Source organism: Muntiacus reevesi, chromosome X (genome assembly GCF_963930625.1).
Source record: "Muntiacus reevesi chromosome X, mMunRee1.1, whole genome shotgun sequence".
Taxonomy (NCBI): domain Eukaryota; kingdom Metazoa; phylum Chordata; class Mammalia; order Artiodactyla; family Cervidae; genus Muntiacus; species Muntiacus reevesi.
The window spans coordinates 96067713-96139115 of NC_089271.1; the positions used below are offsets into that span (position 1 = coordinate 96067713).

The following is a 71403-nucleotide window of genomic DNA, read 5'->3' on the forward strand; positions in this document are numbered from 1 at the left end:
AGACAGGTGATGCTCACTGGGTTTTCATCCAGTCCCACTCTCATCCATTTTCAAATACAGGTAGATGGGGGCTTCCTTTGGTCACATCTAGGTCAACAAGTCAGACATGCCCCTGGGAGTGAGTGTGTGTAAACGAGGCCCCTTGCAAAGCACCCAATCCATGAGCCAACTAAATCATTCAATGTACCTGCCATCTGGGTAAGGGAGAACAGGTCCACAGTGGAAACAGAGGCAAAGGCAGAGAAGATCAGACATGGCCTCGGAGAGGACCAGTGAAGTGCTTGTTTTCAACAAAACAGGCTGTACCTTGAGCCCCCAGTGAACTCCTTCAAAGGGCAGGTACCCACAGACACGCAAGTTGGACATGGGAGGCAGGACCCGGGAGAGCAGAAGCCCAAGCAACCCACTGATGAAAGGAAATAGTAATTTTGAGGCAGCCTCCAGGGAATTGGATGAGAAAAACGCACACATAGGTATTCCCAAAGTGAGCACTCTAGGGCCATGGGAGCAGTCTTTATGGGAAGGAATGGAAATTAAAGACAGCAACCTATGATCTGCAGTGGGATGATGTCTGGGGGTGGGCAGAGCTCAGAAGGCTGCAAGCTCAGCAAAGCGCCTGGCTGTGCCCTACCACATGGTGTCCTGGGGAGTATGTGCCTCAGGTGCTTGGGGAACATTCAAGTGGAACGTGAAGTTGCTCCCCCTGTGCTCAAGCACATCCCTACTCTGGGGAGAGCTTGTCCTGGGGGGCAGCTAGGGCAGGACAACAGGACTCTGACTTTGGGGCCATCTGAATGGGAGCTACCAACCGACAACACCAGCCAGAAGAGACCAAAGCTGGAAGAGAGGCAAGGCCATGGCCAGGGGTCTGGGGGGTGGGAACCACCAAATTAAGCTAGGCCATACAGCCCCCTATGGACCCAATCTTCTTGGCGGGACAGTTGCCAGGGGCCCATCTAATCCCTGGGGTCTCTCTCGGTGGTAGCCAAGTTAGGACTCACCAGGGCCTGGACCTTTAGCAGAAGCCAGCCACAGGCCTGCCCATTGGTAGGGACGGGGGGTGGAGTCAGGGGCAGGTTTGTCAACCCATCCAGGGCCTGGCCCCCTGAAACAAGGGGCCTGGCAGCAGATAGGAGCCATTGCAGCCAACCTGAAACATACTTGCCTGTACTTTCAGACAAGAGACAAGCTGGGGATCTCATTCCGTCCCAGACTCCCTCCCCCACACTGGGCCAGGGCTGCCTCTCCGCATCACCTCTGTGACATCATGAACTAGTTAAGGAAGTTGACCACTTAATTGACTTCCTGGCCCATGATCCAGATTCTAGAATCTCCAGAAAGTATTTATTGGGCATCCTGACCCTGGTCTGAGACCCTTCTTCCTTGAACGTTCACTGCATGGGTAGAGAATGCTTCTGAGCTAGACTGGCTCCATGGCTTGTCAGAGTTCCCACGAGGCACGCACAGCCCCGTTGTCCCCATCAACTGATGGGGCGCCTGCAGCAGGGCACCACCCTGATATATCCCCAGATCCAAATGTCAATTCAGGGGAGGCTTTAGAGAAGCAGTGGTACCAAACAGAGAGCCCAGTTCCAGGCTCCCAAGACAGCCCGCCCCCACAGGGCCCGAACCAAGAAACAGCCAACGAGGAAGAGAACAATGCCGTCCTCATGCTGTCCTTTCCCAGGAAGCTTTGGAGGATCGTGGAGGATAACCTCTTCACCTCTGTGCACTGGAACGACGAGGGAGACATGGTGGCCATCGAGGCAGATCTCTTCCACACAGAGGTCCTCCAGCGCAGAGGTGCAGACCTCTTTGAGAGGTGCAGATCTTTGAGACAGACAGCATCAAGAGCTTCATCTGTGAACTTAACCTGTAGGGTTTCAGTAAAATCCGCCCTTTGGGTCACTCTGCAGAGAAGATGATGGTAATGTAGAAAGCCCTTCTGGGGAGACTAGACTTGATGAGCCAAGTGCTGTACAGGTTTAATTTCTTAGGATAATTTATTCTTGTGAGAGGGTGGTTAAGGAAAGAGGAGAAAGCAGGGCCTATCGTGTTCCACAAATCCCCTTAGGGATCCACAGGGGTGACTCTAGACCCTGAAAGGCCACTTGATGTCAGGAACGGCCAGTAACACCTCAAGAGAGGCCGGCCCCAGGGGAGCTCTAGGGAGTGCACTTGCTAGGGCCTCATAACCTACCAGGAATGAAGAGACCTCGTCTTCATAGTTAGGCAAGGCTGGGAAGGTAGTGGGGAGGAGGGTGGCAAGGAACAGCTATTCTCCCCAAAGATGGCTAAAGTGATTAATTTCTTTCAGATCTATCACAACTCCAACTTTCAGAGAGATAAACCTCTTCTCCTACAGAACATCCGGAGGAAAGGCAACCCCAGAACAACTGCTCAGCCCATCACCAGCGCAACAATGACCCCAAAAAGAAAGAAGCATGCAGTGGTGACCAGACGCTTTCAGCGATTCCATCGCAATGGGTCCACCCAAGAGGCTGACAAGAAGGCCCAGAACAATACACCAACTGCTGACGCAATCCTGAGCCAGTGCTCATTTCTGTTCTGTGGCCTTTGGTATATGGGCAGGGTAGCCGTGTGGGCCAGGGCAAACCATCTCCCCAGAAGCAGGGCAGCCCCAGTTGCGAGGGCACATCCAGTAATGCCACATATGTACCTACAGCTACTGCATGGTTGAGCAATGACTATGTACACCACCTATTTTTCCATCATGATGACAGCCGTTTCAGTCGTGGCCCAAAACAAGGCCCCTGAGGCAGAGGAGGAACAGGAGGAATCCTCAGATTACAAGTGTGCCCTCTGAGCAGTTTAAGAACAACCCCAATCCCTGAGCAGCCAGGTGCCCAGGGACACTCAAAACCACTCTCTTGTAATCAAAAATATATTTCTGGCTCTAATAAAGTATAGCAAAACTCCACAGGAGTAAATAAATAATCAATTGAGAACTGCGAGTCTGTGTTCTTTCTATCTGTCCATGCTATTCACATGGGGCCCTGGGTGAGCCAGATGAGGCTGGAAGCCCATACCCCAGGCAGGCCTCAATCCAGTCCCCATGGTCCCTTTTCATCTGAAGCAGCAACATTTCAAACCCTCAGCCAAGAGTGTGGCTCCCGAGCCAAGTGCTGAGGCCAGCCCAGGACGGGCTGGTCCCTGGTCCTTGCCTGCCTCATAGTAGAAGACCCAGTCTGGCTCCTGACTATGGGGGGTGTCACCTTCCATGAGTCATGCACCCTGAAGCAGAAGGGGCTCCTGCTGTGTCCCCCCGACGATGACACAAGTTTCTGATTAGCAGCTGAGCGTCTCCAGCTCCTGATCCAGGGGCCTCCCCAAGAGGCCCACCAGAAAGCAGGGTCACCCCACCCACCAAGGGCCTTGCAAACACATGACCCCAAACCCAAAAACAAGTACAAGGTTTTACCAGGTGGACACTAGCCCTTGTCGTTCTGCCCTCACAGCTGTGTTTAGGAGCCTGTGTTTGGACCGGGAGTGGCCAGACACTGTGACCAACACACACACTTTGTGAGCCAAGGGACACTTTAGAGCAGGGCAAGGGTCACCTGCAAGGACACACCGCGGCCTGTTTCAGGGCCCGGGGGCCTCTCTGCCTGCCAGAGGCCTCGCCGGCTGCTCAGGCTCAGGCCCGCCCCCAGCCTTCTCCATCACCCCCTGGATACCGTTCCAACATCAGGGAGTTTGGACCAGAACACAGAGGGAAAATCACTAACCAGTTTCCTAACAACACATTTCTCTCAAGCACCCAGACACAGCAGGGCCAAAATGAGTGTCAAGGCCATGTTATTGTAAAGGTCAAATTCCTGCAGACTCTCCCTGAGTCCAGAGCAGCACCACATGAGGTGAGTCCTGGCCCCCAGCCCCGCACCAAGTGGGCAGTGAACCCAAGGGTGGGGCTGATTCAGACCAAACCAGATGGGCACATCCAGGGCAGGACGGCAACTGGATGGTGTCACCATGAGCTAGTCTCTCGGTCACCTTCCACTTGAGAGCCCAGTCTGGACAGGCCTCCTGCCCAAAGGGGATCAGGTGCTCAGGGATGTCCACCTGGAAGATGTCCTTCCCAGCCTTCCCTGGGACGGGCTGCAGCAGCCACCAGGGGTTGGCGAGCACAGTCAGGTACTTCTGTCAAAGGTCGGGTAGCAGGGCTTGATTCTCCCACTTCTACATCTCGTTGGGACCTAGGTTTTCTGGGCACAGCAAAGTGATCCAATGTCCACGAGACCTGTGTGCAAAGACAGGACACAGAAGGAGAACAAGGTGATTAACAGTTGCACCTCCTAGAGACTAAGGAGGAGAACTGGGGTGAACTTGATCCTCTGGCTGAGCCTTTCAGAAGGGTTCACCTCAGCAAAGGGAATTCGGGGTGAGGCCCAGCAGGGGAGGGAGCGAAATGAAAGGTAGAGGCCTGGTACTCCACGAACCCACCAGGACAGGGGCAGCTCTCAGTCTGACGACTGCAGGTCGCAGAGACAGAGCAGGAAGGCCCCGGCAGGGAGCCTGTGGGCATCAGGTCCTCAAGCGATTCACCAACAGGCAGGTGTTGCTGTGGGGCCTCACCCCTGGCAGTCAGGTGAGTTGCTCAGGCCTGGCTTCCGGCGGTGGGGGTGAGGAACCCAGGTTGGTTGCTGCACTGCCTATCATGATTTCTGTCGGGCACGCACACACACACGGGGACATACATAGATAGACAAATGCCACGTGCAGACCTGGACACGTCTCTGTATCTCAAAACACAAACAAGGACTGAGGCCCACAGTTTTGGTCAGGGACCTCAGGCCACCATTTTCCAGCCCAGGGACCCTCACTGCCCCTCTGAGGAAACCTCAGACCCACCCCGCCCCTCATCAACCAGTTCAACAGAAAATAAATGAGCATAACCTTGGCTGAGATCCAGGGCAGCGCTAGGGGCTAAGCAGGCACCACGTCACTTGCCACCAGTCACCCCATGGCTAAACTTGTCCCTGACCCACATCAAGGCCTGGATGTAGGCGGGGCTCATCCCCAGCCTCTGCTCCAGCAGCTCCTGCCAGGCTGGATCCTCCCAGTCCTGGTGCTCAATGTGGACAGCCAGGGTTCAGTGCTGGGTCCACATAGCATGGACCACCACCTTGTCTACAGGGTCTTGACACCATTTAAGATGAGACCTACATAAGGCTGTCGGAAGGACAGACAGCTGAACTTCACTTCCCAGGGTCTCATGTGGCTGTGGAAACAAACCACAAAGGTCAGGAGCCTGACACAGCAGTCTCCAAGCTCAAATCCCTGGGCCGGACATCAGCCCCACATGTCTGAGCATCCTCCAAGCCTGCTGACACAGAGGGGAGGGTCACAGAGGGCTGGCTCCTTCCATCCGTCTCCACGTGGTCTGATGATAGGGGGGTGGTGTCCATCACATGCAGTCTGTGGGGAGGTCGGGAAGGAGGGCAGGACAGCAGGAGAAAGGCACGAGGTGAGATCCAAGACAGAGGGACTCGAAACCCTGGGGGCACTGAGGAGGGAGGATGGGTCCCCTGGCTTCAAAGCCCAGTGGCCAGGCTTTGGTCCTCTCCCAGCAAAGACAGGCACAGTCCTGGGCTTGGCTTGTCCCATCCCTGGTACAAAACCCCATGCCTCAGCTCCCCAGCCACATCCTTACCCAGGCTCTGCAGATCCCCCATCTTAGCCCAGGACTACTGAGTGCAGATCCGTGCTAACCAATCTGGCCTCGGCCCTGAGGCCACCCTGGACCTCACTTGGCCCTGCCACGTGTCTTCCCCACGCCTTTCAGAGTCACCTTCATTCCAGCCCTTCCCGTACCACTTCCTCCACTCTCGGCCGATGCCCTGGACCCTGCCCAGAGCCTAGAGAAAGAAAGAAGGAGAGCAGGATCTACTGGAATGGGCACGATCTGTGTCCTTGCCAGGGCCTGGGATGGCAGGGAACACAGAATTCAAACTTCAAATAATCCACTAGGTTACTGTCACCTCGTTCGATGGCTGAGGAGGCACCAAGAGATAAAGAGATAGCCCATGACTGCAGGGGACCTGACCACAGGCAATCCATACTCACATTTATTCTTGTATCTGGAGCGGGGTCTCTGCTTATTGTATGGTGGAGAGTCAGATAAGCACAGCCATGGGCCTGGACCCCAGCAGGGTCTCAGCACCTAGCAGGGAGCCTACATTTCCACGAGACAGTGAGGACAAGGACAAAGCCCAGAGGAACCCAGCCTAGAGCCTCCTGGGCCTTTCCTTCCCTGATCACGGAAGACAGACAGTCCTTACAGGCCCACAAGGCTCCACGTGATCTGGCTCCTACCCTGGCGACCTGCTCTCCTCGCCCCTGGATTCACCCCCAGTAGCTACAAAGGCCGTCCTTCCATCCTTAGAACATTCCAGTGTGTTCCTACCTCAGAGCCTTTGTAGGTTGTGAGGAGTCACATCATGTTCCTTCAGATTCAGGTGCTGGTGTCTCAATCCCAAGTACCTCAGCGTGACCTTACAGGCAAAGGAAAGGTCTTCACAGAGCTGATAGGGTCAAGTGAGCTCATTAGGTTGGACCCTGCTCTAACAGGACAGTTGTCCCCATACAAAGGACACAGTTAGAGACAGACGGGCACACAGGAGAAACGGGGTGAAGAGGAAGTGGAGCTCTCCAAGCCCAGACACACCCACCAAGGCCAGCAATGCCCTGGATGTGAGTGGGGAGAGATGGGACAGACTCTTCACAGCTCTCATGATAGCCAACATCAGCCGACACCTCGACCTCAGCTGCTGGCCTCCTGAATGAACACGGTTCACAGATTGAGCCACCCAGCCTGTAGGACCCTGACATGACTGCCAGAAAATGAAGCCAGAGGGTCAGCCCTGTCCGGACATCTCTCCACAGGAGCAAGGAGGGATTAAAGGGATGGCTTATCCAGTCCCAGCACCTCAGGCACACTCCTCCACGTCTGCATATCTGCACGTGTCTGTTTTCACCCTTACATGGTGTCTATTTACACCTCCCAGTGTCTGGGGTCCCACAAGTTACCGATGCTTCCCTCCTGATGGAAGGGAAGGGAAAACTCATTTGCCAATACAGCCACTTGACATGACAACACACTCACTGAAGAGCTATGCAGGAGGAGGCCTGGGGCACAGGGCGCACATCCGAGATGCTGATACACACCAGCAAATGGCCTTCCACAAAGGCTTTCCCCGTTTCCACTCCCCCAACCACAGGCAAGAGTGTTATGTCCTCACGCCCTGGCTGGCACTGAGCATCATCATTCAGTTGAAAGTTTCCCCATGTGCTGGGTGACAAAGGGTCACACTGTTCACTGGGTCTGGCTTGGTACAAGGGACCTGGCTGGCCCCTGGGGTTTGATCATTGCTATGTCTTCTACTGAAGTATGTGATTCGATCCCAGGCTTGCCCAGTTTCTGCCATTCAGTTTCTCAGCCAACCTTGCCCCTTCCTCCTGAGTGACTCCAAATCTCACCTGTATGGGTGGAATCCCTGAATAAGAAGTGGCTGCAAGCACTCCTATGGCTGAAGCAGAGGGTGCCTACTTGGTGGCCAGAGTAGAAAACACTCTTCTGCCTGCTTGACTGGGCATCTTCACCTGCACGAGGACCAGAGCAACAGGGAGAAAGTCACCAGTGACAATACAGCAATCTTGGACAACAAGCCACCACAGTCTTCTCCTCGGCGGGGGCCTCAGACCATGGGGTCCCAGGAGGGCCCAACTGATGAGAAACACACATGCAGGTTCCCTCAAGGTGTGTTCTGCTCATCACAGCAGCTGGCTTGTCCCCAGGATGCCTCAGCCTGCAGCACAGAAACCCATTCTCCAGGAGTGATGGTGATTTACAGCCCAGGAAACCCTGCAAAGAACAAGAGAAAACGACTCCTCTGCTCACACTGCCACTCTGGAAGAATCTGGGGGCCGCCACAGTCAGTGGGCCACCCTCCATGGACTTGTGGTTGGTCCCCACCAGGAGGGGAACTGCAGACAAGCAACTGAGCCCTGCTTGTCAGGGTCAGGCTCCGGTGGAGATGACTCACAGTGGGCGGGTGGGACTAGTGTTTGGTCACAGTCCAGGGTCAGGGTAGGAGGCTGGAGGGCAGGTCTTTTGGCATCTTCCCATGTGTGCCCCAGAGCATCACCGGGATACACACATGAAAGGAAAGCAGGCGGGGGCTGTGGCCCGTGGAGGGGGCCAGGATGTCCGGCCCGGCCCCCTGGAGAGGTTCCTGGAAACCCCCGCCTGGAGGTACCTTCTGAGCATGAGGCAGGTCCCACCTTCCTGCAAGCAGAGTGAGTCGCGGGTGCTTTGGTATGGCTGGGTTGTGGTACCAGGCAGGACAGTGGTGCGCCATTGGGACCGAGACCACTGACAGTACTGGCTGGCCTCAGTCGTGTCACACCCACAAATACTGATTGTGTATGGCTTCCCTTACTCACATAGGCAGGCAGGTATGCAGGCACAAAGTTACGTAGACATGCACATACGAACAAAGGCACATTCCCTCGCCAGCCCTGTCCACTAGGCGACAAAGTAAGATCCGTCAGGCTCTGAGGCATCTAGAAGGTCAGGCCGGGAGGAGCCTTGAGACCAGCGGCCTGGAGCACGACTGGGAGGAGGACCAGGAAGTGAGGAGAGGAAGTTGGAGGAGAAGGGCTAGGAGTCTGGGGCTGAAGTGTGGGAAAGACCTGGGTGAGGAGGAGCCTCTGGAGAAGGAGGTGGGGTGGGGTTGGGCTGGGGCTGGAGTGGAACCACCTGAGGTGTGGTGGGGCTGACAGGGATGAAGCTGTGGGTCCAGGGAACCCACAGAGAGTTCAGTTTCATGGTCGAGGCCAGACTGTGCCCTTTTCAGCCCTTGCCATAGGCGTCCAGTCATGATGGAGGCCAGACTGTGCCCTTTTAAGCCCTTGCCATTTGCGTCCAGTCCATGAGACTCGGCGAGAGTCAAAGTGACCATGACCCAGTGTCCTCAGTGACTGCATCTGAGCTTCACAGTGGACCCCAGGGGCCAGGGAAGCAGGGAGAGGGGCGGCTTCTGGGCAGAGTTCCCCATTTCTAGACTGAAAGCCCAGGTTGGCTCCCCTCCAAGCCACTCTGGGACTGCTGGCCCAGTGCTGAGCAACAGTTTATCTGTTCTTTCGCAGATGTGAAGGAAAATCCTCACTATGTTTCCTGCTGCCCCTGGGACCTGAGATGTCTCAGAGAAAGGCAGCTTCACCTTCAAAACTGTTTCTTGTCCTCTTCCTCTCGTCTGGGGGCTCAGCCCACCCAAGGCAGCCACCTGACTCGACTCTTGACCGCCGCCCTGCCTGCTATGTCCCTGTTTCCCAAGTGCCTGATCACAGTAAATGCTCCTCTTCCTGTCCCCATTGCTACTAGCTCAGCTCAGGCCTCGTGGCCTGGGGTCCCCCAACAGCCTGGACCCCTTATCTCTCCCCTCCTCCAGCTGGTGCTACACACACCATTGATTCTTTGTCACACCACATGTACATCTGTCCTCAACCCCGGATGGAAAGAACAGTGGAGCAATCTCTTGATTAAGTCCTAACCCGTCCGTGGTGCCCTGGAGGACTTCCAGTGGTCCCAGGTCTCCTTCCTCATTGCCCAGCACTCTGGGTGACTGTGCTGGCCCTGCACTCTGTGCAGAGCTCATTTGGGACTCCACGGTTTGTCATGCATTTCTCTCCCTGGACCTCTGGCTCCTCTTGTCTTGACAACCTACTGTCCTCCTTCCAGGCATGACTGTAGCATACCTTTTCCGTCTGCCCGAGTGTTAGGTGCTGTCATCTGGGATTTCTGGGGCACCCTGCATCTTTCTGCTGCTGCCTTTGCCCTCCTCTTCCTCCGAGGCTGTGGCTGCTGTGCATGAGTCTGAAATCCCGAGGGTCACCAAGTCCCAGGAAGGCAGGGTGGGTGTCTCACTGGTTCCTGTTAGCCAGGCACCCACGCAACTGCTGCCACAGGAATGTTGAGTCTGAGCAGTGCTTTTCTTTCCAGCAGGCAGTCTGCTCTCTCCTTGAATAAGCCTCCCAGCCATGAGTTGAGGGGCAGAAACTGCCTCCTGGATTTGAGGCCTCAGCTCTGCAGGGACCCGAGCGATGACCACACCCAACTCCCTCATGCTAGTGCCCTGCTCCTTGCCCCAAGAGTGGTTACCAGGTACCTCCAGACACCCGAGAACCTCCTGGTAGTGGTTTCAGATCATGAAGGAGGGTCTTTTGAATGGTGGGTGGGCTGCTGCTGTTCCTCCAAATCCTGGCTTTGAACTAGATCTTGCCCAGTGAACTGGAGACCTATGACGTGTAGCTGCTGATAGGGGCAGCTGTGAGGACCTGCTCTGTGGCATTTCTCTGCACCCGTCCCTTCCCTGCTGCTGGCCCCAGCTTTCTTCACATGCACAGATATGTGGACTTAGCCATGGGGAGTGCTGTCTCCCACCCCATCTGTGTCTCTGAGGCTTGGTGAGGGTTCCACTTTGCTCCTGCTCTGCATTTGCAGCAGCACTGTCCTGGGAATGCTCGATCCAGATTCTCGGTTTCCCTTGTGTCCTCCTTGGCCGATGTGGTTTCCTCTCTGAAATGCCTGTTGCCCATTTCTCTGCTGAGCTGTGTGTCCTTTCTGTGCTGAGTTGTGGGCACTTCTTTCAGGGTCTGGGTGTTTATCCCGCCCTGGTGTTTGTATTGCAGATACATCCTCTTCTGTTTGCAGGCTAGCAATGAACTCAGTATTCACCTGGTCTCTCGGAGCTGTAAGTGCCCTACAGGTCAGCACATGTCCGTCAGGCCCTTCCACTGGGGGCCACTGTCTACCCCCAAGCTTGGCACCTGGGGCAAGCAGTTCCCAAGGAGATACTACCCTGGCATCCAGCACTCTGCCCATGAGAGTGGGCTCCTTCAAGTCCGTGTCAGTCTCTTAGACCCAGCCTAGCTTTAGCTCTGGGCCTTGGACTCCTGCATGCAGGACAAACCCAGGGGCAGCTGTGTAGCTTTGGGAGGTTAGCAGACCTACTTCCCCTCTATCCCCAGGGCAGCACCTGTTGAACACATCCCTCTCCATGGGGCCCAGATGAAGGGGCCATCCTGAGAACTGGACACATTTCTGATTTCATCTCAGTTCTACTGCATATCTTTGAGAGGACGCAGCACACATGGGAGCTGCAGACACGGATTGCCACTCTGCTGACGCTGCTCGGGGTGCTGACTGCCCAGGAGATGGGGCACCACCCAGGGGAGTGGGGGAGCTTCTCTGAACCTCTGGCACTGTCCTGCTAGCACTCACATCACAGGCCTTTATATCACGTCTGACCTGGGAGTGAGAGATGCTGGTTTCCACGTGTCCATCACTCCCATGCTCTGGGGTCTATGTGCTCTTCACTGTCTTCCATCTGGGCAGGTTGGCCACGACCCACATGCTATGCCCCCCAGCACTGGAGGGGGCTTCTGGACACCAGGCTGCAGACCACTGAATGGATCCAGCAGGTTAGTTTGTGAGATCGAGGACCACGGAGGGCAGATATGAGTGTGCATTGCCATCCCATACCCATGGTGAGAGGACTTCGGTGAGTGGACTCTCTTGCTCTGGGTGAGAGCCCCGTCTGGCTACCCTTTGAGTACTTGTGTGCCCACCATGGTAACTTGGTCAAACCCAGAGAGGGTGAGAGAAGTCAGGGCCCATGAGGCCCCACCAGAGGTGTGAAGGTTCTCCAGTTCATGAGTGGGGCGTGTATCACCCCCCCCTTTTCCGTGTGTTTCTCTTTTACTCGATGGAGTTCACTCAGGGTTTCCATTTGGCCTTACCATCTTTCCCTCACATCCCCAGGTTCTGAAGGACTTCTCGACTGATGTCTCACTAAGCCCTGCACCTGGCTGTGGGGGATACTGCATTCCAGGCTCTCCCAGCTCAAGAACGACTGACAAATCTTCCAGATTGGCCCTGTGTCCCTTGCCCCTTGATGCCCCTGTGCCTAGAAGCCCCAGCCCAGGGGGGGTCATCTCAAAGTGGCCACAGAGTCAGTGTTAACTGTGTCTCTCATGTTGGTGTCAAGTTGACACTGTGTCTGGCAACCTCCACTCCTCTGGTGGTCCTACCTCCCTGCGTGGGTTCACCATCTCAGAGCCCGAGGTCCCTTTGGGAGAGGTTGGAATCATTCCTGTGTCTGTTTGCTGTGGAGCAAACAGCATCCTTCTCCTGGGACCCACCTCATCCCTGTTCCTCAGTTCCAGACCTGAGAACTGGCTTGGGGGCCAAACCTGGGCAAGGGATCTTGACCTGTTTACTGGGGTGGCTTCGCTTGGCCTCAGTGTCATTTTGAACTGTACCTTGGTTGGTTGCCTACCGATCGAGCCTCCAGGAGGCTGCGTTGCTTTGATCACATGTCCAACTTTGTGGGGCATGGCCAGGCTCCTGGGAAGTGGCTGCCATCGTCATGGTCGCTGACTCCTGGCTGCTCAGTGAGACCTTGTGCCCCCTGCTGCAGTCCCTGGGCAGCAGGCATGGGGGGAGGGGTGTGTCGTCCATCTCCTCCATCACCAGGCCTGATGAGCCTGGCCTGGGTTGCACAGTGACTTCGCTCTACTTGGCGGCCTGGCAGTAGGTGACCAGCTCTTCCTGTGGTTCTTTGGGTCTCGTGCTAGTAGTGCTATAGGTCCTGCCGCAGACTGGAGTGGCCAGTTCCCCTGCTTCCTGGGAAGGAGGGCACCTGTGACAGAAGACTCTGGTCAAATTTGCTCCCTTGGGGGTGGGGGGGCACTAGCTCTTTATGGGGTGGTGTAAGTGGGCTGCTGCCACAGGCTCAGAAGTTCAGAGATGTCTGGGATGTCATGGTCTTCTGGTGCCTGCCTCCCAGTCTCCCTGGCCCTTGTGTCAGGGATGCATATTTTCCTGAGAGGACGTCTGATGCCAGCAGGTCAAGGTTGCCTTGGTAGAATGTTCAGTCTCTTTGAGGTTCAGTCACTCCTGTTGAATCCTGGGCCAATGTTTGTCCACTGCCTGAAGCTTTGGCAGCTACCAGGGAGACCCTGCCCCCCCCCACCTTGGTTCTCACTGTACTTCATCCTAGGCTGGTCATCCCCCTGCAGACAGCAAAGCAAAGAATCCACTCTCCTCTATTCCTCCCACGTTCCACACACTTGGATCTTTTCACTTACCTGGAAACTCCTCTCCCCCACCAGTCCAGCGAAAGTTCTAGCAGCTGGGATGTGGCCTTGAGCCCAGGGCTGAGTGCACCACAGACTACCCCCAGGATGGGTCCATATAACCACTGGGGCAGGGGATGTCAACCTTGTACCAAGGCCCCATCTCACCACCTCTCCTCAGACCACTCCAGGGCCAGCCTTCTCAGGATGGGTCCTTCATGAGGCCGTTCTCATGGGTTGTGGGGGGGAGTTGATACTGGAGGCTGACTGGGGATGCACCATCAAGGGGAGAGGGAGCAGGCAGGGTTGAGCAGGGCATCCCTTCACATGCGATATTGACCTGACAGTTCCTGCCAGCTTGTCAGGAGGTGCAGAGCACAGACAGGTATTGGAGGTGTCCACAGTGGGCCCTGGTGGTCAGGCCATCACCGTGCCTGAGGCCTCTTGATCACTACTGACAGAGCAGGAGAACTGACACCAGGAATTGGTGCCTGAGCGGTGGCTGTGTGTACACACGGGACGCCAAGTGCCTTTGCTTGGGTGGCACCATGCTCCACCATGCATGCAGCTTAATGGGAGGGGCTCTTGGTGTCTTTTGCATCAGACAACTTCTGGGTTGGGGATGAGAACTGCTTCCAGTGTGCTGGCTACACAGCCATCTGCTAGCACTGGTGTAAGTACAGCCTGATGGGAGAGGGCAGGTCTGGGTGCCAGACCTCACAAGGCAAAGCACATTCAAATCCAAGGACACCTGTCGCACAAGAGGCTCCTCCACTTTGCAGGGCGTCAAGTGTCTACTCACCCCTGTATCACTCAAGGCTGGGGGTGGGGAGGCTGGAGTGCATCTTCCAGGTAGACCTGTAAAGAGTAGAGCCTGAAATGAGGCAGAGGTTGGGGATCATGAAGAGTGGGGAAATGGATGCTGACTCATATCAAGGGAACATGGAGGGCTTTTTAGATGGGTTGCCATCTGGATTGGGTCTTGTAGTGAAGAGGGTCCCTTTGGCTGGGAAATGGGGGAAGGACCACCAGAAGGGAAAGGCTACCCACTCCAGTATTCTGACCTGGAGAATTCTGTGAACTGTCTACTTCATAGTTCATGAGGTAGCAAAGAGTTGGACATGACTGAGTGGTTTTCACTTACTTTCACATAGTTGATTAACAATGCTGTGTCCATTTCTGGTGTATAGCAAGGTGATTCACTTTATATATATATACAAAGTGTTTTATATATATAAAAGTATCTATATATAAAAGAAGTATATATATATATAAAATGTGTATGTGTATATATATATATATATATATATATATATATATATATATATAAAGTGTTTTATATATATAAAACACTTCCTGATTCTTTTCCATTATAGGTTATTGCAGATATTGAGTATAGTTCCCTGTTAGATACAGTAGGACCATATTTATGCATTTTATACATTGGTATTCAGTCGTTCAGCTGTGTTTCAAATTTGTGACTCAATGGACTGCAGCACAGAAGGCTTCCCTATCTTTCACTCTCTCCCAGAGTTTGCTCAAACTCATGTCCATTGAGTTCATGATGCCATCCGATCATCTCATCTTCTGCACCCTCTTCTCCTTCTGTCTTCAGTCTTTCCCAGCATCAGGGTCTTTTCCAGTAAGTTGGCTCTTCACATCAGGTGCCCATAATATTGGAGCTTCAGCTTTAGCATCAGTCCTTCTAATGAATATTCAGGCTTGATTTCTTTAGAATTGACTGACTTGGTCTCCTTGCTGTCCAAGGGACTCTAAAGAGTCTTCTCCAGCACCACAGTACTACTATTTTATACCTAGTAGTGTGTATCTGTTAATCCCAAACTCCTAATTTATCCCTTCCCCTGCTTTTTCCCTTTGGTAACCAAAAGTTTCTTCTCTGAGTCTGTTTCTGCTTTGCAAATAATTTCATTTGTATCATCTTTTGAGATTCCATCAATAAGTGATATCATAGAATATTTGTCTTTCTCTTTCTGACATACACCATTTAGTATGATAATCCCTAGGTCCACCCATGTTTCCGCAAATGGTATTACTTCATTATTTTTCATGGCTGAGCAGTATTCCTCTGTGTGTGTGTGTGTGTGTCTTTGTGTGTTTCTGTGTGTGTGTGTTCCACATCTTTATCCATTTATCTGTTGATGGACACTTACATTTCTTCCATATCTTACCTATTGTAAATAGTGCTGCAATGAACATTGGGGTGCATGCATGTTTTCAAACTAGAGGTTTTGTCTTTTCCTGGTATATATTCATGAGTGGGATTGCTGGATTATATGGTAGTTCTGTTTGTAACTGTTTAAGGAACCTCCATACTGTTCTTCATATTGAGTGTACCAACTGACTATTCCCTCAACAGTGTACAAGTGTTCCCTTTTCTCTGCATCCTCTCTAGCATTTATTCTTCGTAGATTTTTTGATGACGGTCATTCTTTCCAGTGTAAGGTGATACTTCACTGGAGTTTTGATTTGCATTCGTCTAATAATTAAGAATGTTGAGCATCTTTTCATGTGCCTTTTGGACATCTGTGTCTTCTTTGGAGACATGTCTATTCAGGTGTTCTGACCATTTTTTATTGGATTGTCTTTTTTTTTTTTTTTCAGCTTCAGTTTTAATTAAAGGTGGTTAGTAATAAGAGCTTCCCTGGCAGAAACTTCAGGCAGTGCTTGAAGGATATGAATATAAAAATGAGGTGCTAAACCTAATATGTCTATACACTGTAAAGCATTTCTTTCCCATTTTCTCCTCTGACCATTTCTGCCTTTATCTTTCTAATTTTCTCAAGGCATGGAGATGTCAGATACATAGCAATAGATATTAAAATGGATTCTTAACTCTCATTACCACAAAGAAATAGCAACCAAATTTGCATGTTCTGTGCCTTGAGCTTATAGCAGGAGCCCAGGCACTGGCACAGAAGTCCATTATTTGTACCCTACGGATCCGTGAGGGTAGACAGCTACTTTTTTGAGTGGATGTGTGTCCATGTAGCTCATAGGGTGGACCAATGCATAGGGCACATAGAGGGGCTGCTTATTTTTGCTCATGATGCAAATTACATCACCCAGAGCCTGAACTTTGGAATCCAGAGACCTGGGTTTGGACATCAGCTCTTCTTTTGCTGTGTAGCCTTGGCACTTGCTATCTCTGGGTGTCTCTCTCCTCTGTTGAAAACCAGGTAGCACAAAACGCTGCTCAAGGCTTTTCCAAGGTACAGCCTTGAACATAATGTGACCTCCCACTGGGGCTCAGGGTCTGTCTTTGCTTCTACTTCTGCAGGTGGGAGGTTATTCCAGCAACACTGCATATGAAGATTTTTCTTGATTCCCAGGCTTTTTAAATTTCAGAATTCTCTAACAGTGTTCAAGGGACTATAATGTGATCTTTTTAAAATTCCTTTATGGTATTTGGAAGATCTCAGTTGTGCATGTAGAAAATGAGATGATTGGTCCAGAACAGTGATTCTCCAACCTTTGTGTCCATGGGATATCTGACTGGGGGTGTTCAAACTCCCAAACAAATCAGAGGCAGGCTGCTCAGCTGAAGTGAGGCCTACTCCCCATCCCCCTTCTTCCTAATCTCTTCCTGGCTCACGCCTTATAGAGGCACCCCCCAAAGTGTGCCACAGAACACAGTTTGAAAACCAATGACCTAGATCTCAGGCTTCAGTGTGCATTCAGGTCCCTGAGTGATCTTGTCAAATATGGCTTCTGACTCATATGTTCTGAGGGGGACCTGAGATTCTGTGCTTCTCACCGGATCCCAACTGATGCCTAAGTGTCTGGTCCATTGATAGCATTTTGAAAAGCAAGGTTCTGATCACAGACTGCCTTTGACATTTCACATCCTTTCATTTGGAGTTCTTACTGTTATACTGACTGCACCATAAATAAAAATCTGTGTTGAATGAATGTTTCTATTAAGTGCAAAATCCTCAACTATACAGATGTGGAAATTGACCTGGGATATGAAGGAGTCAGGAAGTAATTTTTCTCAACTATTTCTGAAACATCTGTATAATATTTTCTGAAGAACACAATTTGGGTTAAGAAGCTGTTACACTTTGATAAGAAAAGTTGCACTTTGATTTGTTTGTAGTCTGGATCATAGCCAAAGTGTTAGTTGATGAGTCATCTCTGACTCTTTGCGACCCCATGGACTATAATCCACCAGACTTTTCTGTCCATGGAATTTCCAAGGCAAGAATACTGGAGTGGGTAGCCATTTCTTTCTGCAGGGGATCCTCCTGACCCAGGGATCGAACCTGGGTCTTCTGCATTGCAGGCAGATTCTTTACCATCTGAGCCACAAGGTAAGCTAATGGACACTTTTCCAAGGGAACTTCTGATGGAAACAAGTGACCTACTTTCAGACCCTGGCTGAGGCCTGTCTCCACACTCTAGGTCTAAGTGAAGGTTCAGAATTGTGGACAGCAACCAGAAAAAAAAAAAAAAAAAGAACTGTGGACAGCTGTTGGTGTGTCTGGCATGCATGTGCTTTCTTGATAGTCTTAATGACATGGCATCTAGAAAGATACCTTCATGTAAGTGGCCTCCACCCTTTCTGTCCATTATTGAGTTGAGAGTTCCAGGTTCAGTGTTGGTAGAGTGTTCTGTCTTCTGCACTCTGCTGGGACTCCTCCTGTGTGTGTCCAGAAGACCGGATGCTTTGACAGTCTGTAGGGCTTTGCTTGTCAGTCTGTGTCTGTTTCAATTCAGAAACAACATGGCTAAGGTGGGGAACCTACTTTAGCAAGGAGACAAAAGCTCAGTTGCTAGAGTAGCCAGTGTGTTGAAATGTCATGTATCCTTTACAGAATATGGAAGGAGAACAGTGTGTGCTCTGGGTATTGCCCAAGCCCTTCATTAAGAAGGATGACCACTTTCCCATAAGGGTGGAGGCGGCATGTGCATCATCTGAGGAAGCGAGGTAAGACTGAATACCAGGGAGGCTGGATCCAAACACAGAGGTGTTCCTTTTGTGGTCAGTCAGTGAGGGGAAGAGTCTGGTGGATTTGTGTTCCCAGGACTTGTTGATGGGCTTCTTTAGCATCAGGCATATGAGAAGCACAGACAGAATGTGCCCAACCTCACTCCTTCAGATGTGGACAATCTGGTGACTGGTCTGTCAATAGCTCTGTTAATGGCCACTAGTCACCTTCCTTCCTTCTTTGATCCCCTCACTCTCAGGTGTGTAAGCACCTCCTTGGTGCCTGGTGTTGGATCTGCAAAGTTGGAGAAGATAGGGAACTTGCTGACAAGCTCCAGACAAGTGGAGCACAAGGAGCCTTCCGAACGGCTCAGCTCCTAGTATCTGGAATCTCTGAGTAGTGATGCCAGTGATGGTGGCACAGGTGCCATGGAGTTCAGTGTGTGTCTGAAGTACTGACCCAGAGTGCATTCCCTTCTCATTGTATCCCCAGAGTGTTCGGGTCACCACAGGTACACGTGGAGGGCCTGTGCCTGAGCCTTCCTTGCACACCTTCAACGAAGCATGAGAGTCTATTTTCCCAGTCACCCTTCTCCCGCTCAGGTCCCCCTGGCATAAAGTCAGCAGTTAGGAGTAGAGGAATCTCAGGTAGAATCCTTAAGAAGTTTCTGGAAGAATACCCTGTTCATCCAGTGCTTCCTGAGCTCTCTTAAACCCAGGGCCCTTGGTGACATGACACAGGCTGATTTCTAATCCCTCTCCAGCTGCTGCCACCTAGGCCACCCTGGTAATATAACCACGAATCCTAAAACACAGCTTTCCTGGAAGTTGACCCCTGACTTCCACAACTTGGTGTTCGAATATACCTGCCAAGCTCTGGCCTCATCTTGCCCATCTGTCAAATGAGGTCAATGTAAACAGTTCTGGGCCCAGGTCCAGCCATTGCTCTCCACGCTTCTCAGGGCTCCGACCCCCACCGTGGGCCTTCCTCCCTTCCTCAGAGCAGCACTTCCCCCTGCCTCCTAGATGGTCATGGCCTTGCCTCCACTCCACACTGCTGCTCAATGCAGATCCCTCCCTACTCACATCCTGTGTCCTCCTGAAGCCTCAGAGGCTGACTTCAGGACCATTCCTTCCTCCCCACCACCTTCCAAAACCCTGTCTATAGTACTCTTTTGTGAAAGGTTATTTTGGGCGATTTCTGTGTGTGTGTGTTTGTGTGTGTGTGTGCGCGCAACCTTCCAGAACCTTCCCTATAATACTCTTTTTGTGCAAGGATACCTTGGTTGGCTTCTCTGTGTGTGTATGTGTGTGCATGCACGTGTGTGCATGCACAGTTACACCACAAACCCTCTGAGGATAAAGATTCCACCCAGTTTACCTTGGTACTATCCCCAGAGCTGCCTCTGCAGAGCAGGCACGTACCAGTTCTGTCTGTTGGCTTTGAGTCACTTAGCACTCATCAACTCTGTTGTACCACTCTGGACTCGGCAGGTGATGAGATGGGCCCCGCCCAGGCATCAGTGTGTGCGAGGCAGGTAAGCAAGGCAAGTATGTCAGTAATCTCATTGGATGCAGGGCCACTCTTTGTAGAAACATCTGAAGTGCTAGGATGCCTCTCCCTGCAAGAAGAGGAAGGTGGGCTCTGAGTAGTACACTGCAGAGTGGGTACGGAGTGAATGGTAGCAAGACAGGAGTCTACCCCCAAGGGGTCAGTTCTGACTCCTACACTAGTGACCTGCTCCCTTTCTCCATAGAGGGTGGGGGCTGGAACATGGTACCTAGGAGGTCCTATCAAGCTTGGTGCACATTGGATGGTATGACTATACCATCTGGGAATTCAGTCTTGACAGACTCAGAGGGTTGTCTTTGACAGCTGTCTTTTTGGTTTCTGTGTTACTAGACTGGATTCTGTGCTGGCCTAGCATGGTTCTTCTCTGATGTTGGTTCCAGAAGCCCATCTCCCCTGAACTGCTTCATCTTCCTACCACTCAGTGTCTACCCAATGTCATTCCAGGTTTCTCACCTCAGCAGTGGAGGAAAAACAGCTCTGTACTTTGGGTCCTTGTGTAGTGTATCAGCTCAGGCTGTTGTTCCATTCCTTAGGTCACATGCCAATCACTCACTCCCAGGTACTTTTTAATTTTTTTTATTTTTTGAGCCCTCCGTAAATGTTGATGTCTTTTTAATTTTTACTTATTTATTTGTAATGACTCCATTCTGTGAGGCATGTGGAATCTTAGTTCCTTGACCAGGGAGTGAACCCATGTCTAGTGCAGTGGAAGTGAGGAGTCTTAACCACTGGACCACCAGAGAAGTCCCACACTCCCAGGGACTTTTGAATTCTGGTTATCTGGAATTCATCCTAATTGCCTTATCCTTGCTTCTGGATAGGTACCATCCTGCCTTCTGCCTTGTTATCTGAATCCCAAGGCTTTTTCTCACTGTTTGGTTTCCCTTCTGTAAGTCTCTGGACCAGATAGAGATGAAAAACAAAGCTAATGAAGTTTAAGATTAAACTTCAGAGTCATTGGCATTTCTAGGCCTGGAAGGGGCCCTAGCATTATGGTATATGCTAGTTGTCTGGTTTGTAAAATCAGCGAAAGGTAGTTTAGCCACAGTTGGCCCAAGTCATCTCTATGTCCATTCTGCTGTCTCCATCACTCTTGCTCTTGTATTGGGTGTCTATACAGTGACCATAGGCGTATTGGGAATCTGGCTAAGGGGAGAATAATCAAGATAAAGTAGTTTGGATTTGGAGAAACAAATTTTAGGAGCTCCCAACCAGTTCTATACACATTCAAGTTATACCTAGCCATCCTATATTGAAATAGCTTTCAGGAATACTTGAACTTACCATGCCTGTGCACAGTATCAGGACAAGAGGTGAGAGAGGCTGGAGGGAACATTGGGATGTGTTCACCCAGTGAAGAGGGTGACCATTTATCACCCAGCAGGTGGACAGAGGTTCAATCGGATGATGATGTTCAGGGCCAGCCAGTGCGTGAGGACATGGCACCCTTGCCTGTGGTTGGGGGAGTGGACACGGGAGCCTTTGGGGAAGGCAGTTTGCTGGCGTGTGTCAGCACCCCCGGGGTTTGTCCTGTGCCCTGGGCCTCCTCCTGCATGGCTCTTTAGTCAGTGAGTGTGTGGTCATGTCAAGTGGCTGCATTAGCAAAATGAGTTTTCCCTTTCCTTCCATCAGGGGGAAGCATCAGTAACCTATGGTACCCCCAAAACTGGGAAGTGTAAACAGACACCATGTAATGGTGAAAACAGACACATGAAGATGTGCAGACATGGAGGAGTGTGCCTGAGGTGCTGGGAGTAGAGAGCCATCCCCCCACACCCCCTTGCCCCTGCGGAGAGATGTCTGGACAGAGCTGACCCTCTGTCTTCATTTGCTGGCAGTCACATCAGGATCACACCTGGTGGCTCAAAGTACAAAACATGTTGGTTCAGGAGGCCAGCAGCCGAGGTCAAGGTGTCATCTGACGTGGGCTTTCATAAGGGCTATGGAGAGTCTGCCCATCTCTCCTGCCTCACTTCTGGGGCATTGCTGGCCATGGTGGGCATGTCTGGGCTTGAAGAGCTCCACCTTCCTCTTCACCCTGAGTTCTCCCGTGTGCTGGTCTGTCTCTAAATGTGTCCTTCATATGGGGACAGCTGTCCTGTTAGAGGATGGTCCATCCTAATGAGCTCACTTGACCCCCATAAGCTCTGTGAAGACCTTTCCTTTGTCTGTAAGGTCACACTGAGGTACATGAGATTGAGACTCCAGCATGTCTCTCTGACGGGACACGATGCGACTCCTCACACACTACAAAGGTTCTGAGGGAGGAACACATTGGAATGTTCCAAGGATGGAAGGACGGCCTTCGTGGCTACCAGGGGTGAATCCAGGGGCAAGGACAACAGGCCTCCAGGGCAGGAGTGAGATCACATGGGGCCTCACAGGCCTGTAAGAACCGTGGATCTGCTGTGCTCGGGGAAGGAAAGGCCCAGGAGGATCTGGGCTGGGTGCCTCTGGGACCATGTCCCTGTCCTCATAGCCACGTGGAAATGGAGGCTCTTAGAAAGGTGCTGAGACCCTGCTGAGGTTCAGGCCCATGGCTCTGCTCCTTTGCCTCCAACCCCTTCCAGTGAACAGGGACCCCCTCCAGGTATAAAGAATGAAGTGAGGATGGAGGTGGGTGTGGTCAGGTCCCCTACAGTCATGGTGTATCTCTCTATCCCTCGGTTCCTTCTCAGGTGTTGAACAAGGTGACAGTGACCTAGCGGGTTATTTGGGGTTTGAATTCTGGGATCCCTGCATGGTGCTGTCCCAGGCCCAGGAGAGGACAGGGAGTGTGCCCATCCCAGAGGTTTCCTTCTCTTCTTTGTTCTTTCTCTAGGCTCTGGGCAGGGGACGGGGCATCTGATGACAGTGGAGGCCATGGTGTGGGAAGAGCTGGAAGGAAGGTGGCTCCTAAAGGTGTGGGGAAGACACCTGGCAGGGCTGTCTGAGGTCCAGGGCAGCCCCAGGACTGAGGCCAGATTTGTTAGCATGGATCTGCATTCAGCAGCCCTGGGCTAAGATGTGGATCTGCAGAACACGGGCAGGGACAGCCCAGGAGCTGACGGGTGGAATGGGAGCTGGGGTGGGGGAACCCAAGCCCAGGACTGTTCCTGGCTGTGCTGGGAGAGGACCAGAGCCTGGCCACTGCACTGTGAAGCAAGGGAACCCACCGTCCCTCCTCAGTGCTCCCAGGATTTCAGGGCCATCTGTCTTGGAACTCATGTGGCACTCATGTGCCTCTCTCTCCCACTGCCCTGCGCTCCTTCCTGAACTCCCCACAGACTCCATTGATGGACGTGTCCTCTGGGTCTCCACCCCCCTATCAGTCGACTGCATAGAGATGAATGGAAAGACCCAGGCTTCTCTGACCCCCTGCATTCTGTGTCAGCAGGCTTGGAGGATGCTTGGGCATGTGGGGCTGAGGTCCAGGCCAAGGTTGTGAGCTTGGAGACCTCTGTGTTAGGCTCCTGACCTTTGTGGTTCTGTGTATCTGCAGCCACGTGAGGCCCTGGGAGTCCTGAGAGATGAAGTTCAGCTGTCTGTCCTTCCAACAACAGCCTTTGCACATTTCATCTTATATAGTGTCAAGCCCTGGAAAGGCAGTGGCAGCCCATGCTATGCAGACACCAGCTCTTTACTATGGCTGTCCACATTGCACAGTGGGACTGATGAGTGAGGCCTGGTGGGAGGTGCTGGAGCAGAGACTGGCAATGAGCCCTGCCCACATCCAGGCCTTGCTGTGGGACAGGGACAAGTCTGACCTTGGAGTGATCTCAGGCAAGTGATGCCGTTCCCCGTGCTGCCCGAACGGCCCCAGTGCTGCCCTGGGTTTCAGCCAGATTGTGCTCATCTGCTTTCTGTTGAACCAGTTAGTGGGGTGGGGGGGTGCTGAGGTTTCTTCAGAGAAGCAGCAAGTTTCCCTTGTCTGGGAGGTGATAGCCCAAAGTGCCTGACCGCCTCTCTGGGCCTCAGTCCCCATTTGTGCTCTGAGTCAGAGGCAGGTCCATGTCTGTATGTGGCACTTGTCTGTGTGTGTGTGTCCCCATGTGTATGTGTGCCCGGTAGAGACCATGAGAGGCAAGAAAACACCCAGCCTGGGTTTCCCACTCCCACTGCCTGTTGCAGGCCCTGAGCAAGTCACCTGACTCCCCAGAGGTGAGGCCACACAGCAGGACATGTCTGTTGGTGAATTTCTTGGGGATCTGATGCCCATAGACTCTCCCCGGGGCCATCCTGCTCTGTCCCTGTGGCCTATAGTGGTCAGACTGAGAGCTGCCCATGGCCTGGTGGGTTTGTGGAGCACCAGGCCTCTTCCTTTCATTTTGCTCACTCCCTCATTTGGCCTTGCCCCGAATTCCCTTTGCCAAGGTGAGCCCAACGGAAATGCTCATCCAGAGGACCCAGTTCATCTTGGGTCCCCTCCATGATACCGTCTTAGTCTCTAGCAGGTGTGACTTTGAATCATCTTGTTCTCCTTCTGTGTCCTGTTTTGCACACAGGTCCCATGGACATTGGGGACACTTTGCTGTGCCCAGAAAGCCTAGACCCAATGAGATGGAGGAGGTGGAGAATCAAGCCTTGGTACCTGACCTTTGACAGAAGAACCTGACTGTGCTTGCCAACCCCCGCTGGCTGCTGCAGCCCATCCCTGGGAGGGACGGGAAGGACATCTTCCTGGTGGACATCCCTGAGCACCTGATCCCCTTTGGGCAGGAGGCCTGTCCAGGCTGGGCTCTCGAGAGGAAGGTGACCAAGATACCAGGTCATGGTGACATGGTCCAGTCACCACTGTGCCCTGGACGTGCCCGTCTGGTTTGGTCTGAATTAGCCCCACCCTGGGGTGTGCTGCCAGCTTGGTGTGGGTCCGGGAATTGGGACAACCCTCATGGTGCTGCTCTGGACTCAGCGTGAGTCTCCAAGACTGACCTTTATGATAAAATGGCTTCATCACTCATTTTGGCCCTGCTGGGTCTGGGTGGTTGAAAGAAATGTGTTGTTGGGAAACTGCTTAGTGTTTTTCCCTCTCTGTTCTGGTTCAAACTCCCCAATGTTGGAACAGTGTCCAGGGGGTGAAGGGGAAGGCTGGGGGCGGGGCTGAGCATCAGCAGGCAGAGAGGCCAGCAGGCCCAGAAACAGGCTGCAGTTTGTCCTTGCAGGTGACCCTTGCCCTTTTCTAATGTGCCCCTTGGCTCACAAAGGGTGTGTGCTGGATGCGGTTCCTGGCCGCCTCACGTCCAAAGACAGGCTCCTAAGTATACCTGTGAGGGCAGAGCAACAAGGGCTGGTGTTCACCTTGTGGAAACCTTGTACTTGTCTTTGGGTTTGGGGTCGTGTGTTTGCAAGGCTTTGTGGGTGGGGTGGCCCTGCTTTCCGGTCAGTTTCTTGAGGTGGGGCCCTTGGATTGACAGCTGGAGATGCTCAGCCGCAGATCAGAAACTTGTGGCATCGTTGGGGGACCCAGGAGGAGCCCCTTCTGCTTCAGGGTGCATGACTCATGGAAGGTGACACCCCCCAAGGTCAGGAGCCCAGCTGGGCCAACTGCTGAGCAGCAGGCAATGTCCAGTGACCAGCCCGTCCTGGGCTGGCCTCAGCACTCAGCTATTGAGCCAGATCCTTGGCAAAGCACGTGAATTGCTGCTGCTTCAGTTGAAAAAGGATCACGGGGACCAGACTGAAGCCTGCATGGGGTGTGGGCTTCCAGCCTCATCTGGCTCACCGGCATCATGTCAATAGTGTGGACAGACAGAAAGAACACAGACTCATAGTTCTTGTTCAATTCTTTATTTACTCCTGTGGAGATTCACTTCACTTTATTAGAACCAGGAATCGATTTTTGATTACAAGAGAGTACTTTTGAGTGTTCCTAGGAACCTGGGAGGTCAAGGATTGGGCTTGTCCTTGACCTGCTCACAGAGGACACACTTGTAATCTGAGGATTCTCCCTGCTCCTCCTCTGCTGAAGGGGCCTCTTTTGGAGCTGTGACTGACAGGGCCACCATCAGGATGGAGGAACAGGTGTTGTACAAGGCCATCACTGAGTCACAAGCTGGGTACTCCGGGGGGCTCTCGGGCATTTGCACTGTGCTCTCCCTTCCAGAAGTAGCCAGCTGTACAGACGTGGCATTGCTGGACATGCCCTTTCCACTGGGGCCACCCTGCTCGCTGGGGAGATGACTTGCCTTGGACCGCCCAGCTACACTGCCCATAGACCAAAGGTAAGAGGACACAAATGATTGCCGGCTGGGGGTTCTGTGAGCAGGTGGGCTTCCCTTCTGGACTTTCTTGCCCGCATATTGGTGCAAGTCGTGGTGGAGTCGAGGAGAGTGTCTAGTTGCCACTGCTCGCTTCTTTCTCTTTAGGATGTTCTGCAGGAGGAGAGGCTTGTCTCTCTAAAAATTGGAGTTGCGATAGATCTGAAAAGAAATGAATCACTTTAGACAGCAAGGGGGAGAAGAGGCCTTCCTTGCTGCCTTCTTCCCCACCACTGTTCTGGCCATGCCTATGTATGGAGACAAGTTCTCTTCATTCTGGCAGGTTATGAGGCCCTAACATGTAATAACATGTTAGGGAACTCCCTAGAGTTCCCCTGGTGCCATCCTCGCCTGAGGCTTTACTGGCCCTCCCTTACTTCAAATGGCCCCTCAGGGTCTAGAGTCACCCCGGTGGATCAAGTCTCATGGGGGTGGAGGAACACGACAGACCCTGGTTCTCCTCTTTCCTTAACCACCCTCTCATGAGAACAGTATTCTCCTGGGAAATGAAACCCATCCAGCACTCAGGTCATCTAGTCTAGCCTCCCTAGAAGGACTTTCTACATTACCATCAAGTTATTCTCTGCAGAGCAACCCAAAGGGCAGATTTTAATGAAACCATACAGGTTCAGTTCATAGATGAAGCTCTTAATGCTGTCTGTCTCGAAGATCTGGTCCATGCCTCTGCACAGAAGGACTTCTATCTGGAAACGATCTGCCTTGATGACCACCATGTCTCCCTCGCCATTCCAGTGCACAGAGTTGAAGGCCAAATCCTCCATGATCCTCCAGAGCTTCCTGGGGAAGGACAGCCCGAGGATATCATTGTTCTCTTCCTCGGCCATTTCTGGGTTCGGGCCCTGTGGGGGCAGATTGTCATGGAGGCTTGGATCAGGGCTCTCAGGTTGGTCAGCCTGCTTCTCCAGAGCCTCCCCTGAATCCATGTTTGGATCTGGGGAGGAATCACAGGGATTCCCTGCTGCAGGCTTCCCATCAGTTGATGGGGCCGGCGGAGTTGCCCATGCCTCATGGGAACTCTGACTAGCCATGGAGCCAGTCTAGCTCAGGAGCATTATCTACCCAAGCATTGAATGCTCAGTGCAGAACAGCCTCCAAACCAGGGTTGGGGTGCCCCACAAATACTCTCTGAAGATTCTAGAATCTGGGTTGTAGGCTAGATAGTCAATTGAGTGGTCAGTTTCCTCAATTTTTCTCATGATGTCACAAAGGTGATGTGGAGAGGCAGCCCTGGGTGAGGGGGCCTGGGGATGGAGATGGGATCCCCAGCTTGTCTCTTGTCTGAAAGTACAGAAAAGTTTGTTTCTGGTTGCCTGCAAAGGCTCCCATCTGCTGCCAAGTGCCTTGTTTCAGGGGGCCAGGCCCTGGATGGGTTGACAAACGTGCCCCTGGCCCTACCCTACCAATGTGCAGGCCTGTGGCTGGCTTTTGCTGCAGGGCCGGGTCCTGGCAAGTCCTCGCTCAGCTACCACTCTGAGAGATCCCAAGGGTCCGATGGGCCCGTGGTGACTGTCCCTCCCAGAAGATGGGATCCATAGCAGGCTGGTAGGCCTAGCCTGAGTTGGTGGTCCCACCACCCCCACCCCACTGGCCATGACCTTTCCCCTCTTCAGGCTTTGATCTCTTCTGTCTGCTGCTGGTGCTTTAGAAAAGGACAGACTAAAAGCATAAGAAGCAAGAGTTCACTACAGTATTTTGTTTATTTTATTTTCTAATTCTTCCACCAATTATATACTGGTAAGTAAGTTTGCCTGTGCAAAATAATCGTAATTCCAATCCATGTTACCTTGCTCAGGTTCAAAAATAAAATGGGACAGTTTTCGATCTCTTTTGCAAAACAGCAAAACTCTGGTCCTTAAACTGGGTAAGTACAAATACAGTGTGATCAATGCCATTCGTGAAGTTAGATATTGAAATTTATTAAGTTTTCAGCTGAAAAAAAATAAAGAAACATTTGAACAATTTCTAAAGAAAACAGAGATGAATCTCCATGTCATCATAGAGAACAGGAACCCAATACTGCTACACACGGGATTCCCCCAACTGGCCCGGGCCCTCCTACTGAGAAAGCTGACCACTCCCTCTTCAGTCACAGAATGAAGGATCACCTGGATGCTCCTCTGGCTCAGGGCACATCTTCCTCCTCCCTCTCAGCCTCTGCAGACAGGGATGGGAAGACCCTAGAAAACCTTTCATTGATCCTGAGCAGATACACTGTGACTTGCCACTTACTGGTCTCCGCATAGGCCCAGGGACCCCACAGGAACTCATAGCGAGCAGGGTCGCTGTCAGGCACCTGTCGGTACACCAGGTAATCCTCCTGCACCCACACGTGTGTCAGCAGCTCCTTGGGATCCCCAAAGACAGAGTGCTCCTTCCCAGGACACGCCCCCATCCTGCTGAGTGTTTCCCAGACCACTTCCTCAGGGGCACAGTCTCCATTTCGGATGATCAGGCTGAGGACCAGCACCCGGAGGCCGGCCTTGGGCATGCTCTGCACACTGCTCTGCATTGCTTCATAGGCAAGGCCCAGGGTGGGGACCAGGATGTAGATGTGCTCTCTGGGGCCCACCTCCTTCACCGCCGTGCCAAAGACCAGCTGTAGGCACTGGGAGGCTTTACGGAAGACCATAGGGAAGTGGTCCTGATTGTCTGGGAGGATCGTATTCAGCATTGGGTCTTGGTGATTAGCTCCTTGACACGATACTTGAGGAGCAGGAAATTCACCAGGATAGCCATCATCTTTCAGAGCTTCCTGGGGCAAGGCCTCTGCAGGGGTGGAGGAGGAGACTGGGGGAGAGGAGGCTGAGGGGGTTTGCAGCCTTCCCTGCCTCAGACCCCAGGACCTGTGCCTCTACCTGGCCCTGGGCATCGCCTGGGCCCTGAAGGTCTTCCTCAGGCTTGCTCAGCTCACTCATCTTGATCCCAAGTGTTATGCCTGCCTGAGATGGAACCACAGACAGGAGAGAGGCAGGGGAAAGATGCAGACTATGTGTCTGGAGGAGTTAGGGGGTGTGAGTAGTCTCACCTGTGAAACACACCCTGGGAAGTCTGAAACAGGCCACTTACAGGTTTCCTCTTGAGGGGTGCTCTTCCAGTGAGGCTGGAAACCTGGCTACCTGAAGGAGGAGGCGTGGTGTTTCCCAAGGGTGCAGTCAGCACAGCCAGAGGTTCCTGGGCTGACATGGTTTGGGGATATAGACCTTGTAGTTTCCCCTCTGTTCTGGGAAGGGGTGCCCCTGGTGCACACTCAGGACACCCTCCTCACCTTGACTCCTGGCGCTTCCTGGACCTCCTCTGCTCTCTGACCTCAGGACATGGGCCTCAGACCTCTGCTTCACCTCCTGGTTCCTGGAGCTCCTGTGAGAGACATGGAGGGGACACCTGGGGGGTAGACTGAAGTATATCCCTGGGCCTTCTGTGCTGGTAGGAGGGGTGGACTCTGTGAGCTTCCCTCCCCCAGTTGTGGGGTAGGAAATCCCCTTAGGGCTCCCTTGTAGTGCTCATATTTCCCCTGGCATGACCTGGTCCCTCCTCTTTGGAGGCCTGTGGGGAAACTCAGAACAAGATCCGAGTCTGAACAGAAAGTGCTGATGGGCCCCACGTGTGGCCGCACCTGCCCAGGGCCTCCTGTGGGTTCTGGACTGGGGAGATGCTTGGTCCTCAGCTCCTCTTCACATCCTGCCTGGCCTCCTAAAACTGACCATAGGGATAGGATGGGAGGCTGCTTAGTTCTCACTCTGTATCCAGGGAGTACACCCTCTGTGGACCTGAACACTCCCCACTCTGGCCTAACATCTCAGATCCTGAGGTCCCTAAGCCATAGATCAGGAAATTGCTCATGCCGCTCTGGGGCCTCCAAGACCCCCATCAAAGGCAAGGATCCCTCCCTGTCTTAAGGTCTAACCACCTCACTCATTCCTCCTGTGGAGCCTGGACTCCAGGCGTGGTCCGGGATTGTCCCGTACACCATTTTGAGACCTTTCTGCATTCACGAAGTCTTCAGTCTCTCTGAGATCCCCATGTCAGGAATTCAGACAGGCCTAGTGTGCTCATCTCATACCAAGGTCTCCCAGGGCTGACTACAGGGGCGGGGATCTGTAGGGTTCTGTTGGCCCTCAGGCAGGGTCCCCTCTGTCCTCTTTCAGGCACCTCACCTTGCCTCTTGGCAGGACCTGGGATTCTCACTTCTCCCCAACTGAAGCTCTGCCCCTTATACCAGGGTCCCAGTCTCTCCAAGACCCAGATGTCAGGAAGACAGACCATGCCTGTTGCATTCATCCTACTCCATGATAACCCTGAACTGACAACAGAGATGGGCTTCTCTGAGGTCTCCTCTAATTGGGGTCCAACATCCGCTCAGTCCTCCCTCAAGGTCCTTACCTAAACTCCTTCAGAAACTAAGAATCACCCCTCCAATGTCTGAGGTCTCACCCCTTATATCAACTCTCCAGTGTCTCTGAGACCCGGTACTCATGCCTACACCAGAGTCGTCCCAGGCTATCAGAAGGTTCTGGGACCTGTGGGATTCCCTGTGTCCTCCCTCAAGGTCCTCATATTGATCCCTGGCAGGCCCGGCTATGCCCCTTGTGTTGACTAGAAGCAGGACCCTCACACCAAGGCCAACAATTCACTGGGTCCCTCAGGGGTGTCTGCAGAGATGACATCAGGGCTCCATGCCCAGGGCTTTCCAGAGCTGAGATGATACTCCAGGCCATTCTCAATTCTCCTTCCACTCTTCACTTTGACTCTCAGCAGATCTGGGCACCACCATCTGTTCCTGAGCTTGCTACACTTAGAACCAGGCCCTCCCTAGATAAGACCCTGGAGAGGCAAGCAGGAGTAGGGGGCTCATCCTACAACCATGCCAGGGTCTCCCAGGGCTGAGAGCATTGACGACCTGGATGTCCTAGGGTTCCAGAACCCCCTTCAGGGTTCTACCTTGACTCCTAGCACAGCTGGGTTCCTGTACTCTGCTGACCTGAACCCGGGCACCGGCCCAGACCCTCACTTCTCCCCTCCCATCAAGATCAGTGAGGTTACATCTGAATGCTGTGCCACCTGGTCCCCTAGGGCTGTCAGGAGGGCTTCATATGCATCCCCTGAGGACCCTCAGTCTCCTCTGGTCCTCACCTCAAATCTTTGCAGGACGTGGGCACCTCCCTCTGCTCATCTGAGGCTGTGCCCCAAAGACCAAGCCTCTGACTCCCTGAGTTCACTGAGGAAATGAGGAGGTGTGCGATCTCAGCCTGACAGCCCAGACTAGGGCCCCCAGAAATCCCAGTCAGGGTCAAACTGTGTTCTATAGTACCCACTGTTCTGGGGTGACTGGACCCCCTCATCCTCTTTCAGGAGGGGGTCTCCTTAACCCATGAGAGAAGGCTGCAGTCCTACTCCTAGCACAGATGCTGGATGAGGGGCTGCCATCACCATGACCGGAGGGAAGCACAGGGAACCATTTGCCTTCCCATGGGAGCCCCTCAGTGTCACCAGACTTCAGAATCTTTTGTGTAAATGATGTTGTTTTGGCTGAAGCGGGTCAGCAGTGGCTGGTGAGTTAACAAGAACTCAGCAGCCTGGAGATGGCCTTGGCTGCTCATAGTGACTTTACACTCCTCCTCTCTGGGATATCCCCAGGGTTGTCTCCTGGTGACTCTCTTCCACTGGTCTGCACGGATACCCTCCCCGTCTCAATGGTCTTTCTTGTGCAGAGTGGCCAGAGGGGCTCTGGGGGCCAAGAACTTATGAATTGTGGGTTGTAAGTCCCCACTGGTCAAGCGACTTTAGACTCTTCCCCCAGGAAGGAGAGACATTCTGGAGGTGTGTGGGTGGCTGATCTGCCTTGCCCTGACCCTGGGGCCCCTGAGGGTCAAAGACTCAGCCTCATCGCTCTCCAGCCCAGCCTCTACAATGGTCTGGTTGCCACCAGCCCACCTACAAACCCCCAGAGCATTGCTCAGAGGCCAGAGGTGCTGCCTGAATGAGGCTTGGGCATCCCCAGGTTTGATGAGGGCAGGAGCATACAGAGTTCATCATCTGGGGGGTTGCATGGGGCCTCCAGGTCCCCTCTGACTGGGACCTCAGACCCTGGGGGTCGGTACCTTCCCTCCCTATCCAGAGGCTCAGCGGATGGCTGAGAACCTTGCTGCCTGGTCAAAGGACGTGCTTGTGGGGTTGGGCGTGGACAAGACCCAGGCTGTGGCGTCTCATCAGCCTCCCTGTCAGTCTGTAGTTCAATTTATTCCAGGACCTTGACTCATGACAGTTCCCACAGAGTCCCAAGCTGTTCCTCCTGGAGAGAGTTGGCACTCCAGATCACCACCAGCTTTGCTCACCACAGGCTAAACCTTGTTTCTGTCATTCAGAAATCAACCTCTTCCAGCCTCCCCACCTCATCCCTGTTTGGCCATGTTACCTCCCTTTGAGAAGCGACAGAGCAAGGGAGCCCAGGGGATGCACAGGTCACAGAGAACCCAACATGAGCACTGGGCCAAGGGAGGCTCAGGCAGAGCTGGTGGGAAGTGAGTTGGCCATGGATCACTGGCTCCCCAGGGTCTGCCAAGCTGGGCCTCCAGGGTCACCCTTACCTCTTTGGAGCACTTGTGGGGCAGGCCTCCTCTCTGAGATACGCTGTCTGGTTGAATTGCATTTAACTCTCCAAAACAATGTAACCTATACAGCCTTGGGGATAGAACTTAACCCATACTTCTAGAGCCGCCTGGCCTCTCCTGTTGACCTGGGCTCACGTGTGACTTGAGACAGTTTGACTGTCCATGGCCAGCCCATCAAAGTCATGCTCCCTCCCTACACTCCTGTGTGATCTTAGGCTGCTGACTCTGCCTGGCCCCGGAGGACGTGTGCTTAGCCACTTCACTCTGCAGACATCAGTCAAAATCTACCAAGGACTGAGTGGTGGGAGTGAAGTACCACATGGGTCTCTTTTGATGTCAGGCAGCCTTAACTTGGTAAATAAAAGGTGCCTTTTGTGACAAGCAGATGACTTGAGATTGCAATTGGCTCATCTCCGCTTTCTCTATAGATTTACAGGTAAGCAGGTGCCACACATGCTGAGGTTCCTGGGAACGTGATTTTTAAATAGCAACATCTGCAGGTGATTCCATGTCAGGAGGCACACGGAAGTCAAGACCAGAAAACGAATGAAACCTTCTGAAATTTAAGGTGTCCTCCAGGCAGCAAACCTTCATAAGGGGCTGCATTTGGCTTGGAAGTGAGCAGCCTAGTCGGGCGTCACAGCAGTTCAGTGCTGTGATTGACAGAGCCCTGGCCTGCACCACCTTGAGTCCTTTCTCAGGGCCTTCTCTGCCTGCGCCAGATTGCCAACAAGGGAGACCCAGCGTTCTGCTTCCAGTGGACTGGCACTGTTCCCTCACCTGATCTCAGAGCCATTGTCTCTGCAGGGCACCCCTGGAGGGCTAGTTGCTATGTTCCTCAGGACAAACACTCTTTTAAGAGAAAGCATGTTATAAACTGGACACCCCAGCGAGCAAAGGGTGCTGAGCTGTGACACCCTTGGAGTGCTCATTTGAAAAAGGAGAAGAAAAGAGAAATAAGAAAATGTCACCAGATGCAGGCCCTTCAATGAAGCCAAACCTCGGAGCTGCTCGGAACCACAGGTTCCAGCCCTGTGTGTCTCAGGACAGTAAGGGCTCTTTCGGGGCCCCCGATAAGGGGAGGCCTAACTTCTCATCTGTCAAGTGAGGAGCCTGCGGGACAGTGTCCCTGAACCCGTGAAGCCACTCCACCAGGCTCTTGTCAAGCCCTTGATGCATCTTTTCAATGATTGGGTGCAGAGTGTCTGAGGGACTTCCATGGGTGTGCATGTGGTATCTGCATTGTGCCAGAGGTGGGTAGACATTTGTTTTGACTTCTTGAGCAAGCAGCTGCCGAGGGGACTGAAATGCTCAGCCAGGTCCAGGATGGAGGTACTGAAGAAATGTGCTGGGCAGGAAATCCCTCGTGTTTTCAGGCTCTTATTTTCCTGCAGTGTTCTGACCACAGGGCCACTTCTACCTGTCTGAATAGGGTACATACTTGGGGTCCTCTGGGAGTGTGCTTGAAAGGGGTGGGTATTATGGGAAAGAATGGCTGCATATTATGGGAAAGAGGGACTCCCTGAGCAATAAAGTAGAAGGAATTCTGGGCCTGAGCGGTCAAGGTCAGGTTGGGGTCTGGCCTGGCAGCCACGAGGGCACCCATGTGGTTCACAGAGGCACCAGCATGGCCACTGGGAGCTTCCCAGGGGGCAGGCTGAAGATCTGGATGGGTCACAGTGATGGGGCCCACCACCATCATGGGAGGACACATCTGGGCAGGAGGCCAGGTGAAGCAGAGCTATGGGCTCTTGATGTTCAGTGCCAATTCTGTTAGGACAGGGATTAGAGAGACTAGAGCCTGTGTGTGCCTGGGCTGCCAGGCATCAGGACACATCAAGGGGTGTGGGGCTGCTGCAGCAGCAGGGGAGGCATAGGTCTCGGCCAGGGTGGTGACGGGGGAAGTTCCAGGTGGCTCACAGTCCCCTGGGCACCCTCAGGGGAAAGTGAAGAGCCATCCTGTGGCTGCGTGGTGCTGGGCACAGGAGGGTTGCCCAGGGCGTCTGGCCTGCACTCCACCTGCCGAGACGTAAACTTAACGCTCCTTCTCCTCTTCATCTCCCCAGGAGGTGTGGGCTGTCTCTCTTAAACAGAAGACTGTAGCAGAACTGTAACTGGGGTTCACCAAGAGAGAGAGAGAATAGCAAAGTTCAAGTCTCACAAGGCTTACTGAAACCAGCACCCTCCAGCTAGGCCCTTGGGTGCCCTCAGCCAGCCATCCCCACGCCTCTTTGGAGAAAGTGGGACCCTGTTCCACAGGAGGCAGTGCTTCAGCTTGCCCATCTTCGAGGCTCACTAACTCATCATCACCTGTTGCCCTTGGAAAATGACTCAGAGTGGCCCAAGAGTATCCATATAAGACCCAGAGAGGGGACTTGACATTTGCACTGGGCAGACTGCAGAAGCTTCTCTGCTTTCTATGCAGGTGTCGACCCCTGGCCTGCACTTTCTTGGCTGACCAAAACACTTCCCATCTTTCTCCCACCAGATGGACACAAAGTGGTGTCCACTTCCTGGGAAAAGGGAGGAAGAGGAGGCTGCCCTCTCCCCCAGGCAGGGCACCGCACTTGGTGGGCAGCCTCTTCAACAAAGTCTCTTCACTCAAAGCATGGAAAGCATTCTCTTCCAGAAGCAGCCTGAAGTTTTGGTGGGTGGTGGGCACGGGCTGGGCCTGGGCAACTGAAGGGTCCACAGGGAGGGGCCCAGCTCCCGGAGCTGACGGCCCGAGGCCTTGTGTATGGAAGAAAGGGAGCCCCCCCACCAATATCGGGCACACAGTCCATTACAGGGCCTTCCTTGTCCACAGTCATGTGGAGGGTGGTGTGTCCCTCCTTCCTAGAAAGGGTACATTGCAATGGTCAGGAGCAGTCCATGCTCACAAGGGTGCTCAGCCCCTCAGCAAAGGTCTCTGCTTGCTCGGAGCTGACATCACAAGGCAGTCATTAAGTGACCTAATATAGGGCCAGTTGCACCCAGGATGGTCAGCGTGTCAGAGTCCTGGTCCATGCTTGTCATGGCAATGGGCATCATGACACTTGGGCATGGGTGTGAAGTCAGGCTGAGCATTTGTGTAAGCCAGTCATAGCCTTCTGGTCCTGGAACCCCAGGGCCAGGCAGACGCACACCAACAAACATGCAACCCTCAAAGTTAGCCCCTCCTCTGTGTTCACAGTTGCCTTGAGGGTATGGCATGGCACTCTTGAGCTCAAGCACAGCCATGTCCAGGGTGGGGGTCCATGGTCAAGAGTACAGGCATCCGGTCCTCTGTGCACTGTTGCTGGCTGGGTAGCCAGTCCCCCACACAGACCCACTCTGCGACCTGCCATCGGTCTATGGGAGCCCCAGGTTGGGGGCTGTAGATGTGGTGGGTGAGGTCCCAGGGACACAGAAGGAGGACAGGCCGCTGTCTTCTGCACTCTGTAGCCTACCCATGTCCACCCCAGGCCGGCCTTGCTCTGCACACCCCAGTCCCAGGCATACAGGAGGGGGTGGTCACCCTGGGCCTTCACACACAGTGTGACTCCCTTTCCTGTGACCTCCGTCCATGGGACCTCCATCTGGCTCTGTGTCTAGGCCATGAGAGCTGACATCCTGCTCTGGGGCCTGGTGCTCTAGCATCAGAGAGGCAGCCATACAAGGTGGCTCAAGCCATACATGAGTGGCACACCCCAATAATGTCTCACAACCCCACTCTGTTCCTGGGGTTGAGGATCTTCCCGAGATTTCCAGAATCAGGAATGCCTCTGACCTTGAGGCATCAGCCATCTGGGGCTCAGGAACCTGGCCCAGTGGGTGAGAGAGAGGGCTCAGGTGAGGAGATGCCAAGGCAGGCACCTCAGCCCTGCTGATCCCCAGCTGCCTGGCTCACCCACTCTTAGCCTGTGTTTCCCCACTTGGGTACTCCTAGGGGCACCTGCCTCACAGGGTCCTGAGGGCTCGGGGAGGTAAAGGAGGTGGCAAGGTTCCTGACACTTAAGTCTGCCACGTGGTTATGGGGAAGTGTGCTCTGTCTCACAGCAAGTCTGCATCTAAGGTGTGTAAACACTGATCTCCTGGTGGACCTTGGCTCTATACTGGAAGCCTCCTGTCAATAGTGAGGGGTGGGCTTCCTTGTCGATTCTTGAAAAATGGGAGCTGAAACACCAACTGAATTAAATGTTTCCAGAGATATCTCGGGGGGGGGGGGGTTAGATAGAATTGCCCAGTGTTTCCCATAGGCAGAAGCCCTACTCAGGGCCCACCCATGTGACCTGGGGGGCCTCAGACCACTGAAAATCCGAGTTCCATTTTAGACTGTCTGGGATCCCGCAAACACTCTCTCCTACTTCCTCAGCTGTCAGGATTGTGGCAGGGTGCTTCCTGCCAATGGCTGAATCCCCGGGCCACCCCCCCCCCTTTCCTCTCTGTATGTTCTGGCTGTCCATGCATACTCCTGAGAGATGCTCACCCACACCTGCTCCCCTCAGGTGTCCATGGCAGCTTGAGGTTCCATTTTGTTCTGGCCGAGAGACCTCCCAGTGTCCTGGTCCAGAAAACTACTAGAGCTCATTGATGAATTCAGCGAAGTTGCAGTAAACAAAATTAATATATAAAATCTATTTGCATTTCTCTACACTAACAGTGACTAACAGAAAGAGAAGTCCAGGATATTATCCCATTTACCATTAAGTTATCCCATTTATCTGCATCAAAAAGAATAAACTACATAGACATAGACCTACCTAGGAAGGTAAAAGACCTTGGAAAACTGTAAAATATTGACGAGAGAAATTGAAGACAGCACAACAAGATAGAAAATTATGACATGTTCTTGGATTGGAAGAATCAATTTTGAAAGGTGACTATACTACCCAAGACAATCTACAGATTCAATGTAATCCCTATTAAATTGCCAATGACATTTTTCACATAACTAGAAATTTATATGGACACAAAAGACCCCAAATAGCCAAAACCATCTTGGGATAAAGAAAAAATCAGCCCTGGAGGGATGTCCCTTGTGGTTCAGTGGCTAAGCCTCTATGCTCTCAATGTAGGGGGCCCAGGTTTGATCCCTGATCAGAGAACTAGATCCCACATTCAGCAACTAAGAGTTAGCAAGCTGCAACTGAGTTTCACATGCCACAACTTAGAGTTCATGTGCTGCAGCTAAAGACCTTGCATGCCACATTTTAAAAGACCCCAAGTGCTGAAACTGAGGATTCTGAATGCTGCACCTGAGGATCCCACATGCTTCAATGAATATCAAAGATCCCATGTGCTGCAACAAAGAACAGACACTGTCAAATACAGTAAAAAGAAAAAAGAAAGAACAGAGCTGGAGGAAACAAGCTTCTTGACTTTACACTATACCAGAAAGTTATGCGAATCAAAACAGTATGGTACTGGCACAAAAACAGACATATAGATCAATGAAATAGGATAGAAATCACTTTCATATGGAGAAACTTTTCCTTGACCACTGTTTGCTTATCTTGAGGGAATCATATAACATACTTGCTGTGTTTTTACATCATTTAAATATCTTCTGCATCTATAGTTTATAGAGTTTTAACTTAAATGGTTTATGTATTATTTTTTTCTTTAGTATCTGGTCATATTTTTTTAAATGTACATTTCATAAGTATTTTCAAGTAATTGGCATTTGTCTTTTGTCCGTACTGCTTTCTAATTCATTATTTCCATACTTACCTTCATTATTTCCTACCTTCTATTACTTAAGGTTTCCTATGATGTTCATACCTAGCTTCTTGGATTTCTTGGATGATTTAAATATTTCTTATTTTCTAATACATCTATTTAAGGCTATATAGTTCCCTTTGAGTACCATTTTGTCTCTGTTGCACAAGTCACACTATTTAACTTCATGTATATTGCTGAATTCTTTTTTTACAATTTGACTAAATCACTTTATAATCACTTATGTTATTAAAATTTTTCCATATATGCCCCAAAACTAGTGAGTGTAAAAATTACTTTTGAGAAGGCTGTGAAGATGATGATGAAAGACACATTATTTGGGGGAAGTTTCAGAGCCCAGGGGTTTTTTATTTTAGTATTTGTTTTAGTATTATTTTTATTAATTACAGAAGAGGCAAACATATTTAACTGCTGGTGACAAAGCTGGGTTTATGCCAGGAATGTAAAGAAGTTTAACACTAGAAGATCAGTCATTATAACTGGCCGCATGTAACAGTCAAGGATTGTCCAGGAAAATAGAAGCCACTGCAAATATTTAACATGGAGGGAACTTAATGTGTGGGGTTGGTTACAAAAGTGGTAGGAAGCCAAGCAGGAGAGAATTGGGAAACCCAATTATTAGAACATGAGGAAATCACTCACCTCTTGGATGGAACAACAAAGAAAGGAGATTGTGTTACTGGAACCTGGGTGTTGGATGCAATAGGATCCACAGCCGGGATGGCTCAGTCTCATGGTTGAATGGCTGGAGCCATGGAGAATATGGAACCATTGAAGGACAAGCCACCTGATGCAGAGGAAGGAGAAAAATCTTTGACTGCTCTGTTTTCCAGACTTCTAATCTCTTGCCAGTGTTTCTGGTTAGCTGAAGCAAAATGGCAGTCAACTGTTGGCTAGTTTGATTGCAGCCTGCCGGTGTTGGCCCCTGTATAATTTAGAACAGCACAAGGAGGAATGAGGGCTGGATCTGGGAATGCATAATACCAGGATTGCCTTATTACAATAACAGATTGACTGAGAAAAATCAGACCAACATCGATAAAGAAAAGCATCTAATAAATATCAACATCCAGACTTTGGACACTGTGGGAGAAGGCGAGGGTGGGATGTTTTGAGAGAACGGCGTCGAAACATGTATATTATCTATAGTGAAACAGATCACCAGCCCAGGCTGGATGCATGAGACAAGTGCTCGGGCCTGGTGCGCTGGGAAGACCCAGAGGGATCGGGTAGAGAGGGAGGCGGGAGGGGGGATCGGGATGGGGAACACATGTAAATCCATGGCTGATTCATGTCAATGTATGACAAAGCCCACTACAATATTGTAAAGTAATTAGCCTCCAACTAATAAAAATAAATGAAAATAAATAAATAAATAAAAATATCAACATCCAGTCATCATAAAAATAAGTGTTAGTCCAAAGTATTCAAATGGGGCAATGAGTTTTGGGGAGGAAGACCAGAGAGACAAAGTGCAATTCTTATCACATCATATCAAAGGTACATACTATCAACATGATATATCACATGGATATTTACCTTGATCACCTAGCTGAAATAGTGTTTGTCAGGTTTTCTCCTCTCTTGAGCTCAGAGGCAGAAATAAGGAAGAGAGGAAGCTAGCACTTGGATCATTTCCTAAATAACCAGCCCAGAAATCACTGCTAACTGTAGCTCACTTGTGACACAAATTACAACCCAACAAAAAATATTCAGCCAATTTGTTGCAGTGAAACAGAAGTCTTCCAACATGGAAAGCAATAAATGGGATCATGGTGTAAATAGATAATATATGGGCATTTGTGTCCAACTTAGAGGGACCCTGAATATCAGAGGAAGTGGTGTGGACCTTACTTTACATGCTATGTCACTTCAGTCGTGTCAGACTCTCTGCAACCCTACGGACTATATTCCTCCAGGCTCCTCTGTCCATGGGATTCTCCAGGGAAGAATACTGGAGTGGGTTGCCATTTCCTTCTCCAGGAGATCTTCCCAATACAGGGATCCAACCTGCATCTCCTATGTCTCCAGGATTGGTAGGCAGGTTATTTTTCACTGGTGCCACCTGGGAAGCTTTCATTTCATGGGTGGTAGAGAATTAAGCAGCAGAGTGACATGATCACACCTGGGCTCCTCTCATCCTCCTCAGTTCCTTTTGGGTGTGGGATTTGGATCTGATTTCTTCTATACTATCCTCTCTGGGTATGAGGAAGGCTTAAATGTTCTCGGTTTGTGATGTACTTATGAATACCTCAAAAGAAGGGCAGCATTTAAACTCCCATCTAAGAACAATCCTTTGCTCATTTTGAGATTAAAGTGTTTCAATAAGACACCCTTTCAGTACACCTGTGTTCTCTTTATTCTTTCAGGTCAAACTCCATCCGGTGACTGCTCAACATCATGGCCCCAAACCCTGGAAAGCATGAAGTCTTGAGGAGCTGAAAACACCAGATGAGCATCCTCGTTGTGTATTATGGTCCTCCTAACCTATGGTCATGTGAAATATTTCATTTCCATCTGAATATTGGTCATAGGCCTATTTTTGTGCTTAGGTATCTATCACATTACTCTCTTGACCTCTCTGTTGCTAGAAGGGTGGAATTTGCTAACCAAACACAGTCTCAGGTCCTTTTGACTTAAGCGAAAGTGAAACAGAATTACTAAATACTCGTTTCATACACTCACTTTTCTGTAACAGTGACAGGAAAGCCAGGCCTGGAATTCGGACTGTGCAGACACTTGTTTCTTGTGTACTGACATTTAACACATATACTATCAGGGAAGGGCCAGAATGTTTATCCTGTTACAAGAGTCAAAGGTCTCTGTGTCTTGATATGTGCCAGAGAATACTTTAGGAAAGACTGGGTTTTCTACTTCTGGAAGTCATCAGAATATTGTACCCCTCCAAACCTAAACTGCCTTTCTATTGTGCCTGGTTGGTCATTTCCTCCTAAATGTCACTTTGGTTACCCAGCACTTGGAGGACATGGGCTCAGATTGTCATTCTCTGAGGAGCTCTTTCTTCCCATTATTTTGTTCTTTCACAGCAGTGATCAGATTTTCATGAAAACTGGGATTTTTTTAAAGCTACCCATGGGCTAAAATGTTTCTCTGTTGGCTATGTAAGTGTCAGGCACCTCTCCTACAGATGTTTGCAGAGGCGTAATTGTGTCATTGCTCCTGTTTGTGTTTATGGTCGTGTTGACCTGTTACATGTATTGGGGGCCAAATAAACTTGATCCAACCAGATTACAGGCACCGTGAGTAAGACATTATTTAGCAAACACTTTCTGATCTACCATTGAGTGCCAAGGCTCATGGTGGACACAAGGACCACAGAGCATGACCAGTAACGCTTACCCAGAGGAGCTCACATCTTGTTAGCTTAGTTGCTACAAACTTTTGACTACTCTTCAGAGTTCTGATAAAGTTGGCTCTGACAATTTCTGCTTGAGTTTTTTGATATTTCTGAGGTACTAAAGATTTTCTTTTTAGAAAGTTTGAAAATGTGATATCCATTCTCTAATAGTTGTAGTATTATAAATTGATGCATTTCATCAGGGATGAATAGGGTAGTTTCTGGATTTTGAGGAATTTCACAATTCCATTTAAGTTCTTGAATTTATGTCCTGTACATAGATTTGTTCTTAGTATTTCCTTTTTTTTTCCTTCCAACATCTTTAGTGTCGGGCTTGTAGAATTGTAGCGATAGTCAGTATTTCATTTCTGATATTAGTCATTTGTCTTCTCTTTTTTGATTTTGTTTATCTGGCTAGAATTTTATCAATTTTGTTGATCTTTTCAATGAACCAGTTTTCTCCCAGGATTTTTTTTTCTTTATTTTCGATTTCAATTTATCTCTCTTGTGTTTTTGGTTAGTTTGTTTTCAGATTGCTCTGGGTGAAGTTTTCTCTTCTTTGTTTAATCTAAGGTGGAAGTGCAGATTATTGCTTGTGGTCTTTATTCTTTCTTAATTTAAACATTAAATTCTATAATTTTCCCTCTTAACACTGATTTAGCTGCGTGCCATGAATTGCAATATGTGGCTCTTTCACTTTAATTCATTCCAATGCAGTTTCTACTTCCTTGCGATTCTCTCTTTGATCTATGAATGGTTGTTTAATTTCCAAGTGTTTTGAGATTTTTCTCCTCCTTCCATAGTATTTGATTTCTAGTTTGATTCTTTTCTTGTCAGAGAACAAACTCTGCATCATTTAAACTTTATAAATTTGTTTTGATGATACAGGATGCTATCTTGGTGAATATTTCCCATGTGCTTGAAATAAGTGTGCATGTTGCTGTGGTTGATGCAGTGATACTTAGATGCATAGTCTTTGTGATTCACACAGATCCTAGCCTGCCAATTGGGCAATGGTTCAGTTCTCCCTGCATTTGGTATTCTGTCTATGGTGAGATTCCTACATGCATAGCTCAGGTTGAACTCAGGAGTTCCTACAGCTTGCTGGAATCCCTTGTTCATATTTGCTCTTCTCCACTCTCTGCCCACACTCTTTGGCTACCAAGAGGCTCTCCTTCTGGTCCTCTCACTCAGAGTGGGGGTGATTTAGTTTCCTCACTCTGTTGTGTACTTCCCTTGAATGGATTCACCTAGATGATCAAGCAGTGAGGTAATACAAAATAGCACAACAGTTACTTCTTGTAAAAGTTTTTCTTTACGGAGAGAAATACCTCCCTCCCTCAAAGTCTTAGGTGTCTGCCATGCTGTATTGAGTCTTCCACCACAGGGTTACAGATCTAGACCTGGGGCTTTTGCTTCTACCCATGTTATAAATCCCTCAGTATATTCATGCTATTTTTCTGCACACCAAGTATCAGCAAACTTTCCCGGTAAATGGCTAAATTGTAAATATTTTTGACTTTGTAGGCCATATTTTCTCTGAAATAGATAGAGTTTGAATTTTATTTTTGTATTATATTCATAATAATTTTGTGTTTAATGTATTCATATTTGATGTTTATGAGTAATTTAGTTACTTAATTGATTTCCTTAATATTAAGGCTTAATTTATTTAATATTTATAATATTATAATAGTAATTAGCTTATATTATCTTTTTTTATTTAGTCTTTACCTCATGTTCATTTTTGGTAGAGGATCATTTCACATCCAGCATACCACAGTCTAGGTAGCTGTCATATTTCCTTAACTTCTCTTTGCAGTGACAGTGTCTCAGATTTTCCTCTTTTATTTTGATGACATTGACAATTTTGAGGCATCCTGGTTAAGAATATTGTAAGGACTTTCCTCATCGTCCAGTAGTTGGGACTCTGTGCTTCCACTGTAGAGGGCGCGGGATTGATCGTTGGATCGGAACTAAGATCCTGTATGCTGAGTGGCCAAAATAGTTTAAAACATCCAACTAGGTTGTGGCAACCATGAGTCCCTCTTTATCCCTCACCGCTTTACTCTTGAGCTCCACACAGTGCAGGACACTCTGGCTGTCCACTGAGTTAAGGGTGGGGTGCACAGTTATTTGAGTATCTTGGTCTTTTTCTCAAATAAAAGGACAATTTCATGGACTCCTACAAGAAAGCGATGGAGTTCTAGGAAATCAATCACAGCCACTCTCAGTTCAGCACAGCTTCTGCAAACATTGGTGCTTACTCATCACAGGAGCAACTGCTAACACTCGGTGGGAGACATGGAGTTACTATGTTAGAGATCATTTCTCCAGTTCCAAGAGGGGGAAAAGGGTGTCCTCAAGATCTCAGCTTGGAGAGCCAGTTCTCTTTGCAGCCTCTTCCATCTGGCAGGGATTGGGAGAAAGTGTTTTATGGAGGGAGAGTGGGAAAGACCCAGATACAGTCAGAGCAGGGGTAGAGTGGCCCTTGTCCTGGCCTCTGTATACCTGGACTTTGGGTTCAACCCTAGAGCTGGGGAACTGGCCTGGGAAGCCCACAGTCAGGGCAATGTGAACTAGAACTAAGGCTCCTCTACATTAAGAATGAAGGTCTCTGTTTATTATCTCTACAGATATTGCTACATCTATGCTCATCTCTTTGGGAGTGGTTCTGGCTCCTGACCCCTGGGCGGGAGGCCTTAGCTCTAATCCAGGGCAAGTGGGTCTCCCTCTGTATCTCTTCATTCAGATAACTGGAACCAAGAGTAATTCATCACTTTGTGAAGGATTAATCAAGTGTGTTTCAAGTTCACTTCAAAGACAGGTCAATTGATGAAAGTATAGAAGACCTATTACATTTGAGTGCCATAGACCAGGTGCAAAATTCAGAATAGGATTCTAGGAGAGCAGAGCACTATGGAGATACTGTTAGACAGCCTTCACCTATGTCTGCTGCTCTGTTACATCCTGCTCTGTCATGTGGTGTTTACTAAACTCGACTGTGTGGTCGTAGTTGTCAAAGCTGGAAAATGGACTCACATTGTTCTCTGTGTGTGGTGGGAGAGGTGACGCTTTCTGAGTAATCAGTCTTTGAACCAGGAAAGCGATTCTTAACCTGCATGTGTCCTCTAGTCCCATTAGGTATTCCTGCTGTTCAGTCAGGGAAGGTAAGGGAATTTGAAATTTAAAAAGTCTGACAGCGTACAGATGCCAACTGTAAAACATGAAACAAGCAGAAAAGGATTCTGATCTGCAGACTGGTTTCCAGAGTGTCATGTGGGATGCTGCACTGGAGCCAGAAGTGACAGCATCTCCTAAGGGACGTTTAAAATTTCCCTCACACTGAGAACTGTTTCTTGCTGAAATCTGGAATCATCACATGGGTGAATGACACCACCAGTGCAGTTAGGTTTACTCCACTAGAAGAGAAGCCTCACTAGCAAGGAGGGACGTAGTTCAAGCAAAAATCTCGACATGTTGATATGATACATTTAAAAATGGCGAAGTGATTACTGACATAGTGTTAGCTACCACCTCCAACCTGTCACATTTTTTTTTTTTTTTTTTTTTTTTGTGGTGAGAATGTAAAAGTTCTATTCTCTTAGCAAGAGTCAAGTATTTGACTCAGAATTGTGAGCTATTAGCATCCTGGTGTACACTGGATCCCAAAATTTGTTAGTATTATAAGTGGGGGCTGGTACCCTGTGAACAATCTCTCCCTATTTCCCCATCCCCTAACCCTTGGTAAGCACCACTCTCTTCTGTTTCTCTGTTTGTCTTTTTACTTTTTAAATTTATTTATATGTTTTTATTTTGTTATTTTTGGTCTTGCTCTTCAGCATGTGGGATCTTAGTTCCCTAACCAGGGATCAAATCCATTCCTCCTGAATTGGAAGTGCAGAGTCTTAGCCACTGGACTGCCAGGGAAGTCCTGGTTTGTCCTTTATAGATTCCACCTATAATTGATAACAAACCGTCTTTATCTGTTTCTGTCTCACTTACTTTACTTAGCATAGTTCCCTAAAGCTCCTTCCAAGTTGTTGCAAACGACAGGATTCCCATCTCTCACGTGGCTGTATACTAAGTATGTCACAGCTTCTTTATCCATTCACATCCACTGGTGGACCCTTATGTTGTATCCATATTTTGGATATCGTGAACAATGCTGCAATAAATGTGGGAGTGCAGATATCTTTTCAATATCCTATTTACATTTCTTTTGAATGTACACTCAGAAGTGGAATTGCTGGATCATATGATAGCTTCCTTGATTATGTTCTTTGATGCACAAGTTTTTTTTTATTTTGTTGAGGTCCAATTTATCTGTGTTTTACTTTTTTATTTTTTTGCCAGTGTTTTTGGTGTCATATGCACGAAATCATTACCATCTAAAAGATTTCTAGATATATAAATAAACACAGGATAAGAAGTACACATATAATTCTTTGCCCTGTCAACCAATGTGTGCCCAGAAGCAATGACTCTTCTGTACCAATGAGCACGCTTAGTGCACAGATCTAGTTTTGTCAATACCATTCGACAATAAAAGGAACAAGGGCTCCATGGAAAAATTGATGATTCTGGAATTGGGTCAGGAAATATGGAAAATCAGGGTGGAGCATCTTGTAGGTTGTGAAAAAATAGAAATATTCAAAGAACTTTCAAAAAAGGAAGCAATATTTCTAGGGGTATGACAAAGGTATATACAAAGGGAGTTGAGAGGAAGAGCCCCCAGTGGCCAATATGAGAACAATTTGAAAATAAAAATATATAATGTTGTATTGGATTTTAACCCAAAGTGTAATAAAAACACCATGAGTCCATACTGAGAAACATAAATGATTTCTTAATTACGCAAATAAGGATAGATAATTGTTCCACACAGAAGAATTCCAGTTTATGCACACTCCCACTTCTAGAAAGTGGAGCATAACTTCCCACCCCTGAAGCATAGACTGCACATTGTTGCTTTCTTCCAAAGAGGATAGGATGGAAAGGGGGCATAGGGCAATCACTTTATCACCTAGACACCTGACAAGCACTACCTCAGCCACACAGAGCATCATCAGGGATCAATGGTGCTAATAGAATATACACTTGACACAATGTGATGAGAATGGAATTTTACATCTGTAATATTCCTCCGCCAAACTTGTAATCCCAGACTAGTCACGAGTAAAGTATCAGAAAAATACCAGCCAAGGAACATTGTACCAAATATCTATCGAGTACTCCTCAAAACTGTCAAGATCATCCCAGACAAAGAAATGTTAAAGCTAAGAGGAACCCAAGAAGACATTACAGCTAAACGTTAGGGTGGTTTTCTGGCCAGGATGTGGGAGTGGGTAAAACCTATAGAAATCTGAGTAAAGTATGGGCTTTAGTTGGTAATAAATAATGCATCAGTGCTTCTGCATTAATTGTAATAATGTATCATATTAATATTAGATATTAGGAATAGGGGAAACTGGGCGAAGGGCCTAAGAAATTACTGTTATTATCACAATTATTTTCCCAAATCTTAAAGGATCACAAGGGTTAAAAGGGTTACAAAGGAAAAGATGAAAATAAAGTCTATTTTCAAAATAAAAAAGATGATGAAACTTCGGGCAAAACATGCTGAGTATGTTAAAAAATGAAATAGAAAGGAAACCAAATGCAAGCACACAGAATCTGTAAGTGTGAAACAACCCTTGCTACATTTTCTTACACTTTTCCTCTCCCTTACCTCCAATCCCATATAATATACTAACTGGGTCTCTTCCACCAGAGAAACATCTCTGGATCCACTTTCTTCTCAAGGTCCACAAACACTTCCCTGATCCAACCTCATCGATGTTTTGCAAGATATGCGACCCGCATATCTTGCATATCAGATATGGCAAGAGCCACCAACCGAGGCCAGGTATAGACCTGGAACCCTGTACTTGCTCAAAAATCACTTTAAGATGTCAGCCAGTGTTAGTTGCTACCGAAGAAGTCTGTCAAGATCCAGGCAGGGGTCAGTGTCTTGCCAAAGATACAAGGGTCCGGAGCAAATCTTTAGCTGTGCGTACGTGTGTGTATGCTTAGTCGCTCAGTCATGTCCGACTCTTTCTGACTTCATGGACTGTAGAACCCCACACCTACCAGCCCCAGGCTACTGAATTCATGGGATTTCCCAGGCAAGAAAAGTGGAGTGGGATGCCATTCTCTCCTCCAGAGCATCTTCCCACACAGGGATCGAACTTGTGTCTCCCACATTGCAGGCAGTTTGTTTAACACTGAGCCTCCAGGGAAGCCACGAGGAAACACAGGGACTTCTCAGAGGAGCAGAACGTTCACTGAATCCTTAAGCCAGGGGAGGCGCCTGTTCAAATGATGATGGCCTGGGAAAGATCAGCTTGGGGACAGGGTGGTGGGTTTCCACAGAGAGGCAGCTACTGAAGATGCTGGATCCTGGAAATGGCATAAGTCGGTGGGTGCAGGGGGCAGTTTGGGCCTCCTAGCCGCCAAAGGCATGAGGTTCTTATGTACCCAGAGCAAGATTCCAACTACCCTTAACAGTCATATCCAATAAGGGGCATGAGGAGTACCTCTCATGAGAGCTGTCATGTGTCCATTCTGGAGTGCCCCCAGGGGCTGTGGTCCCGGTCTTGGCCCCAGAGCACGGATGTCCTCATGGAGGCCAGGGCGGCAGCTCACCTGCAGTGACCTCTGCTTCCCCCATCACTCTCCCGGCCAGCCCAGGGCACGTCAGTTGGATCTCCAGGGGCTTGCTGCTTCCACCTCTCTGGGGTGGCCAACCCTCTCTGCAGCCTGCACCCCTGGGACTCCAGAGTCCTCTCCTGCCTGCTTCCTTTCTGAATCCTCATTGGATTCTGAGGACTCCGGCACCTGGATGAGCGTCCTCCCAGCCATCTGCTAGAGCCAGCCCTATGCTCAAACAGCCCGAGTGGGGACACCAAAGCCCTAGCTGGTTGTGTGGGTGGCTGACCAGACACACCTCTGCCTCTCACACTCAGGCTCAAAAGCCAGGACCTCACAGTCACATTCACAAGATATTGAGTTTACTCCAACACATGGGATTCCACAAGGAATGCTCTGATAAGCCTCGGGATCAGAGAGATGTGACCTGGACTTCCATAGCAATGACTACGACTGACCCACCATAGAGCAGATTCAACCAGGGACTGCGTCAAGTCCTGCCGGCTCCACCTGAAGCACCATGGAAGGGGATGCTGCTCTGGGACTCTCAGATAAAGATACACACATAAGGTAATCAGGACCTAAGCCACTCTCAGTGGGGGGCAGGTAGGACAAAACCCAAGGCCAGGTTCCAGGGGACAGGGAGCACTGTGGGCACCAGGGTTGGGGGGCCTTGGGGCTGGGGCCCACGAGGAGGATTCACTCAACCCCAACAGGGCCCTTTGGCAGCTAGCTGCTGCCCTCCTGATGGAGACTGAGCACAGCCCTGAGGGGGCTGACAGTGAAGCTCAGGGGTGGGGAGAATTCCTGAAGCCAGCTCCTTGTGGGACACCCTCTCTCAAGGGTCAGAGATGCAGAACTTATTCTCTTGGAGAGGAACCACACTTCGAGTGGTCTGTGTCTGTGTGTTGTCCTGGCTTGAGGATTAAACCCTGTGCCTGTGTCCCTTCAAAACAAATATTTTTCTTCTCAAAATTCACTGGCCATGGGTCATTACACGATCCATCCTAAGTGAAGAGGCCTGGCAGGTTTATGACCCCATGTGTGCAGGGAGAGAGGAAGGCAAAAGGTGGTGGAGCACCTGACATCTCTCCAATTCCACACTGCCTAGCAGATGCTCAACAACGAGCAGTGGTTAAAAATCTCCTTTGTTTTGGGGAGGAGAGTCTGAGCAGGTCACATGGGTCTTAAAATTCTCCACCATTTCCAAGTGTCCATTGACTATGTGACAGGGGCCACACACGTGGCCAGAATCACATCACCTGTTCCCATTGTTCTCTGGCACTCAACAAGGAGAGCTGCCCCTTCAGCCCCCTGCACCTATCTGCACCCCCACTGCAGTGACCTCACTACCTCCTTAGGCCCGGAACTCGCTCCTGCCTTGTGATGCCAGGCACAGCCTTAACTTGTGAGTCTCTACTGCCTCCACACTTCTGAACCTGCCTGAACCTGGGGACGCTGGTTGATGTTGCATCTTTACTGGCTAGCACTTATTTCTCATGTTATTCAGATCTCAGACTCTGTCCCTCTCTCCTCTGAAAATTGTTTTGTTTTCCAGATACCTCAGAGAATTGGCAGCTCAATTGGAAATGGAATAAAAAGCCACTCAAAACTGCTGTTCTGTGTTTTCCTCCTGGAGGACATATTATTCAGTTTGGATGTTTGTGTGTGCTTGGGGTGGGGAGCATTGTCTTTCCCAGCTGGGCACAGCTCACTCAAAGATACCAGGATTTTAGTCTAACAGTAGGTTTTGTCCACTCTTGCAGCTTCTCTTCACTCATTTCGTCCATATGAAAGCTAGACCATGCTCACAAGTGAAAATAATAAAGCCCAGATGACCAAATAAACTGTCATTTCAAGTGTACTTGGTAATCAGCTTCCCAGGGCAGAGAGAGGATTGCCTGCACAGGGAATACAGGGCCATACATAAAAGAGCAAGATTCACATTTCTCTAGGATTCCTAGCAGATGGAGGGTAGAAGAAACCTATTTCATTCTTGTGGTCAACAGGTATGCGACAAGAGCCGGGACCCCTTCCTTCCTTCCCCAGAAAGAAATCTCTCTGGGGTTTATCCAAGAAGCAAAAGGACACCTCACAGCATTAATCCATTTCAGAGATTCCACTCACCCCCAAGACAAACCTCATGTGACTGTAACTCCTAGACCATTGCTCTCAATGTGGGGGTGTCCTGCTTCTACAGTGTCCCCACTGCTAACATAGGGGATATCATGGAGCAGAGTCTCCATAAAGATCTTTGGAATAAATGAGCCAGTGAGCAGGGGACTCAGATTGTCTGATACTTTCTTTAATAACCGAGGAAAATTGAATAAACAGAGATAGTTACGGGGAGTGACACACAAGAAGGAAACAAGCATGAATTCACTACAGTTACTTTTATCATCTAGTTCTTTTCCATTCAACACTATTGGTAAGTAAGTTCAGGTTTTCAAAACAGTTCTAATTCCAATTCCATTGTATCATGTTCAGGACCAGAAAACACAATAGAAGAGATCCCAATCACTTTTCAGTTCAGTTCAGTCGCTCAGTCGTGTCTGACTCTTTGCGACCCCATGAACCGCTGCATGCCAGGCCTTCCTGTCCATCACCAACTCCCAGAGTTTACACAAACTCATGTCCATCGAGTCAGTGATACCATCCAGCCATCTCATCCTCTGTCGTCCCCTTCTCCTCCTGCCCCCAATCCCTCCCAGCTTCATCCTCTTCTCTAATGAGTCAGCTCTTCACATGAGGTGGCTAAAGTGCTGGAGGTTCAGCCTTGGCATCAGTCCTTCCAATGAACACCCAGGACTGATCTCCTTTAGGATGGACTGGTTAGATCTCCTTGCAGTCCAAGGGACTCTCAAGAGTCTTCCCGAACACCACAGTTCAAAAGCATCAATTTTTCAGTGCTCAACTTTCATCACAGTCCAACTCTCACATCCATACATGACCAGTGGAAAAAGCATAGCCTTGACTAGATGGACCTTTGTTGGCAGAGTAATGTCTCTGCTTTTTAATATGCTGTCTAGATTGGTCATAAGTTCCCTTCCAAGGAGTAAGCATCTTTTAATTTCATGACTGCAATCACCATCTGCAGGGATTTTGAAGCCCACAAAAATACAGTCTGACACTGTTTCCACTGTTTCCCCATCTATTTCCCATGAAGTGATGGGACCAGATGCCATGATCTTAGTTTTCTGAATGTTGAGCTTTAAGCCAACATTTTCACTCTTCTCTTTCACTTTCAAGAGCCTCTTTAGTCCTTCTTCACTTTCTCCCATAAGGGTGGTGTCATCTGCATATCTGAGGTTATTGATATTTCTCCCAGCAATCTTGATTCCAGCTTGTGCTTCTTCCAGCCCAGCATTTCTCATGATGTACTCTGCATAGAAGTTAAATAATCAGGGTGGCAATATACACCCTTGACGTACTCCTTTTCCTATTTGCAACCAGTTGGTTGGTCCATGTCCAGTTCTAACTGTTGCTTCCTGACCTGCATACAGGTTTCTCAAGAGGCAGGTAAGGTGGTCTAGTATTCCTATCTCTTTCAGAATTTTCCACAGTTTATTTTGATCCACACAGTCGAAGGCTCTGGCATAATCAATAAAGCAGAAATGGATGTTTTTCTGGAATTCTCTTGCTTTTTTGATGATCCAGGGGACGGTGGCAATTTGATCTCTGGTTCCTCTACCTTTTCTAAAACACAGCTTGAACATCTGGAAGTTCACAGTTCGCGTATTGCTGAAACCTGGCTTGGAGAATTTTGAGCATTACGTTAGTAGCATGTGAGATGAGTGCAATTGTGCGGTAGTTTGAGCATTCTTCGGCATTGCCTTTCTTTGGGACTAAAATGAAAACTGACCTTTTCAAGTTCTGTGACCATTGCTGAGTTTTACAAATTTGCTTGCACATAGAGTGCAGCACCTTCACAGCATCATCTTTCAGGGTTTGAAATAGCTCAACTGGAATTCCATCACCTCCACTCGCTTTGTTCATAGTGATGCTTTCTAAGGCCCAAATGATTTCACATTCCAGGATGTCTGGCTCTAGGTGAGTGGTCACATCATCGTGATTATCTGAGTCATGCAGCTCTTTTTTGTACAGCTCTTCTGTGTATCCTTGCCACCTCTTCATAATATCTTCTGCTTCTCTTAGGTCCATACCATTTCTGCCCTTTATCGAAACCATCTTTGCATGAAATGTTTCCTTGGTATCTCTAATTTTCTTGGAGAGATCTCTAGTCTTTCCCATTCTGCTATTTTCCTCTATTTCTTTGCAATGATCGCTGAGGAAGGCTTTCTTATCTCTCCTTGCTATTCTTTGGAACTCTGCATTCAAATGGGAATATCTTTCCTTTTCTCCTTTGCTTTTTGCTTCTCTTCTTTTCACAGCTGTTTGTAAGTCCTCCTCACACAACCACTTTGCCCTTTTTCATTTCTGTTCCATAAGGATGGTCTTGATCTTTGTCTCCTGCACAATGTCACGAACCTCCATCCATAGTTCATTAAGCACTCTGTCTATCAGATCTAGTACCTTGAATCTGCTTCTCACTTCCATTGTATAGTCATAAGGGAATTGATTTAGGCCATACCTGAATGGTCTAGTGGCTTTCCCTACTTTCTTAAATTTAAGTCTGAATCTGGCAATATGGAGGTCATGATCTGAGCCACCGTCAGCTCCCGGTCTTGTTTGTGCTGACTGTGTAGAGCTTCTCCACATTTGGCTGCGAAGAATATAATCAATCTGATTTCGGTGTTGACCATCTGGTGATGTCCATGTGTAGAGTCTTCTCTTGTGTTGTTGGAAGAGGGTGTTTGCTATGACCAGTGCATTGCCTTGGCAAAACTCTATTAGCCTTTGCCCTGCTTCATTCTGTACTCCAAGGCCAAATTTGCCTGTTACTCCAGGTGTTTCTTGACTTCCTACTTTTGCATTCCAGTCTGCTATAGTGAAAAGGACATCTCTTTGGGGTGTTAGTTTTGAAAGGTCTTGTAGGTCTGCATAGAACCGTTCAACTTCAGGTTCTTCAGTGTTACTGGTTGGGGCATAGCCTAGGATTACCGTGATGTTGAATGGTTTGCCTTGGTAATGAACAGAGATTATTTTGTCATTTTTGAGATTGCATCCAAGTATTGCATTTTAGACTCTTTTGTTGACTATGATGGTTACTCCATTTCTTCTATGGGATTCCTGCCCACAGTAGTAGATATAATGGACATCTGAGTTAAATTCACCCATTCCAGTCCATTTTAGTTCGCTGATTCCTAGAATGTCGACATTCACTCTTGCCATCTCCTGTTTGACCACATCCAATTTGCGTTGATTCATGGACCTAACATTCCAGGTTCCTAGGCAATATTGCTCTTTACAGCATCGGACCTTGCTTCTATCACCAGTCACATCCACAACTGGGTATTGTTTTTGCTTTGGCTCCATTTCTGCATCCTTTCTGGAATTATTTCTCCAGTAGCACATTGGGCACGTACCGACCTGGGGAGTTTCCCTTTCAGTATCCTCTCATTTTGCCTTCTCATATTGTTCATGGGGTTCTCAAGGCAAGAATACTGAAGTGGTTTGCCATTCCCTTCTCCAGTGGACCACATTCTGTCAGACCTCTCCACCATGACCCGTCCAACTTGGGTGGTCCCACTGGGCATGGCTTAGTTTCATTGAGTTAGACAAGCTGTGGTCCTGTGATCAGATTGGCTAGTTTTCTCTGATTATGGTTTCAGTGTGTCTGCCCTTTGATGCCCTCTCTCAGCACCTACCATCTTACTTGGTTTTCTCTTACCTTGGACGTGGGGTATGTCTTCATGGCTGCTCCAGGATAGTGCAGCCACTGCTCCTTACCTTGGATGAGGGGTATCTCCTCACGGCCGCCCCTCCTGACCTTGAACATGGAATAGCTCCTCTCAGCCCTGCTGTGCCAGCACAGCCACCGCTCCTTGGACGTGGGGTTGCTCCTCTCGGCCGACGCCCCTGCCCTGCGGCAAGTGGTAGCTCCTCTTGGACGCCGCCCCTGACCCGGGACGCGGGGTAGCTCCTCTCGGCCGCACCTGCACCATTACAGCCTGGCGCTCTCGGTCGCTACCCCTGACCTTGGGCTAGGGGTAGCTCCTCAAGGCCAAGCTTCTGTGCGGTCCGTCGCAGCTGGCAAGCTTCAATCAATTTTACAAAACAGTAAAACTGTTGTTTGTTAACTGGGTAACCATAAACATACTGGGATTAACATCGTTCACAAAGATAAGACACTGAAGTTAATGTAGCCTTCTATGAAAACAGTCAAATTTTGAAAATTTTCTAAAGAAATCAGAGATGAATCTCCATACCATGGTAAAGAACAGGAACCCAAAGATGCTACACACTGGTTCCCCCAACTGGCCTCGGTCCTCACTTCTGAGAAGGCTAACCGCTCCCTGTTCAATCACAGAGGGAAGGACCAGCCTGGCTGTTGCTGTGGCTCAGGCTGCCTCATCCTCCTCCCTGGCAGCCTCTGTAGACAGGGGTGGGAAGGCCCTCAAAGCCCTTTGTTTGACCCTGAGCAGAAATGCCATGAATTGCCACCTGCTGGTCTCTGCGTACACCTGGGGACCCCACAGGGACTCATAGCAGGCAAGGTGGCTGTCAGGCAGCTGCTGGTACTCCAGTTTCCCTCCTGCACCCACATGTGGGGCAGCAACTCCCTAGACTCCCCAAAGACGCAGTGCTCACTCTCAGCACACAACCACATCCTGCTGAGTGTTCCCCAGACCTCCTCCTCAGGGGCATGGTCTCTATTCCATATGGTGAGGCTGAGGACCAGCACCAGGAGGCTGGCTTTGGGCAGACACTGCCTACCGCTATGCATCGTATTGCAGGTGAGGCCCAGGGTGGTGACCAGGATGTTGATGTGCTGCCTGGCATCTACCTCCTTCACCTCCATGCCAAAGTCCAGCTGCATTCACTGCAAGGTTTGCCTGAAGACCACTGGGAAGTGCTCCTGTTTATCCCTGAAGACCTTCAGCATTTCTGCCTGGGAGGTCAGCTCCTTGGCTTGATAACTGAGGAGCAGGAACTTCATCAGGTTAGCCACCATCTCATTCAGAATTTCTTGGGGCAAGGCCTCCAGAGGAGCGGAGGAGGATGCTGGGAGGTAGGAGGCCAAGTGGGATGTGGCTCGTCCTCCTCAGCCTCCAAGAGCTGTGCCTGCATTGGACCCTGGGCCTCAACTGGGTCCTGAAGGTCTTCTTTGGGCTTACTCAGCTCACTCATCTCGACCACGAGTATGATGCCTGGGATCAAACAAGACATGGAAGTTGAGGCAGAGGTACAGATGGGGACCACAGGCCTTGGGGCAGAGGGCATGTGAGCAGTCTCGGATGAGAAACGCATCCCAGGTGGTCTCACACAGGCCACTTATAGGTCTCCTCTTGAGGGGTGCTCTCAGACCTCACAGGGGTGCTCCTCCTAGGAAGACAGTCCCCTGGCTACCTGAAGGAGGAAGTGTGGTGGCTTCCCAGGGTGTGGTCAGCACAGCTTGAGATTTCCGGGGGCCACAATGTGGGGGGGGGGGGATTAGGGCCTTCTTGTGCACCTCTCTGTTCTGGGATGGGGAGCCTCTAGTAAACACTCAGGGCACCCTCTCACCTTGACTCCAGATACTGCCTGGGCCTCCTCTGCTCTCTCATCTCCAGGACATAGGCTTTAGACCTCTGCCTTCGCTTCCTGGTTCCTGGAGTTCCTGTGTGAGAAATGGAGGGAACATCTAGGGGCTATACAGTGGCACAGCCCTGGGCCTTCTGTGATGGTAAGAGGGGTGGACTCAGTGAATACATCCAGTTGTGTGGTGGGAGGACCCCTCGGGGTTCCCTTGTAGTGCTCACCTTTCCCCCTGGCATGGCTTGGACTCTCCCCTTTGGAGGCATACAGGGAAACTCAGAACAAGACCCGAGACTGAATAGAAAGCGCTGAGGGGCCCCACATGTAGCCGCACCTGCCCAAGGCCTCCCGCGGGTCCTTGGTTGGGGACATGTTCTGTCCTCAGCACCTCCTCACACCCTGCCTGGCCTCCCAGCACTGACCACAGGGGCGTGGGTCTGCTCAGTCCTCCATCCGGTTTGGGGAGTCCAGCCTCTGCTGACCTGAAGCCTCTGGCCTCTACCCGATAAACCTTACCTCCCAAGGTCTCTACACCAGAGGTCAAGAAACTGCTCACCCTGTGCACCCCACTCTGGGCCCTCCAAGACCTTTCTGCAAGGGCCAAGATCCCTCCCTGTTGGGGTCTAACCTCCTCAGTCCTTCCTGGCATGGAGACTGGACTCCAGGGAGCACAGGGGATTGTCCTGTCCACCATTTTGAGACCCTGCTGTTTTCACAAGATCCCCAGTCTCTCTGAGACCCTCATGTGAGGAGGACAGACAGGCCTAGTGTACTCTTCTCACCCCGAGGGCTCCCAGGACCGACCACAGGGGCGGGAATCTGTGGGATTCCATCGGTCCTCACTCAGGGTCCCCTCAGTCCTCACTCAGGGTGCCCTCAGTCCTCACTCAGGGTCCCCTCAGTCCTTCTTCAGGCACCTCACCTTGCCTCCGGGCAGGACTTGGGATTCTCGCCTCTCCACAACTGAAGACCTGCCCCTTATACCTGGGACCCAGTCTCTCCAAGACCTGGATGTCAGGAAGTCAGACCATGCACGTTTGGCTCATCCTATCGCAGGGCGTCCAAGGACCAACTGCAGCTACAGCCTTCTCTGAGGTCTCCTCTGATTGGGTTCCAGGGTCCCCTCAGTCCTCCCTCAGGGTCCTCATGTTGAAACTCTGGAGGAGCTGGGCTTCTTCCCTCTGCTCACCTGAGGACACGCCCCCTTTCCCAGATCCCCAGTTTCTCTGAGACTTGGATGTCAGGAAATGCAGCATGAGTTCATCCACCTTCTGTGCTCCCTGAGCCTTGATATGAGGGTCCCACCTCGGGTCAACACAAGGGGCATCCCCGGATCTGCCTGGACTCTAGACGAGGCCCCGTAGGGGGGATATAAGGAACCTCACAGATGCCTAACCCTGCTGTTAGACCTGGACGATCCTGGAGGTGGGATGAACACTTGGCAGCCTGTTCTGACCTCCGCCTCTGCACCTCAGAGACATGAGGCAACTGTTAGAAGAAGTAGTGCCTCAGATGGAGAGAGGGGAAGATCTTAGTTCTTTAGAGGGTCAAGGTGAGGATGCTGAGGGAGGACTGAGGGGACCCTGGACCCCAGGGCAGAGTGGGCTCTGGGAGGACATAGGGCGGAAGGAACACATGCTGCATTTCCTGACATCTGGGTCTGAGAGAGACTTGGGAACCTGGTATAGGCGGCTGACTTCCTAATATCTGGATTTCAGACTGGTGTCCTAGTATAGGGAGTGGACTTCCTGACATCCATGTCTCAGAGAGACTGAAGTTCTGATATAAGGGATGGGGCATTAGTAGGGCAGAGGAGCGAATCCGAAGTCCTACACAGAGACAAGTTGAGGTCCCTGAGGGAAGACTGAAGAGACCCCTGAGTGAAGATTCTAGGGACCCCAAGGTAAGACTGATGGAACCCTACAGGTCCCAGGCCCTGTTATCAGCCCTGGGAGCCCTTTGGGTGAGAAGCGCATACTAAATCTGTCCTGACTTCCTGACATCAGGGTCTGTGAGACTGGGGACATGGTGTGAGGAACAGGGACTACGGTGGGGAGAGGACAGAGTCTAGGTCCTACGAGAAGTCAAGCTGAACACCCTGAGGGAGGACTGAGGGTAGCTAGATCTGAGACCAGAGGGAACCCTGATAGTCCCCAGGCAGGAAGACCTTGTGCTGCATTGCCCGACATCCCTGTCGGAAAGACAGGTGACAACAGCGGAGCCTCCAAATTGCAGACAGGACATTGCAGGTCTTGCCTGGGGAACAGGCTCCATATGAGGAATGACCAAGGCAGGCTGCCCACAGATACCAGTCTTCAGCTCCCTTTGGAGGAGCCACCAGGAGCCTCCATGGACAATCACAGCATCCAGGGTCATGTTCCAGTCAGATGAACCAACCTGAAGAAATGCTTTGTAAACCTGTTTAGGAGGGCAAAGGCAACGGAGCAAGCCCAAGTCGAGGCTACAAGCTCCATTCTGGCCACTAGTCCTCAGGCTGAAATGCCCTGGGAGAGCCTCTTCCACACCCTCTTAGCTCTCCCCTTTCAGACACCAGGCTGTGGCCCTCACACAGTGCAAATGACCCTGCTGCATGGCAGAACTAATGGGAAACTGTCTCGAGGGGCACAGTGCCCTAGGGTCCTCACACGCTGGCCTTTCCAAGGTGCTCTTCTGTCCCCTACATGGTGATTTTGAAGAACAGTGGCCCACAAAGGTCTGAGAACATGCATCTCCAAACCCACTGCACTATCGTCCACGTGTAGTGAAGACAGGTGACTCTCACTTGGGTTTCATCCAGTCCCACACCCAGGCTCTCATCCGTTTTCAAATACAGGTAGACAGGGGCTTCTTTGGTCACATCTAGCTCAACAACTCAGAACTGTCCCTGGGAGTGAGTGTGTGTAAAGGAGGCCCCTTGAAAAGCACCTAACCTGTGAGGCAACAAAATCATTCAATGTACCAGCCTTCTGGGTAAGGCAGAACAGGTCCACAGTGCTGGTGGGGACAGGGGCAGGGACAGGGACAGAGAAGATCAGAGCTGGCCTTGGAGAGGACCAGTGAAGTGCTTGTTTTCAACAGAACAGGCTGTACCTTGAGCCCCCAGTCAACTCCTTCAAAGGGCATGTACCCACGCGACACCCAAGTTGGCCATGGGAGGCCAAGGCCGGGGACAGCGGAAGCCAAACCACCCCACTTATGAAAGGAAACAGAGATTTTGAGGCAGCCTCCAGCGAGCCTGAATCCAAGTCTGAGACTGGGATGGGGGCAGGAAAAGCTCACACCCAGGAGTTCCCAAGGTGAGCACTCTAGGGCCATGTGAGTGGTCTTTTTAGTAAGAAATGGAAACTGAAGACAACTACCTGTAAATTCAGTGGGATGATGTCCGGGGGTGGGCAGAACTCAGGAGGCTTCAAGCTCAGCAGACCAGCTGGCTGTGCCCTCCCACACAGCATAGTGTGGAGTCTGTGTCTCAGGTGCTGGGGAACAGTCAAGTGGAATGTGAGGTCATTCCCACTGTGCTTGAGCATGGCCCTACTCTGAGGAGAGCTCGACCTGGGGGGCGGTGGGGGCAGGACAACAGGACTCTGACTTTGGAGCCATCTGAGCAGGACCTACCTAACGGAAACACCAGCTGGAAGAGACCAAAGCCCAAAGAGGGGCAAGGACAGGGATGGGGGTTGGGGGGGTGGGACCAACAACTCAGGCTAGGCCATCCAGCTTACTACAGATCCCATCTTCTGGGAGGGACATTCGCCAGGGGCCCATCTGACCCCTGGGGTCTCTCTCGGTAGAAGCTGAGCCAGGACTTGCCAAGGCCTGGCCCTTTAACAGAAGGCAGCCAAAGGCCTGCCTGTTGGTAGGGAGGTGGGTGGAGCCAGGGGCAAGTTTGTCAACCCATCCAGGGCCTGGCCCCCTGAAACAAGGTGCCTGGCAGCAGATAAGAGCTTTTGCAGGCAAACTGAAACACGCTTTTCTGTACTTTCAGACAAGAAACAAGCTGGGGACCCCATCTCTGTCCACATCCCTCCTCCCCCACAGTGGGCCAGGGCTGCCTTTCCACATTACTTCTGTAACATCATGAAACAATTAAGGGAGCTGACCACTTAATTGGCTGCCAGATTCTAGAATCTCCAGAGATTATTTATGGGGCACCCCGACCCTGGTCTGAGGTCCTTCTGCCCTGAGTGTTCACTGCTTGGCTAGAGAATGCTCCTGAGCTAGACTGGCTCCATGGATAGTCAGAGTTCCAATGAAGCACACGTAGCCCTGCTGGCCCCATCACCTGATGGGGAGCCCGCAGCAGGGGACCCCCCTGATTCCTCCACAATGCAAATGTGCATTCAGGGGAGGTTTTGGCGAAGCAGGGTGACCAACGCAAGAGCCCAGATCTAGGCTCCCAATACAACCCACTGCCCACAGGGCCCGAACCCAGAAACAGCCAACAAGCAAGAGAACAACACTGTCCTCAGGCTGTCCTTCCCCAGGAAGCTCTGGATGATCGTAGAGCATGTGGTCTTCACCTCTGTGTACTAGAATGACAAGGGAGACACAGTGGTCATCAAGGCAGATCTCTTCCAGACAGAGGTCCTCCAGGGCAGAGTTGTGGACAGGATCTTCCAGACAGACAACATCCAGTTTCATCTGTGAACTGAACCTGTATGAGTTCAGTAAAATCCATCCTTCGGTAGCTCTGTGGGGAAGAAGAGGATGATGGCACCGAAGAAATCCCTTCCAGGGAGACTAGACTAGATGAGCCGAGCGCTAGACAGTTTTAGTTTCCCAGGAGAACTTTTTTCTCATGAGAGGGTGGTCAAGGAAAGAGAAGAAAGCAGGGCCTTTTGTGTTCCACAAACCCCCTTAGATGGGATCCACATGGGTGCCTCCAGACCCTGAGAGGCCACTTGAAGTCAGGGACGGCCAGTAACACCTCAAGTGAGGCTGGCCCCGGGTAGCTCTAGGGAGCACACTCACTAGGGCCTCATAACCTACCAGGAATGAAGAGACCTTGTCTCCCTCCTTAGGGAAGTCCAGGGCTGTGGTGGGGAGGAGGGTGGCAAGGAATGGATATTCTCCCCCACATTGGCTAAAGTAATCCATTTCCTTTCAGATCTGTCACAACTCCAACTTTCAGAGAGACAAGCCTCTCTTTCTGCAGAGCATCTGGACAAAAGGCGACCCCATAACAACTGCTCAGCCCGCCACCAGCACAACAATGACTCCAAAGAGAAAGAAGCGAGTGTTGATGACCAGACACTCTCCTCGATTCCATCACAATGAGTCCACCCAAGAAGCTGACAAGAAGGCCCCGAAGGGATCCCCAACTGCTCACAGAACCCCCTGCACTCTTTTGTGTTCTGTGGCCTTTGGTTTATGGGCAGTGTAGCCATGCAGGCCGGGGCAAACCATCTTCCCAGTGAGCAGGGTGGCGCCAGTGGAGAGGGTACGTCCAGCAATGCCACGTCTGTACCCCCAGCTACTGCTGGAAGGGACACCACAGGGGAACTGCTGGAGAGTTCCCAGAGTACCCAGATTATGGTTCAGTGATGAGGATTACGTACAGCACCTATTATTCCATCGTGAAGGTGGCTGTTTCAGTTGTGGCCCCAAACGAGGCCCCTGAAGTGGATGAGGAGAAGGAGTCCTCAGATTACGAGTGTGCCCTCTGTGAGCAGTTCAAGGACAACCCCAATCCCTGAGCTGCCAGGTCCCCAGGGACACTCTAAATCACTGCCTTGTAATAAAGCAATCTATTTCTGGCTCTAATAAAGTAAAGCAAAACTTCACTGGAGTAAATAAAGAATTGAACAAGAACTGTGAGTCTGTCTTCTTTCTGTCTGTCCATGCTATTCACACATGACACTGGATGAGCCATATGAGGCTGGAAGCCCACACCCCAGGCCAGCTTCAGTCCAGTCCTCAAGGTCCATTTTCATCTGAAGCAGCAGCATTTCACACGCTCGGCCAAAGTTCTGACCCACAAGCTGAGTGCTGAGGCGAGCCCAGGCCGGGCTGGTCCCTGTGCCTTGCCTGCCACTCAGCAGACAGCCCAGCCAGGCTCCTGACCTTTGGGGTGTCACCTTCCATGAGTCATGCACCTTAAAGCAGAAGGGGCTCCTCCTGGGTCCCCCAGTGATGCCACAAGTTTCTGATCAGTAGTTGAGAGTCTCTAGCTCCCAATCCAGGGGTCTCCCCAAGAGGCCTACTGGAAAGCAGGGTGACCCCGCCAGCCAAAGGCCTCGCAAACACATGACCCCAAACGCAAAGCCAAGTACAAGGTTTCCAAAGTCAAGCACAAGGGTGGTGAACGCCAGCCCTTGTCTTTGGACGTGGAATAGCCAAGCAGCACGTCCAATACACACTTTGTGAGCCAAGGGACACTTTACAGCAAGGCAAGGGTCACCTGCAAAGACAAACCATGGCCTATTTCTGGGCCTGCAGGCCTCTCCACGTGCCCGAGGCCTCGCTGGCTTCTGACACTCAGCCCAGCCCCTGGCCCTCCCCCATCACCTGCTGGACACTTCCAAAACTGGGGAGTTTGGACCAGAACATAGAGGGAAAAACACTAACTGGTTTCTTAAGAACACATTCACAACCACCCAGACCCAGCAGGGCCAAAACGAGTGGCGATGCCATTTTTTCGTAAAGGGCAAAGTCCCGGGGACTCTCCCTGAGTCCAGGGCAGCAACACACGATAGGAGTCTTGGACCCGGCCCTGCCCCAAGTGGGCAGCCCACCACAGGGCGGGGCCAATTCAGACCGAACCAGACGAGCATGTCCAGGGCACAGTGGCGACTGGACAGTGTCACCATGACCTAGTCTCTCAGTCACCTTCCACTTGAAAGCCTAGTCTGGACAGGCTTCCTGCCCAAAGGGGATCAGGTGCTCGGGGATGTCCACCTGGAAGATGTCCTTCCCAGCCCTCCCCGGGACGGGATGCAGCAGCCACTGGGAGTTGGCAAGCGCAGTCATTACTTCTGTTGCAGGTCGGGCAGCAGGGCTTGACTCTCCAGCTCCTCCACCTCGTCAGGACCTAGGGTTTCTGGGCACAGCAAAGTGACCCCAATGTCCACGAGACCTGTGTGCAAAGACAGGGCACAGAAGGAGAACAAGGTGATTCAAAAGTCACGCCTGCTAGAGAGTAAGATCGCATTACGAAAGGGAACCTTGGTGAACTGGATCCTCTGTCTGAGCCTTTCAGCGGGCTCACCTCGGCAAAGGGAATTCAGGGCAATGCCAAGTGAGGGAGGGAGAAAAATGAAAGGGAGAGGCCTGGCGCTCCAGGAACCCACCAGGACGTGGGCAGCTCTCAGTCTGACCACTGCAGAATGCAGGGTCAGAGCAGGAGGGCCCCGGCGGGAAGCCTGTGGATATCAGGTCCCCAAGTGATTCACCAGCAGAGAGGTGTTGCTGTGGGGCCTCACCTCTGGGGAGTCAGGGGGCTTGCTCAGGCCCTGCTGCACGCAGTGGGGATGGGGAACCCAGGCTGGGTGCTGTGGTGCCTCTCATGTTCTCTGCCGGGCACACAAACACACACATATGTACATGCACAGAGACAAGTGCCACATGCAGACCTGGATCTGGGCGGGGCTCATCCCCAGCCTCTGTTCCAGGAGCTCCCACGAGGCTGCGTCCTCCCAGTCCACTGCCTGATGTGGACGGCCAGGGTACAGTGCCAGGTCTGCATAGTACAGGCCACGGACCGCGTTTCCAGGTTCTTGACATCATTTAAGAAGAAACCTGGATAAGTCTTTCAGGACAGACAACTGAACTTCATCTCCCAGGGCTCCCAGGGCCTCACGCGGCTGTGGAAACACAGATCCACAAGGGCCAGAAGCCTGACACAGCGGCCTGCAAGCTCACAGCCCTGGGCCGGACATCAGCCCCACGTGTCTGGGCATCCTCCAAGCATGCTGACACAGAGGGGAGGGTCACAGAGGGCTGGTTCCTTCCACCCATCTCCACACTGTCTGTTGACTGGGTTTGGTGAGCCAGAGGACCCGTCCATCACATGCAGTCTGTGGGGAGGTCAGGAAGGAGGGCGGGACAGCAGGAGAGAGGCATGAGGTGAGTTTGAAGAAAGAGGGAGTTAAAACCCTGGGAGCACTCAGGAGGGAGGATGGGTCCCCTGGCTTCACAGCCAGTGGCTGGGCTCTGGTCCTCTCCCAGCACAGACAGGGACAGTCCTGGGCTTGGTTCCCCCCAACAATGGGCCCCACCCCACCCCTCAGCTCCCTGGCCCCATCAGTGCCCATGCTCTGCAGATCCTCCATCTTAGCCCAGGGCTGCTGAGCGCAGATCTGTGCTAACCAATCTGGCCTCGACCCTGGGGCTGCCCTGGATCTCAGACGCCCTGCCAGGTGTCTTTCCCGGGTGTCTTCATCTTTGGGAGCCACCTTCCTCCCATCCCTTCTCACACCATGGCCTCCACTGTCAGCAGATGCCCTGGTCCCTGCCCAGAGCCTAGAGTAGAACAGAGAGCAGAAACTACTGGGACGGTCATGTCCCTGTCAGGGCCTGGGATGGCACCACACAAGGATCACAGAATTCAAACCTCAAATAACCCGCTAGGTTACTGTCACCTCATTTGACTGCTGAGGAGGAGCCGAGGGATAGAGAGATAGCCCATGACTGCAAGGGACCTGACCACTCGCCCCTCCATTCTCACTTCTTTCCTTGTACCTGGTTGGGGTTCCCTGTTTACTCGAGGGGGGTGGAGGCAGAGGAGCAGAGCCAAGGGCCTGAACATCAGCAGCATCTCAGCACCTCACAGGGAGCCTCCGTTTCCATGATTCTGTGATGACGGGGACAAAGTCCCAGAGGCACCCAGTTCAGGGCCTTACGGACCTTTCCTTCCCCAAACACAGCAAAGCCACAGTTCTCACAGGCCCACAAGACCCCACCTGATCTGGCTCCTACCCTAGTGGCCTGCTCTCCTCACCCCTGGATTCACCCCCAGTAGCTATGCAGGCCGACCTTTCACCCTTAGAACAATTCAGTGTGTTCTTACTTTAGAGCCTTTGTAGGGTGTGAGGAGTATCATCGTGTCCACTCAGAGTCAGGTGCTGGAGTCTCAACCCCAAATACCTCGGCGTGACCTTGCAGACAAAGGAAAGGTCTTCTCAGAGCTGACGGTGGTCAAGTGAGCTCATTCGGATGGAACCTCCTCTAACAGGACGGCTGTCTCCATACAAAGGACACATTTAGAGACAGACAGACACAGAGGAGAGCTCCAGGAGAAGAGGAAGGTGGAGCTCTCCATGCCCAGACATGGCCACCATGGCCAGCAAAGCCCCAGAAGTGAGGGGGGAGAAATGGAACAGACCCTCCACCTCCGTCATGAGAACCAGCGTCAGTCAAAACCTTGACCTCAGTTGCTGGCCTCCTGAACCAACACGGTTTGTAGTTTGAGCCACCCAGTCTGTGTGACCCTGACACAAAACCCTTTCTCCAAAGAAGACCCTTTCTTCAAAGACGACACAGATGGCCAACAGGCACATGAAAAGAAACTCAACATTCCTAATTAACATCCAAATACAAATCAACACTCCAATGAAGTATCACCTTACACTGATCAGAATGGCCATCATCATAAAAACCTATGAAGAATAAATGCTGGAGAGGGTGCAGAGAAAAGGGAACCTTTGTACACTGTTGGTGAAATGTAAATTGGTACAGTCAATAGGGAGAACCGTATGGAGGATCCTTAAACAACTACAAACAGAACTCCCAGATGATCCAACAATCCCACTCCTAAATATATACATGGAAAAGACAGAAAGTCTAATATGAAAATATACATGCACCCCAATGTTCATTGCAACACTATTTACAGCAGACAAGATATGGAGGAATCTAAATGTCCATCAACGGATGATTAGATAAAGAAGAAAGAAGATGTGGTTTGCGCGCACACACACACACACACACACACACACACAGGAATCCTTCTTAGCCATGGAAAATAATGAAGTAATACCATCTGTAGCAACATAAATGGACCTAGAGATTATCATATTAAGAGAAGCAAGTCAGAAAGAGAAAGACAAATATTGTGTGGTATCACTTATATGTGGAATCTAAAAAGATGCTACAAACGAAATTATTTACAGAGCAGATACCGACTCAGAGAACAAATTTATGGTTACCAAAGAGGAAAAGCAGGGGAAACGATAAATTAGGAGTTTGAGATTAACAGATACACACGACTATGTATAAAATAGTACTACTGTGGTGCTGGGGAACTCTTGAAAGTACCTTGGACAGCAAGGAGATCAAGCCAGCCCATCCTAAAGGATATCAACTGTGAATATCCATTGGAAGGACTGATGCTAAAGCTGGTCACCTGATGGGAAAAACCGACTCACCTGGGCTCTGTCCTCTCTGCCCCTGAGTCCCCACTCCTCACACCAAGTCCCCAGTCTCTCAGAGCCCGGGATGTCAGGAAGTCAGGACAGGTCTAGTGTGTTCTTCACACCCCACGGGCTCCCAGGACTGACAACAGAGGCAGGAATCTGTGGGGTCCCTTCAGTCCTCCTCAGGGATCTCATCTTGTCTCTGGGTAGGTCTTCGGATTCTCTCCTCTCCCCTACTAAGCCCCCAGCCCTTAAACCAGGACTCCAGTCACCCTGAGAACCAGATGTCAGGAAGTCTGCTCCCTATATCAGGAACCCAGGCTGAACCCCGTATGTTAGGAAGCCAGCTGCCTATACCAGGTCCCCAGTTTGAGACTGGATGTCAGGAAGTCAGCCCCCTATACCAGGTCCCCAGTCTCTCTGAGACCTGGATGTCAGGAAATGCAGCATATGTTCATCCGCCCTATGTCCTCCCAGAGCCCACTCTGCTCTGGGGTTCAGGGTCCCCTCAGTCCTCCCTCAGCATCCTCACCTTGACCCTCCAAAGAACTAAGATCTTCCCCTCTGCCCATCTGAAGCCCTGCCCCTTCTGACAGATGCCTAATGTATCTGAGACACAGATGCGGAAGACAGAACAGGCTGCCAAGTGCTCATCCCACCAGCAGGGTGGCTCAGGGCTGACAGCAGGGGTAGGGATCTGTGGGGTTCCTTATAATCTCCCTCAGGGACCTCATCCTGAGCCCTGGCAGATCTGGGGATGACCCCTGTGTTGACCAGAGGTGGGACCCTCACATCAAGGCTCAGGGAGCACAGAGGGTGGATGAGCTCATGCTGCATTACCTGCATCCAGGTCTCAGAGAAACCGGGGACCTGGGAGAGGGGGCGTGTCCTCAGGTGAGCAGAGGGAAGAAGCCCAGCTCCTGCGGAGTTTCAATTTGGAGACTCTGAGGGAGGACTGAGGGGACCCCGACCTCAATCAAAAGAGACCTCAGAGAAGCCTGTACCTGCTGTTGGTCCTTGGCGGCCGTGGGGTAGGATGAGCCCAACGTGCATGGTCTCACTTCCTCACATCCGGATCTCAGACTGGGGACCTGGTATGGGGGCTGACTTCCTGACATCCGAGTCTCAGACTGGGTACCTTGCATATGGGTTGGGGCCTCAGGCGGTCCAATTCTCAGGTCTGGCGGGGTGTCAGGTTGAGGACCCTGAGGAGGAGAACTAGAGGACCCTGGACCCCACTCACAGGACACCTCAGAGAAACACGTTTCTGTTGTCAGTCCAGGGCAACTGTGGGGGTAGAATGAGTGCAGCAGGCATGATCTGACTTCCTGACATCCGGGTCTTGGAGAGACCGGGCCCTGGTATAAGGGGTGGAGCTTCAGTTGGGGAGAGCAGAGAATCCCGGGTCCTGCTCAGAGGCGAGGTGAGGTGCCTGAAGGAGGGCTGAGGCGACCCTGCGTGAGGACCGACGGAACCCCACAGATCCCCGCCCCTGTAGTCGGCCCTGGGAGAGCTGGGGGTAAGAAGAGCACACTGCCTGTCTGCCTTCCTCACATGCTCTTCTCAGAGAGACTGGGGATCTCGTGAAAGCGGCACGGTCTCAAGATGGTGGACGGGACAGTCCCCGGTTCTGCCTGGAGTCCAGGCTGCATGCGAGGATGGAAGGAGGCAGAAAGACCCCAACAGGGAGGCAGGGATCCTGGCCCTTATGTGGACTCTTGGAGGCCCTAGAGCGGGGTGAGCAGTTTCTTGGCCTCTGGCTTAGGGACCTTAGGAGGTGAGGTTTTTCTGGCGGAGGGTGGAGACTTCAGGTCGGCAGAGGCTGGACTCCCCAAACCCGAGGGAGGACTGAGGAGACCCCCGCCCCTGTGGCCAGTGCTGGGAGGCCAAGGCCGGACGTGAGGAGGAGTTGAGGACTGAGCATCTCCCCAGCCTAGGACCCACAGGAAACCCTGGGTAGGTTCGGCTGCATGTGGAGCCCCTCAGCGCTTTCTGTTCAGGCTCGGACCTCGTTCAGAATTTCCATGCAGGTTCCCAGAGGGGAGGGACCAGGTCGTGCCAGGGGAAAGGTGAGCACTACAAGGGAGCCCTGAGGGGACCTCCTACCACACAACTTGGGGGACCTCACAGAGTCTACCCCTCGTACTGTCATGGAAGGCTCAGGGCTGTGCCACAGGATACCGCAGAGCTGCCCCCTCCCTTTCTCTCACAGGAGCTCCAGGAACCGGGAGAGGAAGGCAGAGGACTGAGGCTCCAGTCCTGAGGTCAGAGGGCAGAGGTGGTCCAGGCAGTCCCAGGAGTCAAGGTGAGGAGGGTGCCCAGAGTGTGCACCAGGAGCTCCCCATCCCAGAACAGAGGGGACCCCACAAGGGCTTAATCCCCCACCTTGTCAGCCCTGGAAATCCCAGACTGTGCTGACTGCACCATGGGGAGACAGCTCCCTTCCTCTTTCAGGTAGCCAGCGGACTGGCTGCCCTGGAGGCTTGCCCCTGTGAGGTCTGAGAGCACCCCACAAAAGGAGACCTGTAAGTGGCCTGTGTGAGACCGCCCAGGGTGTGGATCTCAGCTGAGGCCATTCACAGCCCCTCTCTCCCCTAGCCTGGCCCGTGATCCCCATCTATTCCCCTGCCCCACTCCTGTCTGTGGTTTGATCCCAGGCATCGTGCTCGTGGTCGAGATGAGTGAGCTGAGCAAGTCCGAGGAAGGCTTTCCGGACCCTGGTGAGGCCCAGTGCCCAGTGAATGTGCAGCTCTTGGGGGCTGAGGCAGGGGTGGCTGCATCCACCTCAGCCTCCTCCCTCACAGTGTCCTCCGTAGCCACTGGGGAGCCCTTGCCCCAGGAGGCTCTGAAGGAGATGAAAGCTAACCTAATAAAGTTCCTGCTCTTCAAGTATCGAACCAAGGAGCTGACCTCCCAGGCGGAAATACTGAAGAAGGTCCTCAGGGATAACCAGGAGCACTTCCCGGTGGTCTTCAGCCAAGCCTCACAGTGCCTGGAGCTGGTCTGTGGTGTGGAGGTGAAGGAGGTGGACCCCAGGGAGCACATCTACATCATGGTCCCCAACCTGGGCCTCACCTGTGATGTGATGCTGAGCGGTGGGCAGAGCATGCCCAAGGCCGGCCTCCTGGTGCTGATCCTCAGCCTGATCATGAGGAATGGGGACCGCGCCCCTGAGGAGAAGGTCTGGGGAGCACTCAGCAGATTGGGTGTGTGTGTTGGGAGTGTGCACTGTGTCTTTGGGGATCCCAGGACACTTCTGACACACGTGTGGGTGCAGCAGGGGTACCTGGAGTACCGGCAGGTGCCTTACAGCTACCCTGCTCGCTATGAGTTCCTGTGGGGTCCCCGGGCCTATGTGGAGACCAGCAAGCAGGAAGTCATGGAATTTCTGCTCAGGGTCAAAGAAAGGGCTTCGAGGGCCTTCCCACCCCTGTCTGCAGAGGCTGTAAGGGAGGAGGATGAGGCTGCCTGAGCCAGAGCAGGATCCAGGTGATCCTTCCCTCTGTGATTGAAGACGGAGTGGTCAGCCTTCTCAGAAGTGAGGCCCTGGGGCACTTTGGGGAACCAGTCTATAGCATCTTTGGGTTCCTGTTCTCTATGATGACTTGGAGATTCATCTGCTTTCCTTAGAAAAATTTCAAACTTTGCTTGTTTTCATAGAAGACTAAATAAACTTCAGTGTCTTAGCTTCATGAATGATGCTGATCACAGAGCGTTTGTGCTTATCCAATTCATGAACAAGAGTTTTGCTGTTTTGTAAAAGATATTGGAAACTCTTCCATTGTGTTTTGTGGTCCTGAACAGAATGGAGTGGAATTGAAATTAGAACTGTTTTGGAAAAGTGAGCTTATTTAGCAGCAACATTGATGGGGGACGAACTAGATGATAGAAATACTTGTAGAGAATTCATGCTTCTGTCCTTCTTGTGTGTCATTTTCAAAAACTAAATTATCTCTTGTGCATTTGGATTTGCCTGGGTTATTTAAGGAAGTAGCAGATAATTAATTGAGCCCCCTGCTCACTGGCTCGTGTATTCCAAAGACCTTTACGGAGCCTCTGCTCCGTGAAAGGCTGGGTTTGCAGTAGGGACACTAGGAGAAGCAGGACACCCCCACACCTAGAGCGATGCTCTAGTAGCCCTAGTCACACAAAGAAGGTGGAGAGAAGTCCCCTAGTCCCACTAAACAAGGCAGCATGGGGCGGGGCGGTGAGGCTCCAGGAGGAGCACTAGAATGTCAGTGTCTGAGCCAGGGTGTTCTGGGACTTTGGGAAGCTGGGTTCCTTCTGTGGGAGGTCATTGTGATGAGGCTGCATGATGGCATCCCTCAGACCTGCCGACAGTGTATCTTGGGTGTGACAGGAAAGTCTGAAATGAATCATTGATGTGAGGTGTCCTTTTGCGTCTTGGATAAAACACAGAGAGATCTCTTTCTGGGGTGGGAAGGAAGGGGTCCTGACAGTTGTTGCATTGCTGTTAACCACAGGGACAAAGGAGGTATTTTCTACCACTGCCCCACCATCTGCTCAGAATCCTGGAGAAATGTGCATGTTGCTTTGAAGTATGGCCAAGTATTCCCTGGGTTGGCCCTCTTCTCTCTGTCCTGGGAAAACTGATTACCAATATATTGAAATGAGCATTTACTTGGTCATCTGGACTTTATTTTGGCCACTTGTGACCATGGTCTAGATTTCAGAGGGATGAAATGAGTGAAAGTGGAGAAATCCTGCTGGCTGACTGGATCCTGGGAACTTTGATTCCCAGCCGGGAAAGACACTGTTTCCCACCCCCTCAAACACACACTAACAGCAAAATTGAATAATATAACCTCTAGGAGGAAAACACACAGAACAGCAATTTTGACTGGTTTTCTATTCCGTTTCCTGTTGAGCTGCCAATCCTATGAGGTGTCTTGAAAACAAAACTATTTCCAGAGGAGAGAGGGACAGAGTCTGAGATCTGAATAACACCAGAAATAAGTGCTAGCCAGTAAAGATGCAACATCCACCAGCGTCCCTGGGTTCACGCAGGTTCAGAAGTGTGGAGACAGCAGAGACTCACAGGCTAAGGCTGTGCCTGGCATCAAATGACAGGAGCGAGTTCTGGGCCTAAGGAGGTGG

General features: G+C 50.9%; 1 protein-coding gene and 2 pseudogenes across 1 annotated transcript; 1 reads left to right on the top strand and 2 right to left on the bottom strand.

The window, feature by feature from the left end:
- Positions 1-3560: 3560 nt before the first annotated feature.
- LOC136154596 (protein EOLA1-like) lies at positions 3561-12454 on the bottom strand (annotated as a pseudogene).
- A 13092-nt stretch (positions 12455-25546) lies between these two features.
- On the bottom strand, positions 25547-26967 carry LOC136154082 (heat shock transcription factor, X-linked member 3-like; annotated as a pseudogene).
- A 41995-nt stretch (positions 26968-68962) lies between these two features.
- Positions 68963-69757, top strand: LOC136154189 (melanoma-associated antigen 10-like). The gene has a single exon (XM_065916457.1). It carries the CDS (start codon positions 68963-68965, stop codon positions 69755-69757), a length of 795 nt encoding a protein of 264 aa, XP_065772529.1.
- Positions 69758-71403: the final 1646 nt, after the last annotated feature.

What these genes read in the sequence shown, in the direction of transcription:
- LOC136154189 (XM_065916457.1), top strand. Translation starts at nt 68,963, where the DNA reads ATGAGTGAGCTGAGCAAGTCCGAGGAAGGCTTTCCGGACCCTGGTGAG.